Consider the following 60948-nt stretch of genomic DNA (forward strand, 5'->3'; position numbering starts at 1 on the left):
GCACTTTATAAATCCTAATTTTTTAAAACAGTAACAATTAATGAAACTAAATCAAATATGGTTCTAAATCTCTAAAAGGTTTAAAAGAAAAGATTTGTTTTGCCACATATTAATGCAGTAATTTTCACATGTGAAAATTACTTAAAAGAAAATTCTGAACTAAAGTAGGGGTTTAGTCTGGAGGTTTTCCCCTGGCTACACGGAGAAAGAAAACATGTAGTGTCACTCACTTGAAGTGATAGCTACTATGGTAAATTCACAGTTGCAGAGCATGAAATATGATCACAGATTAAGACATTAGACTAATCTTAATTGTGTTTCTATTTTATTTTGCTCTCTCCCACCCAAATGATGTATTTTGTCATATAACTGGACTCAGGGGATCGAAGGACTGGATGGTCTAGCTCGAGTCCATGTCTGAACCACCAAAGTGCAGATTTCCAGGGGGTTCAGTGTTGCACCCAGTTTTCACTAGCGACAAGACAAAGGATGATAGGTATTCATTGAAATGGATCAGCTGATGTGTGTTATCTAGTACGTGGGTGACATAAAGCTGATCACCACTGTTAGCAGCCGCGGCCCGTGCAGGTTACAGCGGTGGGGTGGTGGGGCCGGCTAAGGGGGGATTTCTAGGGGCGATGTTGAGGGAAAATTAAATAAAAAAATAATTTTCCCTCTGCATCGTCCCTCAAAATCCCCCCTTACCTCGCCCTACCACTGTTAGCTGCACGGACCGCGGCTGATTAGAGATACTATCTTTAAATTTTGTGTGTAATCTTGATTAGCTGCCTATTGGGTAGGACCTGCTTTGTGACTTTGTCCCACAGTATGCTTACATTTTACGACACAGACTGTAATTTAAGTAGACTCTTAGGAGGCTGAGGAGTGATGAACCTCACACCTACTGACATTTCCCCTACCACCTAATTGCTAAATGTTCTACAACTCCAGAGCAGGACACTGCTGGTTTATGAATTCTAAGGAGAGACGAGGTGCCCCTGTACATCATGGGAGAAGGGAGGCTGTACTCACAGGTATGTGTACACGCCACACAACAAAGAACGGATATGTATGGATTATGTTTAAATTTCCCGAATAAGTGAGGTTTATGATTATCCGCGTAATTCAATAGCCAAGGCATATACATCGTCCCAGTATTCATAAACCTCATAACAATAGGTGCACATAAGTAAATTAACTACCAGAGTACAGCAGCCAGCCTACTGAGTGGGTGTTGTTCTTATAGAGCAGGCACATTGTGAGCTCAGGGTTCATGGACCTGATAACCAGGTGGAGACACTAGAATGCTTTATTTGCCCTAACACCAAATTTAGATATGATGCTAAGAAGGGATGGCTGCCCAAACTTAGAAACCAGGAGTCCACAAATAAACAGTTTGACAGGTACCTACCTCAAGTTTTTTAAACAGATTGACTGACTGATCAGGAACATTTACTTTAGGTAAGGATACAGGTTCTCCTGGTGTTTCACGAAACTCTTATGTCCACCTCCTTTGATTCACCACTGGTTAGAAGAATCTGGGCTTTTGAAAGGAAAGAATGTGTGTAAGAAATTGGGGTATTAGTTGAGAAGGGTAACAACCCAACTCAAAAAATAGTCACAATCGTTGTGAGGGTGAACCACAAAAGTATCTAAATAAACCTGAGATCAACCCTCTGAGGCACAGAGAAGACAGGCTTAACTTTTGAAACAATGTCTATAGTACTTATGCAGTACTCAAACAGTAATAAAATCAAAACACTGCACAAGACAAATTCCAAACCAATTTAGAAAAATATAGAATATTTTGATAAATAAAATTGCATCAATATGACAAAAGTCCAATAAAAGGGTACTTGAGATATGAACTTTTAAAAATTGAATTAAAAAGTAGCACCAAAATACATGATGTACTAAAGACGGTCATCTAATTGCGCTCCATCAGCACTAAAGGGAAAGTTAAGGAAGAGAACAATGGAGTGCAGGTTAGATACAGAGTCCAGGTTTGGCCCTGTCAAAAAGTTACCCTTGTACAGATTTAGAGAAGCAGAAAGTCTTCAGCAGGCCCAGAAATTAGGTTGTGGACGAAGATGGGCTCCTCAACAAAGACCACACAGCATTTATGGGCACTAAGGCCTACTTTAGGGGTGACTTATTCACCATTAAATGGTAGGTTTAAGTCTGTCAAAAGTATATATTTTGACAGTTCAAATTGGCAATTTTAAATCAAACTGCTCAGCCATGATACAGTGATAGGCCAGGGGTTGGATTTGCTGTGTCACTGCAGTGGGTGGCCCACTGGTGAGATTTAACTTACAATCTCTGGGTACACTTTGTACCATATACCAGGGCCGTATAGATAAGTTAAATGTGTCAATTAGGTGTATGCCTACTTCATCATGTTTAATAGGGCGAGCACAAGGACTTAACCACTGGTTAGCAGGGATAAAGTGTACAGAGTCCTACTGCCAACAAAAACAGTCAAGGCAAATATCTGGGGGCATACCATGCAAAAGATGGCCATTTCCAACAATGACTTTTAGATTTAAAAGTATTAGAGGCTCTATCTGTGTGTCTCAGAACCCTTCCCACATTGTTAGTCTCTAATTGCGCCGTTAACGCCTGCTCTGTGGAATTTACATTTTCTCTTTCGGCAGCAATACCACAAGCTTCAGCAAGCCTTAGTTGAGGCCATTGGCGAAAAGAGTACATTGCTTGTGCTAAAAAAGCATTGGTAAAGACAACAGGACTGACTTGCATTTTGTATCCTAGCTAAAACATTTTAAAAGCTTGTTATAGTGAAAAAAATACCAACATTTTTGTTTTATGTACACAATGTATCTTTGAGATAATTGGACGTGTGATGATGCAGCGCACTTTTGAGATATAGACTCTCATGCATTGTAATGAAAGCACTCCGTAGGAAAAAGAATGATATACTGCACAACCAATAGCATCAGGGGAAAGGGAAATATTTCTCTGGACATAGAGCAAGCATGTTCTCCTTATAGTTTAAATTTTTGGTATGAATATGTGTAGCAGACAGCTGCACTGTGAAGCCAAAAAGAATTATTAATTGTGTAAGCAGTCCACCGTGCTGCAACTGATCAAATTGACTTTTCAACACCTCTAGCCATCTTCATCAGAACTTGAATTTGATGAACAGCATAAACACACATTTTAAACCAGTATTCTATAAAAGAACACATATGTTAACACCTAAAACATGGAATAATAATGTGTGAAAAGATTTTACCACAAATGTATTGCAAACTTCTTTTAGTAGAGATCTCCCTCCCACAAAGCCTGTACAGAAACGTTAAAATCCTATCAGGTTTGTGCAGTGTTACTGGCCCAATGTGCTTTAAGATGCATGATTTGCCATGAATTGACCTAGAGGTGCACTGCTCAAATACTACTAAAATATAATTGTGCTCTTCCTGCTCTCTACACCCTTTCCTATCAGTCCCATATTTCCATCTCTGTATACTCGTAGTGCACCTGATTGGCTGATACAGAGGCTCCTTTATCTACCCACAGCAGCAACACAATGACATCTCTACTCAGCCTTCTGAGTGCAGGACCAGTAAGTACTCAGGGGCTCATTTATGGCAAAGTCACACAGATATCTGACATTTGTTATACTTTTTTAGGTTTCTGTATCAACATTTAATACATCCACATGTGGATCCTACTTCTAGAGGCCTATATGTCATTCTTCTAATCTCCCGCCAAAATCTAAATCAGGCGCGTAATCCCATTTCCTGCCTCACCGGAGGAGGCAACAGTATCTTTTATTCCAACAGCACCAGTTTTAAACCAGGTATATGTGTTTTGCCCTTCTTTTCATATGGGATGGGGTGTGGGAGGTGGAGGAGCAAACTACATAAAAACATTCCCGTTCTCTCTAAAAATAGTGCCCTCAGATGGTCTACTAATAGTCGCTTTTGGAACCTTTCAGATAAATAATGAGTTTGAACAAATGCAGCAATAGAATTGGTAATTTGTCTGCAGCAGTGAACAGCAGGCTTCTGGGCACTGTGACTTAGTGGCAGTTTCATTATGTTGTGTGGCTGCATACTTGGTTATGGTTATGGTCCGGTGCACATTTTCAAATTTCCATTGGCCTGCTCATTTTGGGATACGCCACTGTTTTGCTGTGAACGTTCCGAAGCCTCTTCATTGGTGTGGTCTCCTCTATTTTATCTTTCAATTTAATCTTACCCTATCAAGCCAGTCTTGGACTGAATTAAGAATGTATACCTTCTCTTGGATTTTGCAGTTTGCGCTTACGTGCCGCTAATCTGTCTCGCCTCACTGATCTGTTACAACATGGACTGCCAATGGTCACTACCGACTCAAGGACTACTCCTTGCTCGGTCATATCAATCGCTGGGACTATAAATGTAAGCAGAAGAGAATGTTAGTAGAGCCTGGATTATTGATTAACAACAAGTTTATTGTCCATAAACAATGACAGCAAATATTACAAAATTAAAAAAATCTTTGAGTACTTGCCACAAGATAGTGAGAGAGATAAGGGTAGGTGTTTTATGTCCTCAGTGATCCCACAAAGGAGAGAAGAAATATAACAAGCACATAGTGTGTGTATATTGAAGAGAATACGGCTTGGATCTATTAATTCACCAGGACTATTTTTTAGTAATATTAGTCTAGAGATAGTAAAAGACATCTATTTAGTGATGTCTGGGTGTTTTATTTTTCAACGATGTTTCATACCCTTTTGAAATACAAGGGTCAGGACAGATGAAATGAGGGACACCTGTGCGAAAAAACAGAATGTCAAGTATATATTAAACTATATGGCTAGACTACAATACATAGGTAAGGTACCTGCGGAAGGTCGAGTGACCACCCATCCCAAAAGATGCTATCAGTTGCAAAATGGATTACTCTTTAGCCATAATATCATGTAAGGCTTATGCATGATAAAACAGCTTGCACACTCATCGCAATAGTATGTTGTGGTGTAGCGATATGGGTAATGAAGGTCAACACCAAAATGAAAGCAACAAAATTATACTCACTCAGCGGGTCTGAGAAAGAGTACCTGTCATATAAACATCAACCATAAATATAGATAAATACAATCCATGTAAAATGCTAATCTGGAATTCTGACTTTCTTACTCCCAGGTACACTGCCATCCTCACTGCAGAAGTAGATTTATTCTGGCTTTTTACATATGGCAGCTGACAGATAAGATCCAACCAGCATAGCAAAGCACAAACTGATATATCTCCAGGTGTGAAGGATGCCTACAGAAGAGATCCTGCAAGGACACTCCAAGCAGGCAGCTGTCAGTTATGCACTCAATCTCTGCTTCTTAACCCCTTCGCTGCTAGGCCTTTTCACCCCCTGTGCTAAGCCTTGGGGTAGTTCGCGCTTAGGCCCCTGTAACTTTTTGACCACATAAGGGATCCACGCCAAATTTGCGACCTTTTTCCCCAACATCATAGAAATTCTAAAGGTACCCAGGGTTTGTGGATTTCCCTGGAGGGGACCCAGAAAGTAGCCAAAATACAGCTAAATTGTGTTTTTTTGGGTTGGAAAAATGGGAAAAATGGGCTGCAGATGAAAGCGTCTGGTTTTTCCCCTGCAAATGGTTTAAAAAAAGGGGTTGTGGTGCTGAAATCACCATCTTCCCAGCTTTCAGGGACAAGCAGACTTTTGTCAGAAAACCAAAATATTTTACACAGTTTTGGCATTTTCCTGGTACATAGCCTATTTTTGCTATTTTTTGTGCTTTCAACCTGTTTCCAGTTAATGGTAGAAATGGGTATGAAAGCAATAATGGATCCTGGAAAGCTATACATTTTAGAAAAGTAGATAAAATTCTGAATTCAGCAAGGGGTTATTTGTGTAGAACCTTCAAAGTTTCTTTATAGAAACTAACCGTTAAATATAGGAAAAATGGAAAATTAGTTGAAAAAAACAGCCATTTGTGTCAACGTTTTTACCTGTAACTTCTTCTAATTATGACAGCTGTTTGAAAGCAATATACCGTTACATCCGCTGGACCTTTCTGGTTGTGGGGATATATAGGACTTGTTTCACCAAGAACCCGACGAACCCAGACCCAATAACTGAGCAGCGACTTGCAATGGTTTTTTATTATGCATCGAGCAATTATTCTGGGAAAATGTATACATGGAAAAATTGGTATGAAAGACACCTATGTATTTCTGAAATGGGAACAAAATATAGAGTTTAGAAACAGTAGATATTTGCCAATTTCCGAAATTGGGAATACCCATACTAGCATGAGAATGATAGGTCATTTTTCAAAATGACTTATTTTTTACACATTGTCTTTCATATGGAAGGCAGAAATGCATCGAAAGTCAATAGGTAATAACAGTTGCTTTACAATTCTGTGTCACCCTAAGTTTCCCAATAAGAATGGTACCTCACTTGTGTGGGTAGGCCTAGTGCCCACGACAGGAAACAGCTCAAAACACAACATGGACACAACACATTTTCACAATGAAAAATTACCCTTTTTTTGCAAAGTGCCTAGCTGTAGTTTTTTAACCCTAGCTCTGCCGGCACCTAGGGAAACCTAGCAAACCTATACATTTTTAAAAACTAGACACCCAGGGGAATCCAGGATGGGGTGACTGGACTGGCTCACGTCAGGTTCTGTTACCCAGAATCCCTTGCAAACCTCAAAAAGTGTTTAAAAAAAACACATTTTCCTCACATTTCTGTGGTGGAAAGTTCTGGAATCTACATGGATCAACAAAGTTCCACCCACCCCACGTTCCACAAAGTCTTCCGAGAAAAATGGTACTTCACATGTGTGGGTAGGCCTAGTGCCCGTGGCAGGAAACAGCCCAAAACACAACGTAGACACACCACATTTTCACAGTGAAAAATTACCCTTTTTTTGCAAAGTGCCTAGCTGTAGTTTTTGAACCCTAGCTCTGCCGGCACCTAGGGAAACCTAGCAAACCTATACATTTTTGAAAACTAGACACTCAAGGGAATCCAGAATGGGGTGACTTGACTGACTCTCACCAGGTTCTGTTACCCAGAATTCCTTGCAAACCTAAAACATTGTCCAAAAAACACATTTTCCTCACATTTCTGTGGTGGAAAGTTCTGGAATCTGCATGGAGCCACAAAATTCCACCCAACCCGCGTTCCCCAAAGTCTTCCGAGACAAATGGTACCTCACTTGTGTGGGTAGGCCTAGTGGCCGCGACAGGAAACGGCGCAAAACGCAAAATGGACACACCACATTTTCACAGTTGAAAAATTACCCTTTTTTTGCAAAGTGCCTAGCTGTGGTTTTTTAACCCTAGCTCTGCCGGCACCTAGGGAAACCTAGCAAACCTATACATTTTTTAAACTAAACACCCAGGGGAATCCAGGATGCCGCGACTTGACTGGCTCTCACCAGGTTCTGTTACCCAGAATCCCTTGCAAACCTAAAAAATTGTCAAAAAAAACCACATTCTCCTCACATTTCTCTGGTGGAAAGTTCTGGAAACTGCGTGGATCCACAAACTTCCACCCACTCTGTGTTCCCCAAAGTCTTCATGGAAAAAATGTACCTCACTTGTGTGGGTGGGTCAAGTACCCGCGACAGTCAAGGGCCCAAAACCTATTGAGGCGACCTAAAAATTACCTATCACAAACCACGCAGATTCCAAATCTTTCCCACACCAAAATTTGAGAAAAAAGGGATTTTTTTCATCTAAATTCGAGGTTTGCAGCGGATTCTCAGTAGGGAAATGTTGGGGGACCCACGCAAGCCATACCTTGCTGGACTCTCTAGGGTGTCTAGTTTTCAGAAATGTGTGGGTTTGGTGCCGGTAGAGCTAGGGTTCAAAATCTACAGCTAGGCACTTTGCAAAAAAAGGGTCAGTTTTCACTGTGAAAATGTGTTGTGTCCACGTTGTGTTTTGGGCCGTTTCCTGTCGTGGGCACTAGGCCTACCCACACATGTGAGGTACCATTTTTCTCGGAAGACTTTGGGGAATGCGGGGTGGGTAGATTTTTGTGGATCCACGCAGATCCCAGAACTTTCCATCACAGAATTGTGAGGAAAAAGTGGTTTTTTTAACTAAGTTTGAGGTTTGCAAGGGATTCTGGGTAACAGAACCTGGTGAGAGGCACACAAGTCACCCCTTCCTGGATTCCCCTTGGTATCTACTTTTAAAAAATGTACAGGTTTGCTAGGTTTCCCTATGTGCCGGCTGCGCTAGGGCCCAAAATCCACAGGTAGGCAAATTGCTAAAAACAAGTTTGTGCCTAGTGGGCTTTCTGCCGCCCTGGGGGGAAATCGGCGGGGGGGGGGGTTGCCCCGATATGGCCCTAAGGGGGGCAGAATGACTGTGGATATTATTTTGGTGGTGGGGGCATTGGTATGCCCATTCTGGGCAGCCCCCACGCATAAAAAAAGCCAGCGTAATCGCTGCCGCCTATTGGGCTTTCTGCCCCCATCAGCCCCCCGGGGGGGCTGAAAGACTGTGGCATTTTTTGGGGGAGATGTGGGCATTGGCATACCCATTCTTGGCCGACCTCACCCCTGAATTAAAAATAAAGAAATCCTGAGGCCTAGTGGGCTTTCTGCCCCTCCCCTTGGGAGGGCAGATGAGGGGGCTATTGCCCCAATATGCCTCTGGGGAGGGGCAGAAAGACTGTGGTAATTGTTTTTGGGGTGGGGGCATTATCATGCCCATTCTGGGCAGCCCCCACCCCTACATTATTTAAAAAAATAAAAAATACCTTGATTGTAGTGTGGCTTTCTGCCCCCCAGGGAGGGAAGATTGGGGGCTACTGCCCCCGTCTTCCACCTGGGGGGGCAGAAAGACTGACATTTCTCTGGAGGGGGCGTGGGGGCATTGTCATGCCCTTTTTGGGCAGCTCCTGCCCCCAACATCAATTTAAAAAATCCCTGGTTTCTAGTGTGCTGATTGGGGGCTACCCCCCGTCTGCCAGAAAGACTGACATTTCTCTGGTGGGGGGATATTGGCAAGTGCTTTTTAGGCAGCCCCCACCCCAACGTCAATAAAAAAATAACCCCTAGTTTTTAGTGGGGTTTCTGCCCCCCCCCCCCGGTAGCAGATTGGGGGCTACTGCCCCCATCTGCTCCCCAGGGGGGGCAGAAAGACTGACATTTCTGTGGGGTGGGCATTGCCATGTCCTTTTTGGGCAGCCCTACTCCCAACATCAATAATAACAAATCCTGGTGTCTAGTGGGCTTTCTGCCCCATCTGACCCCTGGGGAGGTAGAAAGACTGACATTTCTGTGAGGGGGTCGTGGCATTGGCATTGGCATACCCTTTTTGGCCAGCCCCCACACCAGCATCAATTTAAAAAAAATCCCTTGTTTTGTAGTGGGCTTTCTGCTCCCCCCCCCCCCGGGGGGGCAGAAAGACTGACATTTATGTGGGGGGGGTGGGGGCATTGCCAAGCCCTTTTTGGGCAGCCCCCACTCCAACATCAATAACAAAAAAACCTGGTGTCTAGTGGGCTTTCTGCTCCCCCGGGGAGGCAGATTGAGGGCTACTGTCCCCATCTGCCCCCCAAGGAGGGGCAGAAAGACTGTTGTGCCCAAAAGAAAATGGGGGAGCAAAGGCCCTTGCCCAAGGGGCTGCTCCCCCCTCCCTGGTGCTAGTGGGTGGATCCCTGCTTGGGGATCACACTCCTGGGGTGATCCCCAAGCAGGGATCCACTAGGGAAGGGTACCACTGGAAAGGGGAGATTCTCCCCTTTCTAACGATACCTCTCTCATCTTTTTCGGTGCTCGGGGGCTGAGATAGCCCCACAAGCACCGAAACTGAGAAACTGAAACTAAGTTTCAGTTTTGATTTCATTGTAATGACGATGGCACAACATGCGCGCAATCGTCATTTCAATGAAATACAAAAATCGGCCTGGGGAGGTTGGGGAAGCTCTTCCCCACCTCCCCAGGCAAAAAAAAAAAAAAGGGAAATCCCTCTGCTGTCTGCAGCAGAGGGATTTCGTGAGCATGTGCTCATGACGGAATGGTTCCGTCATGAGCACACTGGAACTTGTACTCATGACGGAACCACTCCGTCATGAGCACCGAAGGGATTAAGCAACTGCATGAGCATTCAGGTACTTTTCACTTCACTTTTAACCAGTGGCGCCCGGCATGGCTCGCGGGTGGTGAAGTGGGGGATGGGGCAGTTGTGGGGGTGCCATCTTTCTTGCATGGTATGCCCCCACTTTTTGCTGAATTGCTGATGTACTTTGACTGAGTGTGCCCTGGGCTTCTGCCAATCAGGTGCCCAGGGCCTGTGTTCCTTCCCTAAAACTGTATTGAAGCCTAAACCCAATTGGCATCTCTGGCCACATGTCAGCCCCTGGTAAATGGTACCCTAAGTACCCAGGGCCCTGTGACCAGAGAAGGCCCCTAAGGGCGGCAGCACTTACTGTGCCACCCTTAGAGGCCCTGTGCCCTGACACACACACACTGCCTTTGCAGGCTGAGTGTCCTGGTGCAGAACAAAACAGAGGGTTGATATGGCACACATCCCTGTGTGCCATGCCCACAAACACACTGCCCTGGCATACCTCAGTCACCCCTCTAGCTGGGTGCCCTATGCCAGTGGTGTGAGTACAGGTGCATGAGCCCTGTGCCTCTACAGTACCCAGGTCCATTCCTGGGCACTGCAAGTGCAGTGTTGCCATTAAGAGTATATGGTGCTGGGAAATCGTCATCACGAACTCCACAGCACCATGACGGCTACACTGAAGACTGAGAAGTTTGACATCAAACTTCTCAGCACATTAAACCCATACTGATGCCAGTGTGGGATTTAATGTAAAATGCACGACAGAGATCAACTTAGAGTTGCCCCCTGAAACTAACCAACAACCCGTGTCCTGACTGAGAGGCTACATAGGCTGCCACCCAGCAGACAGGTTGCTGGCTCCCTGGGTAGAGAGCCATCCGCTCTCGTGGGCCTGCAACAATGCACATCCTGGGATGAGGTGCCAAGCCTCCTCCCCCAGGATGGGCAGGGGAAGCTCCAAAGGCATGCCGCCTTTGTGAGCCTCCCCAGACCACTTGTTGTACTCAGCAACTGGTCCCCACCGGTTCTGACCCCCACTCTGGCGGGAAGACTGGCGGGAAAACCCAAGGGAGGAAAGGGGGTGTGCCAGCTTCTGCCAACACCACCTCTCAGGTGGGGGAGGTAAGGTGAAGCACAACTCCGGGCTCTCGCCATCTTGATGGTGGGAAGCCCTACCCAATCAGGACTAGGCTCCTGCCCCCTTCCCACTGGAGAGTGGCAGGATAGGGGGTGTACCCACCCCAGGGAAGGGACCCGTTGGTCCCTTAACTTTCCCTACCAGCACCCAAGGACCCTACTCGACGCTCCTGACGACGCCTGCAGCCTCAACTCCGGGGACCCCCCCAACCGCGACCAGCAGAGGGTAAGATTTCCCAACGCCAAAAGACACCCCTGTACCCGGCACCCTGGGGCCCCCTGTGCCCTGCTCCTGGGTGCACACCTAACCTACAGCTTCCCAACTTACCTCTCGAAGTGGTTGTCGCACCTAAAGAATCTCCGTCCCGGAGTTTGCAGCCTTTGTTCGTCTTGCAGCTTTCCCATTGAAATACATTGAGCACCCGACGGCTCAAAAGCACCCTGCACCCAGGCGCCCGAGTGCCCCTGGGAGTGCAACATCTGTCCTATCCTACTTCCCCACTTGCCCTGTGTAAGTGACCAGGAGCTCAGCTCCCAGAGCCGCGTGGCCTGCCTGCTAGCAGCTACCAACCATCGGCCCCATGCCCGCCATAGGCTAACATTGGGCCTACTCTCTCTGCACCCGGCTGCTCCTGTGCCGCTGAGGGTGTAACAACTATACCTACCTGACCCTGGGAGACCCCTGAGTCTATCCCCAGAACCTTAACTCTGCCAGTCGAGTACTTACCTGGAAACCGATAACCTACATTTTCTCCATAGGGAAACATTGACTGGTTTTCATTTGGAATATCTACTGTGTCGAGTTTTGAAACTTGGAAATATTCACTAAAAATCACCCGATCAACAAAAACAAAATTACTCACCACCTGTTATCAGGAGAGATCCCAGTACTGGATCTTTGTGCTTAGCACTGACCCTAAAAAGCAATTACAACTGTGATTTTCAGATAACCAAACTTTCCTCCATAGGATAACATTGCCTGGTTTTTGCCAGAAATTCTTCTGTGTCGCCTGTGTAACAAAAACGATTTCTTTCAACTGTTTACAGGAGATGAACCATGGCTGAATCTAGGATCCAGCCCTGAGTAAGAAAAACCTATGCAAAGTAACTGATATTGTCTTTACTTTAAAATTCTCATTGAGTACAATGTTATAACTGTGTTTAACTTGTGTTGCCTATTGCATCAACTGTAACTATTACATTTAAAAGTCTATTGCTTATTGAAAGTATTTAACTAATGCATCTCATTCTGAGAAAGTATTTTGATACCTACTTGTGGTTCTAAAATAGAACAACCACATATTTTTATATACAAAACGATTGGCCTAGAGTTCAGTTCTTGAGTGTGTGAGACCATTTGCTGACTGAGTGTGTACAACAAATGCTTTACACAGTCCTCTGATACTGCCTTACTGCTCGACCAACCTACCACTTTAGAGAGTAAGGTTATATCTAACTTTAAACTCTGTCAAACCTCCGGGGACTGTGGAATCTGTGCACACTGAACCTTACTTTGGTGCAGTATATGCAGAGCCACTTTCTTACATGGGGATGGAGTCGCCCTGGAGGGGTTGAGTGCGCAATATTTTTTTTAAAACGTATCTTGCCGCCGGGTCCCGCGTCTCTGCTCCTGCTCTTCTCGTCTTAGAACAGGAAGCACAGCCAGGCCCCACTGACCAATCACAACACTGCAATGCAGCATTGTGATTTGTAAGTACCCAGGCTCTCCTGACCAATCACAACGCTGCAATGCAGTGTTGTGATTGGTCTGAGCCCAGTGACATGGTGATCAGTCAGGGGCAGGAGGGGTGGGCATGATCTCCATGCAGGCTGTAAGGCAGCCTGCATAGAGAACAGAGAAAGTGCATTTGACTGGTTTGGACGGCCTGAGAGGGCAGACCAAACAGCCACTGCACACTTAGGAGTGGGCAAATCATTCCTCCCCTACACTACTCCGAGAGCACAGCAGCCCCGCCCATATGCCCACAAAGCAGCACAAAGCATAAAATGATAATAACTCAAAGATATTATAATTATATGTTTTGTACATCGATGCCCTCCCGCCATAGGGGAGGAGCCGCCATTGCTTTTAACATTGTAGGTATTGCTTGGAAATTAAAGAATGCAAATTGATTTAGACTAAGAAAAAAACTTAGGAGTGGCTAAAGGTGTCAAACATTGAGCCTATTTAATTGGCACATGCGATTGTATTCCATTAGGTGCCTTACCACAAACGTAAACCTTTTATACACATGTTGTCATTTGGCAACACCCAAGAAGGAAATTTAGAGACTAAAATGAGGGGGCAGTGGGTTTTAATTCAAGATCAGATAGGAGAAAGGTCTGATATGGCTACTCTCCCTGATATCTCCAACCCTGATGATGCCGATAAGGTCCCAAGCTTGAAAGCCGGCCAATGTTACCATCTGTTCCAACCACGTGCCCTCTCGTTATGGCGTTTCAACAGTAAGAATTCTGTCACACTTGATCCATTGGAGGGCCTTATGCCAGCAGGTCAGGGTTGTCACGGTGGTTGGGTGGAGATCTAAGTGCCTGTGACCCACACACAGCAAGTGTAGAAAAGTCATGTGGCTCTATGCATTCCAACTGAGGCTACCATAGGGTCGTCTCGATCATTCATGGGAAGGATTTGGCTCACTAAATAATATAATTGGATGTCTGCTAGTCCCAAAACCCTGTCATATGGTGATAAAACACACTTCCAATGTGCTATTTGAGGTTGCTTACTGCCCCAATGCAGACCCATTGATTTGGAAGGTCAGCATGGTCACCAGACACTGGAAAGTAAGTAATTTTGATCCAGTTCAAGGATAAGCCTGAAGAACCCTGTAAATTTGCAACATGCGCATTAAATTAGGAAGAGACTGTGGGGGATCACTAATATATATCAAGAGATCATCTGCATATAATGAAAAAGCCTGTCCTCTTCAGGATGCCCATAAGAACCCACACAATTGTGCATCACAGTGGATCCACTCCAACAGGGGTTCTATTGTTAAAGAGAAAAGAAGCTGTGACAAGGGACATCCTTGACTGTGTACCAAAACAGATCCACCCTTAATGCGAGAAACGGATGAGGAATCCATTTTTGATGAATTGAGTCTTTGTCTTCCTGTATTGACCACCTTCGCTCCACCTAGTGACGAGAGGTTATCCATCCTTTTTGAAACCATTAAGTCAGGTGCCCCGTCAGACCCAGGCCCTCCTCAGGTGCTTCGTCCGGTATTAAAGACTATCTCAGCTCATATTACTTTGCTCTTAAACAAGATTCTCATCTCTGGCTGTTTTCCAGTTGTGTGGAAAAAGCATCCATGTTACCCCTTTTAAAGTAGCCCACGCTTGACCCCCCTTTAGATGAAGAAATACAGGCCAATTTTGCACCTTCCTTTACCAGCCAAGATCCTCAAAAAGGCCATGAATAAGGAGATTATAACCCTTCTGGAAACCTCCATCCACCTTGACCGTGCACAGCAAGGACATGGAAACTAGTGAGTTGGCAAATGCGATTATATTCCATGTATAGAATCCATCCTTGTGAAAGCCACTGAAGAGATCAGAGCCATCGTATATAGTAGGTTCAATGCAGCCCTGATCCTGTTGGATCTGTCGGCTGCATTTGATATGGTTCACCACTCTCTTCTGGTAAACTGTCTTGAAATGGTTGGCATAAATGTCCCGCCGTGAAATTAATCAGGTCTTTCTTGTTAAATAGAGAGCAAGTGGTGACCCTAAAGGATTTCACTTCTGCCCCCATTATCCTTCAGTGGGGGGTCCCTCAGGGATCTTTGTCCAACCCTGTTTAATGCATACATCCCTCCATTGATCCAACGTATTTGAGCTTGCAGATTTACAGTATTCTCATATGCTGACGATATTTAAATTGTGGCTTCTGTCTCTTTTGAGCCTCGAAAAGTGGACAAGCAGTTCAATTTCTGTATTGGCCATATCACTGACTGGCTGACTGGATGCAGAAGAATTGCCTTAAGCTAAACTCTGAAAAAAACATACAGTTCGGCAATGATAATTCTTACTGGAACACCACTTGTTGGCCACCTAATCTAGGGCCCCTTCTACTGCCAGTCCAGAAAGCAAGACACTTGAAGGTCATCTTTGATACAATAATAGCTTTCATGGACCATACCAAACAGGTACATTTTTGCTTTCTTACCCTAAGAATATTAGGGAAAAACCTACCCTTCCTCCCATTTGAGTTGAGGAGAATTCATCACAGCCTTAGTTATTTCAAAACTAGATTGTTACAATGCTCTATGCATAGACTCTCAATATTGTCTTTTTAACAAATCACAGATCCTTCAAAATGCAGCAGTCTGAGTGTTGGGGAACCTTCCTAAATACTGTTCAACCTCCCAATCCATGAAGGAACTACACTGACTGCTGATTAGGGTAAAAATTTAGTTTAAGGCCTTGTGTTGGGCTCATAAAGCCTTGCATCAGGTAGGCCCTCTTTTTCTTCAAAACATCTTTAAATGGTATTCTCCAAATCACACTCTTCGGTCAAGCACAGATAGATGGGTGAATATTTCCAGAATTAAAAAAGCACACGGGGGAGGAAGTAGTTTTTCTTATTCCACTTCAAAATACTGGAGCTCTTTGCCTGACCATCTTAGAACACAGTCTGATCTGCAAAAATGTAGGAAAGAACTGCTCCTCTGCTTAAGGTACTGTTGCCTTTCACAGTGGCTGAGTCACTTTCCACAGAATGGTTAATCCATGGCCATATAACATTGCCAGTGACAACATTCCAATTTTAATATTGTCTACAGTACCACCATGTAGGCAGATATGAAGCGTTGAGTAGGGAATATATCCATGAATCTTGGGAATTACCGTATAGATTTAGATGAAGGAATAGGGACACTGTAGGATTTCTTAGCAGTACAGACTGTGAGAGTTTGTTAAATAGGTCTCTAATTTACCAGGATATTATGCTTCATGGAGCCTGTAATGTTTTGGTTACAAACCTATCTTGTCATCTGAAAGGATCCACAGCTGCTGTGATTCATCCGGTATTCAAACGACTCTCGAATGGGAGTTATTTGATGTTGAATTATCAAGGTTGTTGTGGGATGCTGCCAGACAAGCATTGGCATAGCCAATAGGTCTCGCCTTTGGGACCTTATAAGTATTTAGTTATGCAGCACAATATCCTTGGTGCAACAACATCAACTGTTGCATGGCTAAACACTTATAAGGTCCCAAAGGCGAGACCTATTGGCTATGCCAATGCTTGTTTTCATTCGCACGAGCTGCAAAATCGAAATTGAGTGGGAGAGCCATTTCTCTTTTTTATTGCAGACATCAAAAAGAATGACTGAACTTCAGGATGGGAGCTGATGAGAAATGTAGTGATGTCGACATGGGATTAAAACCAATAGAGATGATGTCACCCTGGCTGAGAAGGGAAAAAAAGGCGAATGATGCATCCCCCGAAGAAATGGATTGACTCCACGTCACTTTTGTCTCTGGTATAAAAGTCTTCCTGCAGTTTCCATGGCTGTCTGCAATCAGATCACTCCTAAAAGACTGGGCAACAAAAAAGTTCCTTCTGATAAACACAAGGGTGAGGCGTCCTCTTCGTCTGCTTGTCTCTTTCAGACTGAGGGACAGTTCACAGCAGCAAACAGCAACAAGCCGCATTTCTAGACTAAGCAACAGGGTTCCCACCTGCAGTTTTTGGTTTTTGGAACAGAGCAGCTCTGGAAGGTTTGAGCAGGCTTAGCATTTCAAAGATGCTGACAGTTGTCCTGTGGATCAGGTTTGATCTGGGAGTGCATGCTGCTGCTTGCGGAGCCATTTGGATCCCGATGTGCAGGAACATGCCATGGAACATCACCCGGATACCCAACCACCTGCATCACAGCATGCAGGAGAATGCCATCCTGGCTATTGAGCAGTACGAAGAGCTGGTGAACATCAACTGTAGCCCAGTGCTCGGTTTCTTCCTCTGTGCAATGTATTCACCCATCTGCACCCTGGAGTTCCTGCACAACGCTATCAAGCCCTGTAAATCCTTATGCAAGAGGCCAAGGGATGGGTGTGAGCCCCTAATGAAAAGATACAACCACATGTGGCCTGAGAGCTTGGCTTGTGATGATCTACCGGTTTATGACCGGGGTGTATGCATATCACCGTAAGCCATAGTGACAGACCTGCCTGAAGGTAAGTGAATGCAAAGATTGTTCATCAGTAGGTCTTATTTATTATAAGGGGCATGTGATGGCGCTCTGTACAAGTGTCATAGTTTTTATACTTAATTGCAGTCAGTAGAATAAGAATTGTTTCTGCAGAAGTCATTGATATGTCTCAGGAATGCACTTCAAGGAGTTGCACTATTTCAAAGCAAAACGAGTTCCTTAAAAGAGCACAGTTACTCCTCAAAGTCTAAATACAAACAGATCAAAATTTTAAAAGTACCCATGGATGTGCCGATTTATTTTTTAGTCATTTCGAAAATCTCACACAAGTACATTCAAGTGAGGGGGTTAATGTAAAGAAGTGGGCAAAAAAATATTTTTTTCCGACGATAAATTAAGAAATAGATGTTTGAGAATCTCTAACATGTATATTTCTGCCACCTGTTCTTCGGCAGTAAAGGCAACCAAGGTTGTATTTTCCAGCCAGGCATTAGTTCCAAAGTGAAGCATCAAACGATATACTTGCAAAAATCGCTTTGTGCCACAGCAGGTAAGCTGCACTCCTGAATCAGTGTGACTACAATGCATGATGTTCTGATGCCATCATTTGGCCACTTTTGATATTGCAAGCATCGGTATAAACACACTGGCATGTTAATGCTTGCACTCGTGCTAGTGCTGGCATTCACTACAGAGAGAAGCAGCGCGCAGGCCATATGTTTTCAATTAGCACGCGCGCCGCTGATCACTCCCGCAAGGTGGATGCCAGCACAAGCACGAGGGGCTTGAAAAGGAGCAGACCGATTTCTAAAGGTCATCTCCTAGAGCATCGCATTCACGCTGCCTAGGCGAGACCTATAAAGCGCTCTTGGAGCGACGTTGCCGTGACCACATGTTACTCCATCTGGGCACACCTCGGCTTCAGGAGCTAAGCAAGCATCGGTTTCTGTCATTCAGATCAGTCTGGGTTGACTGCATCTTACCTATACCCCACTGCTTTTTTCTGTGGACACGAATGCTTGTTAGACATCTGTCTAACACTTCCATCAGTTGTGCCTATGGACGTGCACGTACTGCTGGACCCGTTAAAGGCCCACGTAGTGCAGTGTCCTCAGCGTAATCCAATACTGATGTTGTATTCTTAGAGCTACCACGGGATGCTTTAGCTCCGGTCGGAATGGACCCACGCTCTGTATCAGGCTTATAGGCATCAAGTGCTTCCTCAACAACGGCTGCAAGAACCGGAGAAGATCACCTTTGTTCCATTGACCAGATCCAAGAGATGTTACAGGGACCGTCATCTGCGAAGGCAAGCAGCAGTGATGTTGCATCTCGCACAGGATACATAAATATTTGGATCTGCGTGTTCTGGGAACAATTCAGTCTGTTTCGAAAATCAACCTACATTGGAAGTCGAAAACATTATTCTTTGCTTTATTTTCCTCTTTTGCTCTCACTGATCACTAAGGCTTTCAGTGTGCCCAGTTGGTCTAAAAGTATATTGACTATTTGGAGGACTTATAGAGCTTTTTAATTTTTTACATCATTTATTTTTTAACACATATGTTTTTTAGATGTTTTTATACTCATATTTTAGCAATGTATTTTATGCTTTTAGAAACAGGCTTATTTTAGCATTTGTTACTTTGTCGTCCAGTCGGATGAGGAGTGGGTGTTATGAACCCCAATGTTCCCCAATATAGGGCTAGGTAGTTGCACTACCTTTTACCTACCTTTGTCCTACCATTGTTCTACATAACGATTCTGGCGCTGACCTTTTATCTAGTTAGTGCTGCATAAATGTTGTGTGGTTTTCTCCAAAAACCAAACTCATTTATTATGCATGAGGATTCTCAGTATCACAGCAGGAATACCATCTTCTGCATAATAACTCTATATTCACCACTATCGTCCTCCTTGGCCGACATGCCCATAGTACCATGACACATCTAGGTAGAACCCCTGAGGGTACTTTTCGGGTATATAAGTACCACATCTTCACTGTCAGAACAGAGGAGAAGAAACATCCATGCTGACACAAGATGCTGAAGTCCCTGCACGCAGACACTCCAGCACACAGTGGTCTGATATCCCTTGCGGGGTGTCCAACTCTCTCTCACATCAGGTAATGGGTTGGCTCTTTCCTAGGGGGATTCTTGTATATACACCTGCATACGTGCTAGGTACACTTAGGTACATCTAGTTAGGGTTGCATCGTTGAGTACGCATTACTACTGTCATGTATTTATATGCCTGCATATATTCACTGTTTTAGCAGTATGGTAAGAATTCTACCTTTTATTTACTCTGTTGGTGCTAGTAATCATATATATGTGTTTCTGTTTCATGGTTGTTGCAGCACACATATTTTACAAATAGAATTGAGCTGGTTCAATAAATGCTTATTGAAAATGCCCTCACTGTTTATTCTGGCTATCTCTCTGAGACAAAGTGAGCACAAGTGACTGAGCGAAAAATACTGTACTGTTTCCACGATCCCTGAGGGGTCGGGTTGTCATGTTCAGTAGGTGCCAGAAACTATTCACTCCTTGGTAGGTTTGTGGGGCTTATAGTGGCACTGTGTGCTAGCTGGTCTACAGACTATCATATTCTTCGGGTGTGTCTGGAATCAGTCTGGACACCAATCCCTTAGTTTATGTTGTCTAAACACGCAGATCCTATATAGATTTGTAGGAACTACACAACATTACTTTCCAGAGATTGGTCAGTTTTCACCTTTCTTTTGCATCCTGAGCCCTGCATTCCAGATGGCCCACTACACCCTTACGACGGGCCTTTCCAGTGGTCAGTGTGTACATAGTGTCCTCCACAGTTGAGAATCTATTTTTGGTGTATATAACTCTACTCGCTATTTTCCTAAGATCATCAAGTAGAGGAGGCCTCTGGCTATCAGGGCTTCTGGGTTGGAGCAGGTTGGCCCCACCCAACTTACAGACCCCTCCTCCTCCAGCTTGGCAGCCTGGGCCAGCGGCTCGATTCACTGGGGGTCATCAGCAGTGCCTGCTGGGCAGCCCACAGGCCACCTTAACTGAGCGGGTCTGAAGGATCAACATGAAAAGCAGTGGGGCTCACTAGAGCTTCTCTAAAGCATCCCATCTATGCCAGCCACCACAGAATGCCCCAGTTTGGTTGCATGTTACCAAAGATCAGGATCTCTGTCTTATCAGAATTAAGTTTAAGACAGTATGTACTCATCCATCGGTTAATGGCACACATACAATTCTGAAATTGCTGAGTAGGGGGATCCTGATTTTTATATGCCGCCAGCACAATCTGGGTGTCATCAGCATAAGACGTAAGACTGAACCCAAAGTCCCGGAACAAAGGGGCAAGTTCGGATACATATACGTTAAATAGCGACGGGCTCAGGGAGGAGCCGTGTGGCACTCCGCATGGGAGGGTATAAGGCTTAGAGTGATACTCATCAACCGAAACTGTTAACCTCCTATCCTTGAGAAAGGAGGACAGTAGGGCCAGAGCTGTGCCCCTGACCCCCAGACTCTCCAGCCGCTGTTGCAAGAGGGAATGGTCAACGGTTTCAAAAGAGGCTGACAGAACAAGGAGTACTAGGGCAGCCGTATCTCCTCCATCCATCACTGCTCTGATCTCCTCTGTGGCATTAATGAGTGCTGTTTCCGTACTGTCTTCTTGGTGGAAACAAAACTGGGAGTGATCAAGCAAGTTGTTTTCGCGAATGAATTGGGTAAGTTGGATATTCATAAGTTTGTCAATTGTTTTAGCAGGCAACGGCAATCGGGCTATAGGACAGTAGTTATTTGGGTTGGTTGCGTCTAGGGTGGATGTTTTTAACAGCGGAAGGATGGAGGTGTCCTCCCACATGGACGGAAAGTTGCCAGAAACAAACATTGAATTGAGCCAAGACACACCAGGTCAGCGATTTCTTTCAGAAATACTGGCGGGCATGGGTCAGAGGGAGATCCTGACTTAGATTTGTGGATGTATTTCATCACTGTTTCAGATTAAATAGGTGAGAAACTAAGCAGGGTGTTCTTATCCGGGTCAGGGCTTGTCAGAAGTGTAGTGGGGAGGTTAGCGTGTGTGTCCTCAAATTTTTTTTAAATGTCCAGGACTTTAGTTTTAAAAGCAGTTGCAATGTCATCACAAGACTTTTGATTGCCCTTGAACCCTGTAGTCTTGGGTGTGGTGAGTTTGTTTTCTACTGTAAAGAGTGTTTTAGAGGAATGTTTTGCTTCCTCAATCTGTTTGGTAAAGTGGTCCCTCTTTTCTGATATCAGTAAGTTTTTATACTGTGTTAGGGCCGTTCTGTACACTCTCTTCTCAGGTGAGTGATAATTTGCACGTCAACACCATTCTAATCGACGATATTTTTGTTTTTCTTTCCGTAATGCATCGGAAAATCAGGGGGCTGAAGGGGTCTTCCTGTTCCCTGTTGTTTTTTTTATAGGTATTGAGGCCTTGATCACTTCATTTAGCCAATCTGTGTATTTGGTGATTGTTAAGTCTGGGGGACCGTTTAAATGTGGACGAGAGCTCTCCAAATATGTGCGAAGGATCGTTTTATACATTTTACTCCAGTCACTCTGGTTCGCGACTGGGGTCTTGGAGGTCCCTCCAAGCCCAAAAGAGGTGATTGGGAGGGCGAATTTAATGAGCGAGTGGTCTGACCATGTCAGAGGAAGGGTTTCTTTGCAAGTGAGACTGTGGGCTGAGGTGAAGATACCATCTAGTGTATGTCCCGCCTCATGCGTCGGGGTCTGTACCAGTTGGGCAATACCTCTGTCTCCCTGTTGCCCCTGTCTTCAAGATAGAAATTGAAATCTCCAAGGATAGTGAAGTCATTATTTAGGAGAGTGGGTTCTAGAAGGCTACCTAGGTTTGAATTAAAGGTGCTTCTGGAGCTTGGAGGCCGGTACAGCAAGATACCTCTGAAAGTTTGCCCTAACAGGGGACCCCTCTACAGATACCCACTTTTTCAAAGATTGGATGTCCTCTCTAGCCAACATCTTGGCGCCTCCCACCCATCCCAGTAAAAGCCCCCCCAATAAAAACTCTTCTCCCTGGTTTACCCTCGGCTAAAAGAACTACAAGGCCAATGCAAAATATTGGAACACTTATGGAGGAAAAATTACAAACCAGAAGAGCTCTCCCCCTTTCAAGCAGCTCTCACACATTATCACCAGCAAATCAGAATATAAAAGAAGGCACACTACTCCAATCTCATCAACCAGGCAGTGTCCAATAGGAAAACGATCTTCAAAATCGTAAAATCCTTCACTGATCCAAAAATGCTAGAACATGGAATTCCTCCGTCACAAGGTTTATGCGATCAGATTGCCGAGTTTTTTGACAAGAAAGTTATAGACTTAAAAAAAGACTTCAAGGAAAATATCCCCTCACCTACAGAAGCAGTTATCCTAGAAAACAGAACAGAGATCAACTGTTTCAAGGAGATTAGTCTTGAACAGTCCCGGCAAGCCATTCTCTCCTGCAACTCAGGTTCCCCTCTTGATCTCTGGCCCGAACATTTTACATGCATTTGTTGACATTATAAACCCTACTATCAACCAAATAATCAACTCCTCCTTCAAGCTAGCAATAGTTCCTGATAACTGGAAAATTGCTTCTGTTAAACCCCTCCAAAAAAGAAAATTACCAGACCCAACCACTCTCTCTAATCTCAGACCCATCTCGCTGCTACCATGTCTAAGCAAAATAGCAGAGAAACTAGTCAACACGCAACTAAATGATTTTCTGCAGGAAGCCAATATCCTACATCCTAAGCAATCGGGCTTTAGGCCTGGTCACTCAACAGAATCAGTGCTGCTTCACACAATGGAAACCTTAAAATTCACCCTAGACCAGGGAAAAAATGCAGTACTGATTCTGTTGGACCTATCGGCCGCATTCGATACGGTCTCCCATGACATTTTGGGTGACAGGTTAGCGGATAGTGGCATCACTCACAAGGCATTGGCCTGGTTAACATCTTTTCTGGAAAACAGGCGACAAATAGTAAACTTAGGCAACTACAAACTCAACAGAAAAACAGTTGCCTTCTGGAGTCCCTCAGGGCTCGGCCCTGAGTCCAACACTTTTTAATCTCTATATGATACCGCTGCTTAACTTGATTGCATCCTTTGACATTGAGTCTATCTCAAACGTGGATGACACCCAGCTAATCCTCACCCTTGCCAAAAATTCCACAGAAGCTGAAGAAAACTTCCAGCACTGTCTATCCGCAGTCATGGGTTGGATGAAATCAAACCACCTCAAATGTAATAGCCAAAAAACGGAAATCATGCTGCCTGTGAAATCTAACCTCTTCATGCCCAAACTGTGGTGGCCGACTGATACAGCTCCACCTCCTAACACAGTAGACACTGTGAAGAATTTAGGGATTAGATTAGATTCTGCACTATCTTTCCACCAGCAAGCCCTCTCAGTGGCGGGCTTGTGCTTCCACATGATAAAAACCCTAAAAACTATTTTTGATTTACTCCCTGTCACTGCTAGGAAAACAATTGTAGTAGCATTAATTCTGTCACGTTTGGATTACTGCAACAGCCTTTATGCAGGAGCAAAAAAGGCGGTTCTGAAAAGACTACAGATAGTCCAAAATGCGGCAGCCCGGCTGGTACTAAAACTACCTAAGGAGTCTTCGGCCACAGCAGCACTCAAAACACTCCATCGGTTGCCCATACACAAGAGGATTCTCTACAAAGTACTAGTAATCATTTTTAAGACCATCAGGGCAACAGGACCCAAATACCTAAGGTCCAGAACTAAACCATGTATCACCCAACGGCTCCTACGATCCTCCTCAGAAAACCTTCTAGCACCACCCCCTTTCCCCCTGACATCCAGAGGGGGGAAGTCAATGGCAGTCCTGGGAATGAAAGCCTGGACTAGCTTGACCACCCAGCTCAGACTGGCGCAGTCTGAACCTATGTTAAAAAACTCCTAAAAACCTGGATTTTTGCTGCTCCAGACCATATAGTGTTATCACTCATCTAATCATCACTCCCCACTGGGTTAAAGAATCTCCTCACCACAGACTTCCCCGCATTCCCGATAGTGCAAAGATGCTCCTTGAAGTGAACGTTGCGCTTTATAAATGCCTCCATTCATTCATTCATTCATTCACAATATCCAAGGAATAGGACACAGATCATACTTGGAAATCCCCAACTTACTACCAAACACTGGGCTTTGTTGAATTTGGATTTAGCGCACTGTGTGCTATAAAGGAGTATGAAAGAAAAGTCATTGTGAGCCTAAGCAGGCTGCCATTGGGGAGCATTAGTAAAGGTTCACCTGGCGCCCAAACAGTATTAATCAGAACTCTAAGTGAGATAGAGACATAAAGAGATGGTCAAAGCTTAGCCTAGGCTTGTTTTCATCGGGATCTCGTATAGGTAAAAAGCAGATGGTTAAGATAGGAATGACACACAGATAACTGTGCTCATCACTACTTATATAGGTCATAATACAAACACACCTCTCTATCCACATATACAGGTCTGGCTGTAAACGCGGCACACTTCTGCGGTTTTATAAATGGCAGATACCAGAAAAAGAAATTGAAAACTGTGACCAAATGAAGTCAATGTGTTCTTGTATGGTTCCTGGTTTGGTCCATTCTTGCCTCAGCTAAAAGGCTGAGCCACACAAATGGGTTACTGTTTATATTGGGAGACATGCAGGAACACTGTGTGGTAATAGCTGCATGGATCCTCACAGATTCTGGAACATTCCTAAGAGAAATGTGAGGAAAATATGCATTTTTAGCCAAGAGTTGAGTTTTGCACACCATTCTGAGTAGGAAGACGCAGACAGATCCATGAAAGTCAACCCAACCAGGACTCATCTGGATATCTAGGTTTCAGACATGTTTAGGTTTCCCTGAGTGTTGCCTGAGCCTGGGCAGAAATACCACAGCTACACATACAGTTTTTATTGGAAGAAGTATGGTAACACAGAATAGTAGGTTTTTGTTATTATCCATTCCATCTCCATTGTTGGCTTTCACTTGTAAACCAGTGTGCAAGAAAGAATATTTTGCAAAATATGCTCTGAATTTCGATAGCATGGGTAGCCCCAATTTCAGAGTTGTACAAATAACCATTATTTCTGAACTCAGCATTTACAGCACATTTAAAAATGCATAGGTTTCCTTCATGCCCACTGTTCATTAATTAGATTTTACCATGTGAATTGATGCATCATCGGTATATAATGAAATATCATTTTAAATTCCAGCTCAGTTGTTGGCTCACATGTTTTTTGGACACCTAACAAAAGCTATATATCCCTGCAACCAGAAGGGTCTATGATGGATATAACAGTATATTGTTTTTGTAAATTCGCAAGTGAGACAAAAATTGCAGATAAAAATATTGATCCTATTTCTATTATTCCCATTTATTATCACTGTTTTTTAAAAATCAATGTTTATTCTTTATGCAACCCATGAGTGATCACCACAAATTAAGGATAGGTATACTTTATTTAGATATAAAAATATCTTTAAAAGGTCACCTCAAAGTTACGCAGCAAAACATTTTAAAACAAAACCTTGACATAAAAACAGTAGTTAATGGAAACTTCATAGTACAATAAAAAACTTCTCCAATCTATCAATGGAAAAGGACTTAGTGTGCAAAGTACAATGACCAGTTTAACATTTAAAATGCATGAGTGATCACCACAAATAACCCCTTGCTGAATTCAGAGTGTTGTCTACTTTTGAGAAATGTAAAGCTTTCATAATAGCCTATGGGTTTTCAACCCAAACTGTAAGTAGGTAAGCACCTCCAAAATCAGGAAATATTGACTACCACTAAAAATATTGCAAAAAGGGTGGGGGAAATGTTTTTTTCAGAACTTTGCCTCTTCCTGGACACTGATGAGATAGTGGTCTTAGCACAGCAAACCCTTTTTTGGATGAAATCTTCAGAAATTAGGCCACCTTTTCACAGGACTTTATGAAAATCAAATCAAATAGGATCCATGGTGAATCCACAAATATTTGGGGCTTTTAGAATTCCCAACATGTGGGAAAAAGAGACGCAAATCTGGTCTTAAAAGCCTTTGAGGAAAAAAGGCATGAAGGCTTACAAGCAAAGTACCTCACACATAATAAAAGGTTGAGCCCTGGGGTGGGGGAACCACAGCATTTATGGGGTTAAACACAACCAGTTTCCTCTAGAAATGTCCCACAGGCCCAATTATCTCTCATTCACCTCCAAATGTTCATCAGGGACTGTCATCTCACCATCAGAGGCCTTTAGCTGACTATCAAACACACCTAATTGGTCCTTTAACATCGAAGACCCTTAGCATGCACTCTAAAAGGCTTTGACAATGCATAAGCCATGTCCTAGAGGCGGTTTGTCTACTTTTATATATAAACTGCAGATTCTCATACACCTCTGTCCTGCCTACAATCACTACTACACCTGCAACCACCGAGACAAACTCTTAGAGGCCATCCGTATGACCCAAGAGACCTTAAATCTCAACTAGCTCTCAAACACCTTGATTTGGATATTAGATAACTCAGTGAGCCCACACTTAAATTCAGGTACCCCAGCTAGTCTCCACCAGATGTCCCCCAGAAACAATCAGCATAACTTCTGACACTGTAAGCAGGTCCTCCTACACCCATCACTAGAATTCTGACAAATCAGTTGATCAATACATTCCCAGCAGGTCTTTGTAGAACCTCAGCAAGCCTCAACACCCCCTGACTAGTAAAGGCCTTGAAAAGGCTGTTCTCCTGCCCCACTAGATAGCTGGGATGCAGCCGCATGCAGCCCACTGGTTATTTTCCAAGGATGTTACAACAGCTTTATTCTTCTGTCCACATTGCATGGTGTCAAGAGATGGAGCTCTGGTTATGGCTTTCTGGTCCATGTGTCTGCCCATAGATCTGTTTATGGTTTGTGCTAAAATTACCTGCATTCAGGAAAGGGCTACCAACACATAATATTCCTCCACCCCCATCACCTGCCACTATCTAGCTTTATAAGTTGATCTTTTGTATCACAGATATTTATATTTTGGTTTCACTGCCTTTTTTGATGATCATGGTGTAAAGGACAGGAGATCTGGAAGTGTAAGAGTTGTGCTTCAAAAGACTATTTAATGAGTAAATACAATGAAATCATGACCGGAGCCACAAACTCATGTGTCATGTGTTTGGTTCACTGCTATAGTGTAGGAAAGCCGCTTTTTCTTCATGGTCACTCCATATTTCTCAACTTTTGTTGGACCATATATTTTTCCCAGCTTTGGAACTCTGCATTTTACCCCTGTTAACCAGTAGTAAAGTGGCTGTGTTCCCCCATTAAACATTGTTGATTTGGCATATTCCTAATTGGTATATTTAACTTGCCTCTGTGTCCCTAGCCTATGGTACAAAGTGTGCGCAGAGCCTGTAAGTTAAATGTCACTAGTGGGCTGCAGCACATACTGTATCACCACTAAGGTGACAATTGAAAGAATTGCTCCAGGCCTGCCGATGCAGCCTTGACCAGGCCAAATAAACCTTTTGTTAGGCATAAACCCTCCTTTTAATACCTATAAATCAATCCCAAAGAGGACCCTATTTGTCTTTAAGGCATGATGTATAGTATTTAAAAATTAGTACATGTATATTTTATGTTTTTTTACACATCCTAAGTCATTTCTCACTGTGGTAAGGCATGCTCTAAAGCTAGGAGATCACTGCGTTACATTAGAACACCTTTTAATGCCTAAAGATAGTCTGAGAGTAGCCACACAAGGATTTAAAGACTCATTTTAATAGAAATTTAAAATCCAATCTAACACCCAAGTCGGATTTTATGTTACTATTTTGAAAATTACACTTTCATAAAGTTATCATTTTCCTGCCTGAGCCAAATGTGCCTTCCCGAAAGTGCTCAGTGTCACCTGACTGTTTATGGCCCCCCTGTAGTGAGATGTGGATTGCTTTCAGACAGTGGACAAAGGGCTTGGGTGTGGGAAGATGATTTTACAACCTTAACAGGATGGCCTGGGGACTGTGCCTAGCCCCTTCCTGGGCTTCACTAGATGACTTCCTTGTCAGTGGCAGATATAGTTCACACCTAAGCCTGCCTTCCTTTTGTCTTCACAGCCAACTAGTCTCCAAGCCTGGTGGGACAAGGAGCTACCCTAGAACTAGTTTGCAGTGGCCACAAGGGAGGGTACAGCCATGTTGGTTATAGGTAGAGAGTGGCACTATTGAATAGTTTACAGTAAAACACAGAGGGAGTGCTGCAAAAGTGGGTACGGTCACCCCTAGGAATGTTTTCCACATTGGTTAGGGAGTGGCCAAGAGTTTCTCCCTCCCACAGGTTGACACTGGCCTTAAATGTGGCACCCCCAGTACCTTCCTCAGAACACTGCCAACCTATGGAAGACAGAAGAAAAACTGCAGTTGCTGTTGTGGCCTTTGAGGAGAACCCAAAAGTCTGGACCTGTGGTTGCCCGCAACCTCTCTCTATCTGAAGACCCATCTACCACGAAGGTCAACTTCTGTTTTTGCATGACCATCATCGCCAACTGGATGCAAAACAACTGCCTCAAACTTAATAAAGACAAAACAGAAGTACTGATATTCAAGTTAGAGCATGGCTCTTTCCACTTATAGCATGGGGTGCTCATCTATACTAAACAGAGTCATACATCAAAGTTACAGGGTTTTTTTATATTCAAAAGGAAAACACTAAAGTGTGATTTTCCTTTTGAAAATAAAAATACCATTGCCACCTCACCATGAGAGTTTCTTCGCAAGGCGAGAGGTATAGATTTTTCTTGGCTGTGATGGACAGTGAAAAATGACTGCATGTCTGCTCATCTACGTTTGGCGGGGGGGCGGCCAAGCTGTTTGCCCGGGCCGGTTTCGGACGATTTTGTTACAGGGGTCAATATTGCAGCAATGCTACAAAAACGGCCGTGTAACAAAAACGGCCCCCAAGGGCCCAAAATCCTCCCCCACTCCAACAGCCCACAGGGGAAATGCCCGGTGCCCGCTACGGCCAGTCCAGCCCTGGCAGTGAGAGAACAGTTGCAACAAAGTTCCCTCTTGCCATGACATAAGTCCATTAGACAGAAAAGTGTTGTGCAGGTGAGGATTATGTAATAACGATTCACATTTCCTCATTGGTTACAACGTTTTTGTTGGAGATTAGCTCCAGAGGTGGAAAGGGGACCTCAGTTGTCATTTACAGCCGTCTACTATTGCCAGTCTTTGCTACTCCAGTTCTGCTGTGCTCGTCCTTGACGTTTAGATACAGGATTGCAGAGGTCTCTTCTGTCCTGTAGACAGGATGATAAGGGGGGATAGTTTGGCTCACTCGGGTGTTGCATATCTCTGCAGAAACGAACTAAATCAAATCGTATAGTTCCTATGCTGCTCTGGACATAGTTGAGTGATACTGGCCTCGTGTTCATGCTTAAATTGAGTTAAATAATTGGAGTCTTTTTCGTAAAGTAGGGGACATCCGTGGGGGCATATTATCAAGAAACTGCGTTAAAATTATTGCCACTTTAGCGGCAGAAAACTGCCGCTAAAGCGGCGATAATGGGCTTGATAATATGCCCTTGAGAATTCCCATAGAAGCCCATGTTCTGGTGTCAACATGGGCTTCTATTGGAATTCTCTGCGGCATATTATCAAGCCCATTATCGCCGCTTTAGCAGCAGTTTTCTGCCGCTAAAGCAGCGATAATTTTAACGCTGTGCTTGATAATATGCCCATAGTTTCTTCTAGCAGAGTGGGATGTGTTGTTGAGTGCTAATCTGGAAGCATAGCGCCCCCATTGTTATTCGTCATTTATTCGTCATCTCACCCTTTTCCATAGGTCGCAGTAGGAAAGTGACAGTTAATTACCATCCTCCTGACTTCCAGTTGCAAATGCAATCAACGCAATCAACGACAAGGCAGACACCTTTAGCGTTGTTCGGAAAGAAGTTCAGAACCCCCTCGTAATTCTCTCGGGTCAAGTCACTGTTTTATTTTATTTTTTAACCACTTTCTGTTTACTGTAAAAAATGTGACTGTATACTGTAATTTGTTATTCGTCCACTTGATGGCACTCTGGTTCCATCCTGAATCCTACATGCCCCTTCGGCGTTAATCGCTCTGAGGTAATTCCTAGACTTTGCCGCAGCACACAATTATATTTACTTTTTCGTTCATTCAGGATGATGGCTAAGTGAATTGCCAGGGAATTTGGGGTGCACACTGTTTATGTTCAGCCAAAGAAGTACCGGTATACTCTAATGGAAACCACGCGCCTCTGAAAAGACCTCTGTACTGTATGTTTTTAGGTCTCGCCTTGCTATCGCGTAAGCGATTGCAAGGCGAGACTATTGTAAGGGGGTTTTAAAAGTGCTCCCAAAAAGCGGATTGCATGGCTAGCACGCGCACAATCATGCACATCGTGCCGCCATGCAATCCGTTTGGCATCGCACTTCAAAGGGTCCGCTCCCCCGCCTGGAATGCGCTCCCCCGCCCCCAAGCGCGCGAGCCACGCTTCACAGGGCTTGTCTTGTTTTTAGATGGTCAAGAAGTAAAGCCTGCTCTGACAATCTGACTAGCTTTAGATGGGAGGTAGTTCACTATCCAAAGCACTTCTACGACAAGTTGCCTCTAATGACGATACTACTTCTCTCACCTTTCGAATACAGGAACTTTCAGACCCATTTCACAGCCACAGGGTGAGCGCCAAAGCATGGTGTATGCTCGCTCTGAATACACCAATCACCCTACCGCGAAAATCTCATCCAATCCGCGCACCAATCACGGATGTTCAGGGCGATCAGCCAATCCCACAAATTTTAGAAGCAAATCACCAATCGCTCTCTAGGTTTCTGCGCTTCTCAACGTTTTTAAAGAGCACTTTATATTCAACCCAGCCTACTACAAAATTGTTTTGGTATACGACATTATCGTGCGAGAAGTTGTAAATCATGCACTTTAGAGAGATGCTGCAGCAAACTAAGAATAACGATGAATCACCTACTTAAAAACTGCCACGAATTTGCAAGTGAACTGATCTACAATATAAGTAAAGAACATTTTCACCAATCAAACTATATGCAGTTGTTATTATTCTGAAACAAATTTAAAAGTATGTCTAAGATATTTTTGGACAAAGATGATTCTCCATACGACAGGTCCCTAATAAGAAGTGCACAAATCAACATGGCCGCCAAATGGTAACTTTCTTGAAAATAGTTACGGAACACATTCACACTTTCATCAAAATTGATTTCGTTGGATTTAACGGCCATTTTGAAATTAGACGCCTCTCACAGCAGCCCACGTAGGATTCTTAGCCAAGAGGACTTTGTCAATGCTTTGGACTAGACTGTTGGGATTTTGAAGTAACTTTGTGAAATATGTTAGCCTATAATGATAACATATTGCATAAGCATTAAGAAAATCTGAGACTTATTACCGGTCATTCTTTATTTTGTATTGCTTGCTTAATAAAACAGGTTGGTTCTTCATTAGAAAATGGTGTCATTTCTGAGAATATTCTGGAAAAAATATACATGTATCTACCATCAGCATTCAAGTGGAGGGAAACCGATCTAGTCAAAGAGGGAAGTGTCGTTTTTGTCACCCCATCGAACAGCATATACTCAAACGGACGGACCTCTTGACCGCTGCGCGTTTCTCTTATAATTGGCATGTTTCGGCTAAAGTCGCGAGCGATATTAAGTGTGGTTTCCTTTCGTTTTTCATAGCCAGGATTGTGAGTCACGTGGGGAGATCCGCCAATGTGTTCTTATGTTTACGTCTGAGAGACCGGAAGCACAAAAGACGTTTAAAAAATGTTACTCGAAAGATTCAGACTGAGGCCGTTCTGTGCCTCGTTTCCTTGTGAGTATATACGGTTTCAGGAGAAGAGCTCCTGTGCGTTAAGCGGCGCGGCTTGTAGGCAAGAGCACAGGGCTGCTACTGTCACTGGTGACAACGACGATGCTTTTGCTTGGAGATTTAACACATATCTTCTAAGTACGAGCAAAAGGTTGGCAGCTCGGCATCATCTTCCTCCTATCAGTGGCAACCATGACCTGGGGGCCTGGAGAATTAACAGCTCCTTTTTATGCACAGACGCTGGACTTGCATCCAGTCATCTCTTTCTACCCATTGCCAGCCAAGGCACTGGATCTGGGAGGCTGAACACTCCATCTCGACTCACAATAAATGGACGCACACCCAGGCATGCCTGTCTCACGGTGGGGCACCAGTTCATCCGTTATTTCAGAGCTGTAGCTGTTAACACACATGATCCTGCTTTTACTTTTAGCCACATGCATTATTTGTCAAGAACGGGCTCCAAAGGAACTTGCAGCATGTCAAAGACAGAAGGACCATGTTGGAACTGTCAAAATCATGTGCATTTGGACGTATTTTTCTGTCCCACTTGCAGTGCCATTCAGCCTCCAGACCAATCCAAGGATTACTTTCAGATAATGAACAGGTGAGACCATTGATGTGTCCAGTGCGCATGCCAAATTATTAGCATTTTATTTCCGCATCGTAGTTTTCTTGGTCTGATATTAACAATGATAACAACTATACAAAACATTGGAATTGCTTGTATATGTTGCGTGGTGGAATAGGCAGCTGAGAGCATACGCATGACCGGCGAAACGCAAATAAAGAACAAATAATAATATTGGCATGTCCGTCAGAAAATGTTTCCTATAACATTTGGCGTATGCCCAAATATCCATGGGATACAATTCTAAATTGTAATCCTAAAAGATTGTCCCAAGTTTATTATAAAATATAAGAAATCGGTTGGCCACCTCAACTAGTGGGTAATGTATGTAAGGCTATCAAAGTTTTTCTTAAACAAATATAATTTCTTAGACTAAAATAGTAAGCGTATTAAGATCTCAGGTAGCTAAAAAGTGCAGCGTGGTAACCTGCAAAGAGTCCTGCAAGTGAGTTGAATACATTTTGTTTGGCCGCATCTCTCCCGTACAATATTCTACAATCAAACCAGTAATACCTCTTTTTCTCCAGTGTCTTTATTCTTTCAGTATTTCCTTTGCCCAAGGGGTTCCCTGAAAGGGGAAAATGAATTGTAAAATAGTTTTTTTGGCTCCACCTTATGACTCACACCTGCCCGGCAGATTTGTAGCGCGCACTGTCACCCGGGAGGGTATCTTGTAGCCAAGGTGCGAGTCTAGCCAAGCCCTTGGCACAGTAGGACTACTCGAAACAGGGCCGGCTTTAGAGCTGGTGGGGTGTTATCTTTATGGGGCCATGTGTTTCAAACACATGGCACCATAAAGACAAGAGATCCTCTTTCACATTGAAGCAGGCACGGAGCGCACAGGGTCACGGGGAGGACAGGCTGCTCTCGCTGCCCACCCCCTCTATCACTGGCTGGGAGACCTGCACACCCTTACAGGCTGCTGTCTCCACTTCCCTTAATGTGTGTTTCAGGTCGGCGCATCTGGAGGGGGAGTCGCCAGGTTCCCTTCCCCGCACCTCACTGGAATTATCAAGGACGCAGCCAGCCCCCTTGCTTTCTGTGTTTGCATTTGCAGTTTGGACCAGGGTCGGGTTGCAGCTCCTATCACCCCAAGCCTACACGACCACGATGCTTAATCCCTGCCCTCCTTTCCAGTACCTTAGCAATAGACGTCTCAAAAGGGTGGTGAAACAGATGCATTTCTTTTTTTTTAAAACTCCGTTCTTTGCAGCTGTGACTGGTCGCTTGTAAAGCGCTTTAGAATCTTTGGAAAATGTCCGGCGCTATATAAAACTTCACACATAAACTAATAAACAACTCGCGTTATTTAATAATGTCTAAATAAACAAATAGTATGCCCAGCAAACAGGTACATCACAGCAAAACGGAGCAAAGCAAGGCAAAGCCCCAGCTAGCACAGTGACACCGCTCGGCGTGTATCTTATGCTACAAGTGACTTAAAGAAGAACAGCCATTCGTAATATTATTGTGTGTGGAAGGCAGTGTTGAGCACGGATGCTTCTTAACAGCAATCTATGATGTTTGATTTTGCGCCTATATTTTTATATAATACTTAAAACATTTTTTTATTTCTGACGGAATCTAAATCGACTCGCTGCTATTGGAGGAGGCTATTATTTATAAATTGCATAAAACTGAGCACTCGCAGCATGCAGTTGGTGTTGGAAGAGAGGGGGCAGATGCTTTCTATGTTCTCCGTGCATTTGTACACCGAGGGGAGCTCTTTTAACGCAGCTTCACTCAACTGCGAACTGGATGACTTGGACGCCAGGAACGTGTAGTTACGCCTACGAGTAGGGCGAACAGAGTCCACCGTTGAATGATCTAGATACCTCGGCACAACTCGTTCATCTTTGTAGTCTCTTCCATAGCTGCCAACTGGAGGTCTGTCATTTGTGACACCTTCATCCTTTTAGACAACAGCACTTTGTGTACACGGTTTTTTGAGCACCTATGTAGATGACAAATTAAACTACACATCCCAGAATACATTCTGCTGCTGGGTAAAAAGCCCAGACTGGCTGAAAGCGTTGCACATGTCCAGGGCCGGCTTTAGCATTGGTGGCGCACATCAATTAAGTAATGACAATTTTAAAAGACTACAGTCTATGCTGCTCAGGTGTATGACACATGGAGGAGGGATTTGAAGTGTGACACTTCATGTTAAGAGTTCCCCCTCCAAGCACAAACACAGCAGTGGGTTTCTTAGTACAGATGTTTATTTATGTTTCCATGCTCGTGTTCCAATCTCTGCTCCATAATTTTTAATTTATATATAGTATTCATATATTAATTATTTCTTAAGTAATCTACCAAGTTTGATGTTTTCCATTGTTTGTGGTCCAATGAACCTTTAATTTTGCACCAGTTTCTAAACTTCATTCAAATAGTCACATTCACGCGTGAAAAAAACAATAGTGCTCACAGGCTGCTCGTTCTCCCATGCTCTCCTGAAATCATTCAGTACGCAAAGCCCGTTGGAGTTAGTTTCAGTGCTAAACATTTTTTCACTTCACATATAACGAGCATTGGCATAGCCAATAGGTCTCGCCGTTGGGACCTTTTAAGTGTTTGGCCATGCAGCTCATTATCTTGGGTTCTACAACGTCTACAGTTAAGAGTCTGTTTTATTGTGTAGGTGGTGGCAGTGTATACTTCACATATTGCGGGGTACTCCCACTTCATGCTGGTCAATGGGCACAGGCTTGCCTGCTTACCGTGTGTTAGTGCACCTCCTACAGTGTTGTGTGTATTTAGCAAGCCTCAGGACTAAAAAACAGAGCAGGGCGAGATTTAATGTCAATGTGAAAAATGCACGCAGCGTTAGTTCAGCAGGTTCTCCGTTCGTTGCGGAGAACTATCTCCCAACCAACAAACACAAGGAAAACTGTACAAAAGGACAATGTTTCTTTCAGACGCATCTGATAAAGACAATATATACAAATTTAATCTGAGGTCTTGGAAGCCACCATATCTTTTGAGAAAAGCTCTGCTGAAAATACAAACCACTTGCAAAAGAAAATGACGAACTGGAGAGCATGAAAAAACAGCGTTATCTTGTACGCCCTCTGATTGGATGACTTCTGTTGACATCTCTTCAGGATACGAAACTTATGAAGATGCAGCCATGAATCATGACAAAAAGTGGCAGAGCATTCAGAAAGGGGGCAACAATGCCAGAATTCAGTCCCAGTTTGGGGTGGTGGGTGGTCACTAATCAGCAGAAACCGAACACTGGGAAGAGGGCTGACATATGTGCAGCGAAATAAAAACATGCTCACGGGTAAGGTAAAACCCTGATTCTGTCTACCTGAAGCTTCTGTAATTAGTGGCACTCTAGAAACAGACGTGCTAATGGCTCAGTGTTGGCAGGACACTGCTATCCAGTCCCTTGCTTCTATTTTACAAACCATTCATCTGGTGCATTAGTCCAGTTGGACCAATTAAAGCAAAGAAAGACTACAGCTCCCAGAAATCACTGCTATGTTAATTAAAAGGAGGGGGCTTGAAGTGACATGTCAACACTACTTGGAAGTCTACATCAGACATTAAAAAGTGTGGGAGAGAGGAGGAGCCTAGCGCGCAACCAAGATGGCCGCGTAGGTGCGAGGCTCCCGAGGACCTCCGCAACCTCCCACGTTTATCCTGAATTCATCCTGCCTCGGCTGAGGGGACTGTGTTGGTGAGCCTGAGCTGAGGTGGTACCCGTTTTCCGTTCTCAAATCGGACCTCGGGTGCCGGAGTGAGCACCGATTGAAGTTTGCGGCCTTCTTCTCGCCGGACCCCGGATTTGCGCTGGGGGGTGACCCAGTGGCAAAGTGAACAACAACGGCGGGCCGGGCCTGGCGAGTCGCGTACCCTGCACTTTCGCTTTCGCTTTCGCACCCCCTTGCCGTCTCTGCAAGTGAGATCGCGGAGCTCTTTGTGTTGGTGTGGCCTCGCTGGGAGACCCTGCCTGCCTGCCGGCTGTAACCCACCCCGCCGATCTGGGGTGGCCCCCCCGGAGCTCGTGGCCCTGATTGCCTGCCCTCTACGGCGTTGCTGGTGCGATTGTGAGACCTGTGGCGATGGCCACAAAACAAGATGGAGATCGGTCAAAGACCAAGTCGACCCGGCGTGGCGCCGTCCATCAGGCCAACATCATGGACCGCTATACCCTCCAGAAGGGATCTCCTGGCGGACCGCACAAGTCCCCTGAGGGCCCCTCTGATGCCCCGGACTTGCCCACGGATCTGACTCTGCAAGACGTCATTGGCGCCATTGCCGAGATGAAGGCCTCGGTGGGCCAGCGGTTCGACACCCTGGCACATAAGATCGACGCGGTCCTCGTGGATGTTGGCCTGGTGAGGGCTGATCTCTCCAAGACCAACGACCGGGTTGATTCTTTGGCCCAAACCGCATCGGGCCTCACGACTGAGGTGGCGGCACTACAATCGGAGGTGCGCCGGCTTAGTCAGGCGAGTGCACTTATGGATCGGCGCCTTGAGGATTCCGAGAGTCGGGCCCGGAGGAATAACATCCGCATCATCGGAGTACCCGAGGGACGGGAGGAAGCGGCGGCGGATCTATTTGTGGAGGACATGATTGCTACCCATCTCCAGCCTCGGGGACTGAGTAAATTTTTTGCCGTGGAGAGGGCTCACAGAGTTCCCGGGGGAAGGCCGAAGGTCGGAGCCCCTCCGCGACCTCTCATTGCCCGGATTTTTAACTTTCGGGACAGGGACGCGATCCTGCAAGCCTCCAGACTGCAAGGGCCGGTTAAGCTGGAGAATATGGAGGTGAACTTTTACCCTGATTTCACCCAAGCGGTCCAGAAGCAGAGACTGAGCTTCCTGGGCGTCAAACGCCGACTTCGGGACATGAACTTAAAATACGCCATGCTCTTCCCGGCCAAGCTGCGCGTGGAGGTGGATGGTCGCACGCACTTTTTTGATCGTCCCAAAGTGGCCGGGGACTGGCTGGACACTCTGTCTGGGGATCGTGATCGAGGTGGCGGGGGGGGGGCAGCGGGAGGGGACGGCCCACTGGATCGGGACTGAGGGGTCAATATTGGGCCTCACTCTGGACGACTACGATGCCACTTTCGACCAAGCATCTGTCTTTGTTCTTTCCCCTCCCATGGAGGTTGTGTGGGGTCTAGAAGGGGTACTCTTTCCTCCTCTAGGGGGTCTAGCTAGTTTCATTATATAGGGGCGACAGGCACACTGCAAGTTGGGGGGGCTGTCCGGGCTCATGCAGGGGTGCAGGGAGGGGGGAGTTTTGTTGGGGTGGGTGGGTTGGGGTGGGGTGTTTTTCGTTTACACCACAAGGCAAACGTACCATTGTGTTATCTCAAAAGTGCTCTCTGGGGGACGAGTGATGGATTCTGTTTATGATGGGGGTAGGGGACTGAGTTTGTTGTCCTGGAATGTTAATGGACTGGGGGACAGGATAAAACGAGGTGTGGTCCTGCAGTTCTTGAAGCGAATTTCGCCCGAGATAGTTTTTCTGCAGGAGACGCACCTCATTGGCAACTCCTTTCGTTTTATGAATCGACGGGGCTACCGCCTTGTGGCCCATTCGGGCTTCACGTCTGGTTCAAGGGGTGTGGGCATTATGGTTAAGAACTCGCTCCCGTTGGAGATTGATGAGGTGCTCCATGACGACAGGGGACGTTACACGGTTTTGGTGGGTAGAATGGAGGGCAGAGTGGTCGTTTTTGTGTCGGTATATGTCCCGCCGGGGCTGCAGACGACCACCTTTGCGGATCTGGGGCGCCTCCTCCTTGGCCTTCCGGAGGGGATTCTAGTGGTGGGGGGGATTTTAATGCTGTAGTTTCCGGAACTGTGGATCGTCACCCCCCTAGGGATCTCCCCCGGGCCCAAGCGTGGTTGTCTGGCCTCTTGGATACCTTGGGGCTGGTGGATTGTTGGCGTTTGAAACATCCCACGCAGTTACAGTACACCTTCCATTCAGGGGCTCATGGTAGTCTCTCTCGGCTAGATTATGTCCTGGTGCCGGCGGCTTATGTGGGGAGGGTGGGAGAGGTGCGCCATTTGGCACGGGGTGTCTCGGACCACTCCCCGCTCTTGTTGCACTTTGATATTCTTCCGAGGGGAGAGGGTAGGGTGGTCCCGATCAATCCCTGGTACCTGCGTGACCCCACCATTCGCGCAGAGCTGATTAAATCCCTTAAGCGCTATTTTGACGAGAATGTGGGGTCTGTGTCATCGGCGGTCTCACTGTGGGAGGCGTTCAAGACAGTACTCCGGGGAGAGGCCCTGTCCCTTATTTCCCACTCCCGGAGGCGCGAGCAGGAGGAGGTGACCCGTGTTGAAGCTGAGATAACCGAGTTGGAGGGTGATCTAGAATGTGGGGTGACGGATGACAAATTACATGTTCTCCAACTCAAGCAAGCGGCCTATAAGGCCCTCGTCATGGAGGCGGCCAGGGGCCTCAGTAGAGAGCAACAGGGGAGACTGTATGATGTGGGTGATAAGGCTGGTAAATTGATTGCGTGGCTGGACAAAAAGGAGAGAGCGAGTCGAGTTGTCCCGTTGATTGAGAAACAGAATGGTGTGTGTGTCACTGAACCGGAAGAAATTGTCTCCTGCTTCGCGGACTATTTCCGTGGGGTGTATTCCCCGGTGTCTTCCCGCTCTGAAGAGGATTCCCGTGCCCTGCTCAGAGATATCGCCCTGCCTTCCCTTTCGGAGGAGGACAGAGTGTCGTTGGACGCCGCTCCAACTTCCGAAGAAATTGCCCTCGCCATACGTTCGGTCGCTTCCGGCAAGGCCATGGGTCCTAATGGTCTTCCCATCGAGTTGTATAAACTGCGACCGGATACGCTGGCGCCGCATCTCCATGCTATGTTCCTTGCGGCCCACTCGGTGGGTTCCCTCCCGCTAGACCAGCGTCTGGCTACCATCGTGGTTATCCACAAGGAGGGGAGGCCACGGGACCGGGTCACATCCTATCGGCCCATTTCGTTATTGAATGCGGAGCCCAAAATTCTCGCCAAGGTGTTGGCCAATCGGCTGGTCGGCGTAGTGTGTGACTTGGTTCACCAGGATCAGTCCGGCTTTATCCCCCATCGCAACACAGCGCTTAACCTGCGGCGTTTGCATGGGGTGCTCGCACATGTCCCGTTCATACGGGAGCCGGCCATCTTGGCGTCCTTGGACGCCACTATGGCGTTTGACACACTTGAATGGCCATATATTTGGGCGACGCTCGCGAAATTTGGGTTTGGCCCAGGGTTTATCAGTTGGGTTAAATTGTTGTACTCTGGCCCACTGGCGCAGGTGGTTGTGAACGGTAGAGTGTCGGCTCCGTTCGAGCTGGGCAGAGGCACACGGCAGGGCTGCCCGTTATCGCCGCTCCTTTTTGCGCTCGCCTTGGAGCCCTCTATATGTATCGCTATACGTTGATGACATTCTCCTGTACCTGGCTTCCCCACGTAAATCACTGATAGTACTGGTTGATGTTTTGCATTCATTTGGTCGTAACTCCGGCCTCGTCATCAACTGGGCTAAATCGTGCGTGTATGTTCTCTCTGGGGAGGCTCCTATCCTCCCGCGGGGCTGTCCTATCCAGATCGCCCCGCAGGGATTTAGGTACCTGGGTGTCTTCATTACCCTGGACGCGGAGGCCCGGTATGGTCAGAACTTGCTTCCCCCCCGCCAGCGCCTGAAGGAGGATGTCGCGCGTTGGAGGCGCTTGCCGCTCTCGCCGCTCTGCCGTGCGGCATTGTTTAAGATGATGTCGCTGGCGCGTTTCCTGTACGCTCTGCAGAATACAATGGACCTCGTTCCGGCGCGCTACTTCCGCGAGGTGGAGAGTTTGCAACGCCGCCTGTTCTGGGATGGGAGACCGCGTATCGCCCTGGCGAAGCTGACGCTCCCGTGGTATGACGGGGGGATTGCCCTCCCGGATATCAAACGGTATTATTGGGCCTCCCAGCTGGCTGCGATTAATCACGGCCTATACGGGCCCGCCCTAAATCCGGCCTTTGAAATGGATAAGATGTTACTGCCGGGTGGTGATTATAATCGTGCGCTCTACTCCAGCTCGCTCGACGCACATCTGACGGGCCTGTCATGGTACGAGTGTGGCACGCGGCTAATGTAGCGATGGGGTGGAAGGATCGTTTGACCCGGGCGTCGCCACTATACGCATCTGAGCAGTTGGGCTCCCTGTGGACCTCGAAGGGCTTCGAGAAGTGGGACATGATAGGCATCAGCAGGGTGGGGGATCTCTGGACGAGGGGGGATTCAAAACGTTCGAGATGCTGCAGACGGAATTCCAGTTGCAGGACAGGGAGTACTTTCGGTATCTGCAGATCCGTCATGCACTATGCTCCGTCTTCCCGGACGTCGCCTCCATCCCGGAGTATTCCCCTCTGGAGGATAGAGTGCTGGATGGACATGTACCGGAAAGCACGATCTCACTAATCTATAAAAAACTTATCAATGACCGCGCGGGATTGCTGACTAACCTTCGTGAGGCATGGGTTTCCGATGGATTGGAGCTGGACGACGAGGACTGGGTCTCTGCGGTGGCCTCCCCGAAAGAGGTGGACATACCGGCCCGCCCTCGCTTCGTCCAGCTTAAGATACTCCACAGGGTCTACATCACGGGGCCAAGGCTATTGCGTATGGGCTATGCTGTGGACGGGTTGTGTAAGCGCGGGTGTGGTTCTTTGGGGACCTTTCTTCATATTTTGTGGGAATGCCCAGAGGTGGAGCGATTCTGGCGTGGTGTGCATGAGGACCTGCGGGTGGTTACGCGTGTGTCGCTGCTGCCCGAAGCGAGGAGATGCCTTTTGAATGTATGGGAACCGACCGACTACTCGGCGCCACAGACGTGGTGGGTGACTCTGGGATATATGGTGGCCAAACGCGACATTGCTCAACTGTGGGGTTCCCAGAGGTCCCCGACTGTTTCGGCCTGGAAGGATAATATGGACTGGTGCATGTTTAGGGAAAAGGTGGTGTATGTAGCGAGAGGTAAGCCTGGGACATGGGTGAAAGTATGGGGCCCCTGGAACGCCTACCGCGGGGGAATCTGTACCCCGCCGTTATTGCCCGATCCGTCTCCTGCCCCGTCCCCTTAGCCGGTTTATCTCTCCGGTACCGGGCACTGAGTCCACCCAGTCCCTGTCCTGACCTTTTTCCCCCCTTGATACTCCTATGGATTGGTAGGGTCCCCTTTCTAGGGGAGCACATGCTGCTGTTTCCGATTGTGGGTTGCCTTGTGGGTTTGTTTTCTGTTGTTACTTATATTTAAAAGAAGCCGTTATGTGGGGTCCGGAGGGTGTGGCTATCAACGCTGCTAACTCCTGTACATCTCCCTTTGCCGCAGTATGCGCGCTATTATGTGTATCATATGCTCCTTTTGTTTGCTAGCGTCCGGCCTGAAGGTTGTAGGCCCATCTTTGTATATTTTTTGGATTTTGTAATAAACGGCTTCAAAAAAAAAAAAAAAAAAAAAAAAGTGTGGGAGAAAAGTTCTGGCTGATGTCTTACCTATGCGCAGTCACAGCAGCTGGCTCCGCTCCATCCACAGGTGAGCCAGTGCCCTGAGGACAACTCACAGGCAGACGTTTTTGCATAAACAGGTGTTAAGTTACTGGGTTCCTGCTCTGTTCTATTGCAGCACACAACTCGGGCTCGCATGGGAGGCCAGAGACAGATATTAACATTTTAAATGACAATGCCTTTTATTTAATTTTAAAAACCAAAACATAAAAAAAGGCATTGCCATTTACAATGCCAATAGCTCAAACCCGCGTAAATGCGAGACCTATTGCATTGCAAATGCTTGTTATACAGGGCTATAAGTGGGATGAGAAAACTGGAGGGTCTCTCAAAGGGGCGTGGCCAATGTAATTAAGGGCGTGGCTTAAAAACACGTAAGCTAAAAATCTGTGCTTAGCATAGTGTGCCACTCGACTTGTATGTTGCTGTTTTGTCATTGATCCGGATATATGATACAAGTAACATACCTAGAAAAAAGTCAGGACTATTGGCTTTGCCAATGGTTGTTAGTTGCATAAGGTAAATAAGCAAAAAAAAACGGACTACCTGTGCCATGGCACAAAACAGAGCCCGATCGAGGCCCCCTTAAAAACAAGCATTGGCATAGCCAATAGGTCTCGCTTTTGGGACCTTCTAAGTATTTAGTTATGCAACATAATATCCTTGGTGCCACAACATCAACTGTTGCGTGGCTAAACACTTATTAGGTCCCAAAGGCGAGACCTATTGGCTATGCCAATGCTTGTTATTTTTTGTTCTTGGGGGAAACCGGGCTGGTGCCAGAAGGGTCAAGGGTGAGTGGCAGGGAGGTGAGGAGTGAATGCCAGGAGGGACAAGGGTGACTGTCAGGCCATGGGGGTGAAGGGTGAGTGCCAGAGAGGTGAGGAGTGAGTGCCAGGGAGATGAGACGTAAGAGTCAGGAGGGTCAAGGATGAGTGCCAGGGAGGGGAAGGGTGAGTGCTGAGAAGGGGCAGTATAAGTGCCCCTGAGGGATAGCTGCCAGGCCAGGGGGGTGAAGGGCTAGTGCCACGGAGGTGAAGGTTGAGTGCCAGATCAGGGGGATGAAGGGTGAGTGCCAGGGAGATGAAGGTTGAGTGCCATGGAGGTTAGATGTAAGAGTCAGGAGGGTCAAAGGCGAGTGCCAGGGAGGGGAAGGGTGAGTGCAAGGGGTGAAGGGTAGCTGCCAGGCCAGGGGGATGAAGGGCTAGTGCCATGGAGGTGAAGGGTGAGTGCCAAGAGGGCGAGTAGTGAATGCCAGGAGGGACATGGGTGGGTGTCAGGGAGGTGAAGGATATGTGCCAGGGAGGGGAAGTAAGAGTACTAGCAGGGTCGAGGGTGAGTGTCAGGGAGGTGACAGTTGAGTGTCATGGAGAGTCAATGCTGAGTGCCAGAGAGGGAGAAGGGTGAGTGCCAGGTGCTAGGAGTGACTGCCAGGCCTGAGGGGTGAAGGGTGAGTGCCAGGGAGGTGAGGGGTGAGTAACAGACTGCAAACAGTAGTGAGCTGGGGTCTAGAAGGAAGTGCGGAGATCATCACCCGGTGTGTGCCAGGCTTGGACGCACCAGTGCCAGGACAGACTTGGGTGGGTGCAAGAACCTCTGAAAGGCGGGTGCCAAGTCACTCGTTACCGTAGTACAGGAGTGGGGTGCGCAGGAGAGAGTAACATCTTCAAACAAGAAACTATTCAAAATCCTGAAAACTCCACTTTATGGTCTTGCAACCTTATGTGGAAAATAATTAACAAATGAATGGGCTCCGTTGCGGACTTGCAGCTTGTTACAGCAACTTATTGAGATAAAGTTTGCATTGCAAATAAGCCAAAGCTAACACAATTTGAATTAGTAATGGGAAGATTAGCAATGAACTAGCAACAAGTTGAAAAAGAACCCCAGGATTTAACCGAGGATACCGAATAATAAAAATGAGGGCAATATTGGTCTCCTTGTTACAGCTGAAAGCCAAAAAAACAGGGTATTGTGGAGGAATCGGAATCTGGTGGAAACCGAATTTTTAAAAGAGTCAATTTATCATAAAACTGCCATGTCAGTGCCACTGCCCTTCACCTAAGACACAACCTCTGTGAAACAAACCGATTAGAATAACTGTTTGCTGTTTAAAACTAAGTGGGGCACGAATGCAGTTTAGTATTCTGGTGATTGCTTGAAGGAAGGATAAGAAACCTGGTTACCTTTGTCTGTACCACTGATATCTATGTGGATCGGAGAAAATGCATGGAGTGGTATGGTTGACAGGAGACGTGCAGGCTTCTTAAATATTTTAGAGACTGGATTGCCAAGCACTAGGAAACAAGAGTGAATGTTGAATAAAACTAGAAACGCGAACACTTTCACGGTGAACGCAGCCGTGAAAGTGAAATTGATCGCGATCGCGTGAAAGTGAAACTGATCACGATCGCGATACCTGGCTGAGAGGAGGCTGATAGGCAGTGAGTGGCCGGAGGTGGGGTGTGTCTGTGTGTGTGTGTGGTTGTGTGTGGTTGTGTGTGGTTGTAGTTGTGTGGTTGGGTATGGTTGTGGTTGTGTGTGTGGTTGTGTGTGTGTGTGGTTGTGTGTGTGTGGTTGTGTGTGGGTGTGGTTGTGTGTGTGGTTGTGTGTGGTTGTGGTTGTGTGTGTGGTTGAGGGTGTGTGTGTGGTTGTGTGTGGTTGTGTGTGTGTGATTGTGTGTGTTTGTGTGTGTGGGGTTGTGTGTGTGTGTGTGTGTGTGGTTGTGTGTGTGTGGTTGTGTGTTGTTGTGTGTGTGTGTGTGGTTGTGGTTGTGTGTGTGTGATTGTGTGTCTGTGGTTTGTGTGTGTGTGTGTGTGTGTGTGTGTGTGTGTGTGTGTGGGTTTGTGTGGTTGTGTGTGTGGTTGAGTGTGGTTGTGTGTTTGGTTGTGGTTGTGTGTGTTGTTGTGTGTGTGGTTGTGGGTGTGTGTGTGTGGGTGTGTGTGTGGGTGTGTGGTTGTGTAGTTGGGTGTGGTTGTGTGTGTAGTTGTGGTTGTGTGTGTGGTTGTGTGTGTGGTTGTGTGGTTGGGTGTGGTTGTTGTGTGTGGTTGTGGTTGTGTGTGGTTGTGTGTGTGTGTGGTTGTGTGTGTGGTTGTGTGTGTGTGTGTTGGGTGTGTGTTGTGTGTGTGGTTGTGTGTGTGTGGTTGTGTGTGTGTGGTTGTGTGTGTGTGTGGTTGTGCTTGTGTGTGTGGTTCTGTGTGTGTGTGTGGCTGTGTGGTTGTGTGTGGTTGTGTGGGTGGTTGTGTGTGTGGTTGTGTATGTGTGGTTGTGTATGTGTGGTTGTGTGTGTGGTTATGTATGTGTGGTTGTGTGTGTGGCTGTGTGTGTGGTTGTGGTTATGTGTGTGTGTTGTGTGTGTGGTTGTGTGTGTGGTTGTGTGTGTGGTTGTGTGTGTGGTAAGGGTTCCCAGGGTTATTTTGTTCCAATTCCATCGCTGACGTTGAAAGAACATATGCTGGTGTCCCATTTGCGGCATGCTGGCTGTCTAGAAATCCACATTCCGGAACTGTACACAGTGCAGATCATTCGGGAATTCAAGCAGAGAATATCAACCGAGATAAATATTTCAGTGGAAACACAGGAAGCAAAACATATCAAAATGCAGTTTGAAAAGGGCCTCCTGTTAATTTGAAGGTCGCACATAGGTGTCTGAGCGCAGCTGAGCCTTATGCAAGGCGCATATCGAGAGGAATCATCGCCGCGTCTGCCTCAATTGAAAACTCTGATGATGTGGGAATGAGCACCTGAGTCTTGAAAGGGTTTAGACATTTCGTCATCTGAAACTCTCTCCGAATGCCACGCCGTGTGGCCACTGCTCGAATTCTAATAAGACTCGACAAAAGAGGACAGTTTCAAGCAGCAATTTTTATTTCTTGAACTTGGCAGGAGAGCTGGTTGTAGAGCTAAATCGCGCCTAGAATTTAGCCGCCATGATGGAAAGGTTTAGAATTTCCAGGAAACGGCATCGCAGGTCAGTATCGAACAGGACCTACGTTGTCTATAAACAACAGTGCTGCGAGAAGCCAGAAACTGTGTTTATATAATCTAATGGGTATCTGCCACATGGCTAAGTAGATAAGCACAAATAGTTGTGAAAAAATAAAAAAACGGAAAATGCCATGGAAAGAACATAAGCGGCAGACAATATTAACAAGCATTGGCCTCGCGGCCGTGAAAATGACACGGCCGCGCGGCCTGTGAAAGAGAAAGTGATCGCGGTCGCGATCAAGCGTGGCGGAGGAAAGACACATGGTGGCTGCGTGCATGCACGCTCACGTGCACGCAAGCTTTAGGCCACAGGCAGCACTTTGAAAACCTGTACACAAAATGTCTCGGCCAGGCCAGCGCATGCGCTGGATCAGGCGAGACCTAAAAATTACCGGTGCTCAGTACCAGTGAGACCCGGCCAACTTAATGCCCTGATTTTATAACTGATTTTGTCCATATAGTTTTGTTTGTTGGAAACATTAATGTGTTCAGTTTTCAATCTGTATGACTTTTTCTTATATTTAAATTATTATGGATTTAAGCGATACATAAACAACAAAAAAGGAGAGAGCCGGTCAAAATGTAAAGAAATTGGGAGCCAAAGAGAAGAAGACAGATTCAGCCCACTAAGTTGAGACAAATCCCATCAGCCCACCGTTTTGGCAGAACATAATCATCTGGGAGTAAGGTGGATCAACTCATTGCAGTGCACCCTTTTTCAGGGGAACCATCACTGTGTATATGCAATGAGTTTGCAGTCTTCCAGAGAAAAAGTCTCAAAACATAGTGGTACTGAGAAAGATGTGAGATGCAGTGCAAAACAGAAGAGAAGTGTATTAACAAGCATTTGCAATGCAATAGGTCTCGCATTTATACGAGTTTGAGCTATTGGCATTGTAAATGACAGTGCCTTTTATTTATGTTTTAAAAAAAAAAAACTTAAATAAAAAGCATTGTCATTTACAATGCCAATAGCTCAAACTCGTATAAATGCGAAACCTATTGCATTGCAAATGCTTGTCTGACTGTTTGTGGGCGATTGGGCTGGGTTTTACTGTGGATTCCCCGAATCTTACAACAAACATTGCCTGCACGATGCCTTCTCCCATGCCTTGTAAAGCACATACTTTGTTTACATTTCTTTATTGCCATTTTGGTCAAAAAGCACCACCAGTTGTAAAAAAAATAAAAAAAATTGGCCCACAGCTCACTTGCAAAACAGGAGCGATTGTTAAGGCGGGCACTCGGGCAATGGGCGTGTATCGGAGATGCAGCCCTAAGTTGCCTTTTGGCGAGAGTGGTGGCCGATTTGTGCTGTCTCAGATACTGCCTATGGCCCAGTGGGGGGCTGGGCGGCCTTTCCCAGGCAGATGGGTTTCTATTGGGGGGGGGGGGGGAAGGGGAGCTCGCCCATTAACGTATGCAGATTGAACAGTGGGCCTCAGCAGAAGTGGCCCCACTTCCAATCAGGTGTGGTTCATCACTGAACTAATCCGTGCACAAAGAGTTGTGGCAACATATCCATAAAAAAAAAAAAGAGACGAGGAGCAAATGTGTGAGCGCAGCTGAGGTCGGGGTAGTGAGCAGAGGTGAACTGGCCTTTTGCAAAAGTGAAAGTATTGTCCACGAGCTGGGGCACGGTGCCTTTTCAACCCTGTCGAGTTTATCTAGTCAGTTCAGGTCTGCTGTGTCTGCCTGTTCCTGACGCACTTGTTTTGTTATGTCCGCCTCAGCCCGAGGGTGGTAGAGGGCAGCGTGCGTGGCTGATGTGAATAGGGATTTCTACCTCCGAGTGGTGGGCTGGTTGCTGCGGAAATCTGGAGACTTCTCAAGAGGCCGATGAACCTCGATCAGACGCAGTGACGTGTCCAAGTCGCCAGTGACTGGCAGGGCATGGGAACTATTAGTAGGAATAGCAGGGCAGATTCTGAGACATGTCGCTCTCCCTGGGGTCTGCAGGCACGAGGCACAGTAGTAGTAAAGTACCTGTAGAGCAGTAACCGAATGTCCCATATGGCTGTGGCAATTAGGCACGTTCAGTTCTGAAAGCCGTGAGGAGAGAGGTCAGTCACGTGTGCAGGCTTCACAGTGAAAGAAAGTCCCGAATGACGTCGGTAGAGTCAGTGGCCTGTTAGCCGGTGAACAGTTCAGTGTTTATCTGCTGTCTCTCGGGGCCGTGGCAGCCAGCCATGTGTGGTCAAAAAACATGGATGCCTGGTAAAACAAGACAAGTCCGGCGGAGCGTGGCGCGCGCGCTTGGAAGGGGCGGGGGAGCGCATTCCAGGCGGGGGAGCGGACCCTTTGAAGTGCTCCCCCGCTGGTCTCACTGCAGGCATCTAAGCTTGGTTTGCTAACGTGAGGAGTAAACAAAAACAAATACAATGGCGGGATGCATATTAAACTCAGTCCTGCCAGCCATTAACAGTGGGGCGCTCGTGGAGGGAAGGCCGTGTCCCGTGCCGGGGTAGAATGTATTATGAAAGAACCGTAATTGCCTTTGATCCAAAATGAAGGAATGTCTTTTAAAATTTAAAGACCAGTATGAAATAGTGAATGTGCTTAAACATAAAGAAGTGGGGTGGGGGAGACGGGAGAAAAAACAGATAGGGTTACGAGGGTGAGACAGAAGAAGCAAAAGGGATGGGGCAGATAAGATGTGCGTGTGTGAAACTAATCGCGATCACATCAAAGCAGCCGTGCGGGCCGCGAAAGTGAAAGGAAACAAGTGCTTTCAGGCCTCCAAATGGTGCGCGCGCCCGGCCGACGCACATGCACTGTATTTGGAGGCCTGAAAAGCCACTGTTTGCACTTCCAAAACTCGCTTACTATAAGTCTCGCCAGAGCAGCGCTAAAGCGCTGTCTCAGGCGAGACCTAAAAATGGCTAACTGATAACACCACCCAACTTTATTCGGTGTCAAAAAAAGTGCCATGATTAAAAAAGCAAGTGAAAAACTGATAGTTTGAAAAAATAACTATCTTATAGCAATAGAGGTCAACATGTTTCAGCCAAAAGGTTACGGTTACCTGGCTTTCGTCAGGACCATGGATGGTAAAATGCTACTGCAGAAATATGTGTTTATAAAGATACTTTGATAAGAACATCACCGTGACAATACCCTACCAAAATCAAACAGTCATTGATTTGTCCAGTAGTTTAAGGGATGTCAGAGTGTTCCCAGCATTATGTGGGAGTACGCCTCACCTCACCCGGCAACTGCTCGGTGTACTGAGGCCCCGCTCTATCCGTCGGTACCCCTCTCCTTGTCCAAGCCGAACATTTTGACCGGCTCTCTCCTTTTTTGTTGTTTGTGTAGTTGTTGGGGGTTTGGAGTTTGCCTGGTCGTTAAAGATTATTCCCCTTAGACCCTACATGAGTGTTTTTTGTTGTTAGTTTAAGCAATACATAACATGTCACTGTACAATATGGTCCTATATTGCCAATGACGGGTTTGGGTGACATAATAAACAAGGCAAAGTGGTTTAAAAATGTCACCTGAAGTCCGAGATGACAATTTAGGACCATATTACATGAGTTACTCGTTTGCTTTGCAGTACACAAGTTGATTTACAGTGGAAAGTTTCAAACGTATTTGTAATGCAAGGAGTGAATGCATACAGCTTTGAATATTTGTTACTAAGGTTATTACATATGAACAAAGTTTTTTAGGTCGAGCCTGGGCAGCGCATGCGCTGCTGCGAGGCATGCAGTAGTGGAGTATGGCTTTGAAGCACAGCCCACTCTCCCTCCATATTTTTAATTGGCTTGCGTCATTTTCCTTCGTAAACGCTGGCTTCCGAGTCATTATTAGACTTGTTAGTCCCTCCTTGTCCACCTTGTCTGCATTTGTAACCTTCCATAACGACTGGACCTTTTACTGGTGTTGTTACATGGTCTGCTGTATAAGTCGGTGAGCACTATTTTCTTTAATGCTCTCACCCTATTCTACCCACGGCATCACAGCACTAGCCCGCTTGTATTTTAATACCAATGTTTTCGTTCAAATTACAGCGCGGTCCACTTTAACTATAGCGGCCCACTTATTTAATGTATGGTGGGGTCCGCTCTCACTCATATTTGACAAATACCTCACACTCACACTCTCGTCTCTAGTGCTCTGGCTGATTAGTACAAATAGTTTGGTGCACTTATCTAGTCTCACATGATTGCGGAATTTCCAGGCAGCAAAAGCATACAGTAAAGGATTGATAAAGCTACTAATAAATGCTAATGCCCCCGATAGGAAGACACCCATTTGAGTGATGTCATCAAGCGTGGCTGCCCTCTCAGAATCAGATGTCTCAAGCAGGACCGAAGACAAGGAGCGCAGGTTAAAGACATGGTGGGGCATCCAGCGCTCTGCAATCGCGATGACCACGCTGGTGATCAGGGTCTCCGACCGGCGCTTAGCTTGTACGTCTTTTGCCGTATTCTCCTGCCAATGCACGCATAACACGTGCAAATGATGCAAAATAGATTCCCGGGTCTCTATCAGAAGTAAACTAGCCATCTGTGTCCCTGAGGCGTAATTGCAGGATGTGCATTGTTAAGCATCTCCTAGCCTCTCGGTTACCTGCACGGGGAGGATAGGGATTCTAAAGAGGAAGGCCGCGACCCAAATTATAAGGATGAATTTGGGAGCAACCGAGTTCCTTTTCCAGATGCGCATGGAGAAGGGATGAAACATGGTCAGGTACCGCTCCACTCTCAGAACAGTTACAAACAAGCATTTTCAATACAATAGGTCTCGCATTTGCAAACGTTTAAGCTATTGGCATTGTAACAATGCCTTTTATTTATGTATTTTTAAAAGCAACACATATATATATGCATAAGCATTGTTATGTTTAATGCCAAGAGCTCATTTTTAATGCCAAGAGCTCAAGCTCTCGCAAATGCAAGAGCACTTTAATGTTGGACGCACCCCTTTTTTAGACGCAGTGAGCAGTGTCTAAACAATGGGGTGCGGCCAACATTAACGTGAAAGCGTGTTTAATGCTTTCACCCAAAGTGAAAAAATCAAAAGCTTCTGTAGCGCGGCCGCCGAAACAATTGCATTGAAAATGCTTTTTTTGTTCTGCCTCAATATAGAATAGTGTTTAGCCCCTTTGCCGTTAGGCCTCCAAACACTCAGTACCCTTCCCAAAGTGCAAAGCCTTTTTTGACTTCTAGGGGTAGTTTGCGCTTAGGCCCTTGTAACTTTCTGTCCACATAAAGTATCCATGACAAATTTGCGTCCTTTTCTCCCAACATCTTGAGGTTTTTAAAGGTACTTAGGGTTTATGTACTCCTCTGAAGGAATTGGCCAAAATATGGCTAATTTTTGTTTTTGGTTAGGAAAAATAGGTAAAAAGTGCTGCAGAAGAAAGCTCTGTTTTTTTCCCTGCAAAGGGTATCAACAAAGGGTTTGTGGTGCTAAGATCACCATGTTCCCAACTTTCAAGAACAGGCAGACTTTTGTCAGAAAACTAAAACATTTTACACAGTTTTTGAATTTTACTGGGACATATCCTATTTTCCTATTTTTTCTACTTTTAACCTCCTTCCAGTTAGTGGTAGGAATAGGTGTGAAAGCAATAATGGATCCCAGAGAACTATACTATTCTGAAAAGTAGACAAAATTCTAAATTCAGCAAGGGGTCATTTGTGTAGATCATTCAAGGTTTTCCATTGAAAAAAAATATTGAAATTGAGTTGGAAAAACAGACATGTGTGCCATTGTTTTCACCTGTAACTTCTACTAAGTATGACAGATGTTTGAAAGCAACATACCGTTACGTCTGCTGGACCTTTCTGGTTGCGGGAATATATAGGACTTGTAGGTTCATCAAGAACCAGTGGTATACTAAGCCAATAACTGAGCTGTACCGGGTATATGCAATTTAGAAGCAGTGGTTATTTGAACATCTCCAAAATTGTGGGTACCCATTCTAGCATGTGAATTAGGGGGCATATTTCAAAATGACTTCTTTTTTGCACATTGCCTTACATTTGGAAAGTAGATATGCAAAGAAAGTCAATTGGTAATAACACTTGTTCGACTATTTTATGTTTACTTAAGTCTCCCAATAAAAATGGTACCTTACTTGTTTGGATAGGTCTAGTGCCTGCGACAAGAAATGGCCCAACACGCAACTTGGACACATCACATTTTTCCAGTGAAAACTGACTCTTTTTTTTGCAATATGCCTGGCTGTGGATTTTGGACCTTAGCTCAGCCGGCACCTAGAGAAATCTAGCAAACCTATACATTTTTGAAAACTAGACACCCAGGGGAAGCCAGGATAGAGTGACTTGTGTGGCTCTCACTAGGTTCTGTTACCCAGAGTCCCTTGTAATCCTCAAACTTTGTAAACAAAAAAGCAATCCGCACATTTCTGTGATGGGAAGTTCTAGGATCTGCAGGGAGCCACAAACTCCCTGCAAGAATTCCCCCAAGTCTCCTGAGAAAAACTGTACCTTACTTGTGTGGGTGTGCAAAAGTAAGAGCGGCAGGAAAGGGCCTAAAACGCAACGTGGACACATTACATTGTTCGAGTGAAAACTGACCCTTTTTTCACAATGTGCCTAGCTGTGGATATTGGCCCCTAACTCTGTCGGCACCAAACGAAACCTAGCAAACCTATACATTTTTTAAAACTAGACATCCAGGGGAATCAAAAATGGGGTGACTTGTGTGGCTTTCACCAGGTTTGTTACCCAGAATCCCTTACAAACACCTCAAACTTCGTAAAAAAACGTATTTTCCTCACATTTCTGTGATGGAAAGTTTTGGATTCTGCGTGGATCCACAAACTTTCACCCATTCAGCATTTCCCAAAGTCTGTGTAGGTAGGCCTAGTGCATGCGTCAGGAAACATCCCAAAACGCAATGTGGACACATCACATTTTTCCACAGAAAACAGACCCTTTTTTTGCAATGAGCCTAGCTGTGGATCTGGGACCCTAGCTCGGTCGGCATCTAGGGAAACCTAGCAAACCTGTACATTTTCGTAAACTAGACACCCAGGGGAATACAGGATGGGGTGACTTTTGTGGCTGTCAGCAGGTTCTGTTACTCAGAATCCCTTGCAAACTTTGTCAAAAAAACACATTTTCCTCATATTTCAGTGATGGGAAATTCTGGACTCGGTGGGGAGCCACAAACTTCCAGCCACCGAGCATTCCCCAAAGTCTTCCTATAAAAATGGTACCTCACTTGTGTGGGTAGGCCTAGTACCTGCGACAGGAAATGGCCAAAAAGTCAACATGGACACGTCAAATTATTCCAGTGAACACTGACCCTTTTTTCGCAATGTGCCTAGCTGTGGAGTCACAAACTTAAAACATGTACAGGTTTGCTAGATTTCCCTAGGTGCCAGCTACGCTAGGGCCCAAAATCCACAGTTTGGCACATTGCGAAAAAGAGATCAGTGCCTAATGGGTTTTCTGCTACCCTGGGGGGGTGGGGGCTAATGCTCCAATCTGCATACCGGTGGGGCAAGAAATACTGTGGCAATTTATTTGAGGTGGGAGCATTGGCATGCCCAGCCTGGGCAGTCCCCAACTCTACTTGTATACAAAAACATAATCCCTGGTGCATGGAGGGCTTTCTGGACCCCGTATCAGGGGCTATTGCATCTATCTGCCACCTGTGGAGGGCAGAAAGATGTGGCATTTTTTGGGGGGTGGGAGCATTGGCATGCCCATTCTGGGCAGGTCTCACCCCAATGTATAAAAAAGAAAACGAATACCTGGTGCCTAGTAGGCTTTCCGCACCATCCCCCCACCCCCGATGGACTGATCAGGGGCCCATTCAGGGCAGCCCTCACCCCTGAACCTTGAATAAAATCCCTGGTGCCTAGGGGGCCTTCTGCCCCCCCCCCCCGCCCGGGGGCCAGATGAGGGGCTATTGCCCCCCCATCTGCCTCCTGGGAGGCAGAAAGACTGTGGCAATTCTTTGGAGAGTGGGGGCATTGGCAGGCCCATTCTGGGTAGCCCCCACCCATACGTATAAAAAAAACAAATCCCTGGTGCCTAGTGTGCTTTCTGCCCTCTCCCCCCTCCCCCCAGTGGGCAGGTCAGAGGCTATTGCAGTCATCTGCCTCCTGAGGGGGGCAGAAAGACTTAAGCATTTTTGGAAGGATTGGGGCATTGGCATGACCATTTTGGGCAGGCCCCACCACTGACATATAAAAAACATCCACTGTGTCTAGGGTGATTTCTGCCTCCGGGGGGTATTAGGTATTTTTTTGGCACCTCTTGTAAGAAGCCCCCGTCCTCCTAACATATCTGGTCTTAACGGGCTGTAAGGTTGCCACACTTACCTCTTGATCCACTCCTTCTTTGTTTTCTGAACATCTATATTGGGTATCTAGCACTATTGCTTCATTTATTTTTTATTCTTTATTCTCTATGCCTTACTATTAATCTTTTTATGTTTCTTCTTCTTTATCTTTTTTATTAATATTTTCTTAGGTTGTTAATTCTCTGAGGATGCACCTTTATCTGATGAGTCCTTTGTTTGGTTCGTGGATCTATGCACCATTCATTCATTATTTTCTTGCACGCGGGAAGGTATATGATCTGTTCAATTTTCTAAACTCTTTCACCTATTCCTTGCTTGTTTCTGCACACTTTTCCAAATTTTATATTGTTATGTTCATCTCTTAACTGAGCGTCACCACGTGGCAAACCTGAAGTGACAAACTTTCCTATTTTCTAAGAAATTGCATATATGCATAGAGAGAAAAAGTATAATTATTTAAAAAGTTGTTAACTCTTCTTAAGGAGCATATTATGCCCTTTGATCTTAAGCCTGCTTGTGTCTTGAAAAAGTTGACTCCCCCCTTTTTTTGTCTTTGATCACAGGTGTGTTTGTCCCACACTATTTGCATATCTTCGCCCTGATGAAGGTGTAGCCCCGGATGGGGCTTGACACCGAAACGCGCGTTGGCGTTTTTTAGATCACTGGGTAGCTGAAACGTCACTACCCATATCTTGTGAATGTCAACCACAAAACTGCCACTTAATCACCTTATGGCAGTCCCATGATTTCTACCTGTTTTTATTTATGTGAACCAAATTTGTATATTATATGCTGTGGTGAATATGTTGATGTCATTGTGGAATGAGTGTTAGCATGATTGCGATTTGAGAATGAGGTGTGTGGGACTTTGTTTGTTACATTTTTGTGAATTCCGAAATGTTATTTTATTGAATCATTTAAACTATCTTGAACACACTAGAAAATGAATAAAGTTGTGTGTGATTCAAAGACATTGTTGTCTATCTGAAATTTGTCCTGGTTTGCCTATGGTGTGTGGTTACCTATTCCCGGACCCTCTATAGGGCCTTTTTTTAATTATTCTGACAGGTAGCTTTTTCTTTTTGTTGTTTACCCCCCCCCCCGGGGGCCAGATGAGGGGCTATTGCCCCCCATCTGCCTCCTGGGAGGCAGAAAGACTGTGGCAATTTTTTGGAGAGTGGGGGCATTGGCAGGCCCATTCTGGGTAGCCCCCACCCCTACGTATAAAAAAAACAAATCCCTGGTGCCTAGTGGGCTTGCTGCCCTCCCCCCACCCCTCCCCCAGTGGGCAGGTCAGAGGCTATTGCAGTCATCTGCCTCCTGAGGGGGCAGAAAGACTTACGCATTTTTGGAAGGATGGGGGCATTGGCATGACCATTTTGGGCAGGCCCCACCACTGACAAATAAAAAAAATACACAGTGTCTAGGGTGATTTCTGCCTCCGGGGGGCAGGGGAGTGCAGAAAGACTGTACATGTCCATTTACAATGGGAAGAGCAAAGACCCCTAGGGGGCGCTTCCCCCTCCCTCAGTAGATCCCTGCCTGGGAGATTCTCGCCTTTCCAACGATACCTCTCACATGAGTTTCGGTGCTCAGGGGGCTGAGATATCCCCACGAGCACCGAAACACTGGTGCTCATGACAGAACCAATCCATCATGAGCACCAAAGGGGTTAAGGAGTATACAAGAAAGCGAATTGAAAGAAATGTTTTATTTGTGCATGCATTTTTTCTCTTTCACAGGAACAACTAAGGGGCAGATTTATGTTAACTGGCGCATCCCTGCATATCAGCAGGGATGCGCCAATTATTATGCGCCACAGCTGCGCCACCATGGATGCGCCGCATTTATAATGCGGCGCACCATGGGGCAAAAACGGCACAGATGCGTGACGCATCTGTGCCGTAAAAGTGGCGCATTGCTGGAGTTGCTTCGCAAGCGCGACGCAGCTCCAGCAATGTTCTGGGGGGCCCTATCTGTACAATGCTGCGTCAATCCTTACGCCTGCTTCAAGCAGGCGCTGGGTTTTGACGCAGCATGGGCCTAAAAGTGACTGAGTGAAATCTTGTAGATTTCACTCAGCCACTTTTAGGAGGCGTTCCTGCGCCGGAACGCCCCCACCTGCCCTGGAACGCCTACATGTGGCGCAGGGCTTTACAACGTGACGCATCTCCCAGATGCGTCACGTTGTAAATACCCCGCACCATGGCGCAGGATTTGCGCCGCTGCTGCGTCACAAAAGTGACGCAACGGAGGCGCAAAAGTGGCGCAAGTGCAACATAAATCTGCCCCTATGTGTGGTGGTCATCTCTATTCATTGTCTATTAACCTCTGCTAAGTTTATTTCTGTACATGATTTTGCATTAGCCATGTGTGCATTGAATTTAATGAATTTAACAAATCCTCAATGTCCTTTCAAGGGCTAACCATTCATTCCCTGGAAGGAATGAAAGGAGTATTTTTGTAATTACATGGACACTTTTGAGGATGAGTATGTCACTCCAGAGAAAATAGAAAGTGTTACTGTATCATTTCGGTCCAAGTGGTCTTAAAACGTATAATCAAATTGAAAAAAAAACACGAGGGTGGTGATGTTTTTACACATGCATTGGAAGATTTGGATGCACATTTTTCACAAACTGTGTGTGTGGCAGTTGACAGATATACATTTTTTCAACGTAAGCAAGGGAAAGCTGAAAGTGTTGATGATTACATCTCAGCTTTATGGGCTTTGGCTTTAACAGGCAGATTTTGTGTTTTGTTAGAGGAACTTATCCGGGATCAAATAATTATGCATGCTAGCAATCCTAATATTCAGGATAAGTTATGGGTCAACGGTAAGTCTCCTTTTAAAGAGGTGGTGGTGTTAGTCAAAAAAGCTGAGTTGACGGGAAGGTGTGTCAAAGCTGTCCTTGATGGTAAATTTGTAAGTAAAATTGGTTTTGTCAGGAAAAAGAAGGTTGAGGGCAAAATCAACTCAGAGGTTTTGCAGGCGAAAAACACAATGGAGGAAAAAAGAATTCTTGGAGAAATTCGAATGATGAGCAAAGTTCTAGAACGTTATCTTTGTGGTTCAGTGGAACATTTGGCGTATTCCAAGAAGTCTCCAGCTAAGTATTAGAAATGTTCATCATGGGGGCATTGTTGGACATTATGCCAAAATGTGTAGAAGGAAAGTTGGAAGTTCAAATAGGAAACTACAGTTTGTGCATGAGGACAACGACGGAAACTCTGAAGTTTTGGATGATTCAGATTCCTCTAATGTTAACTATGTGTTCTGCATAGATTATGACATTTGGATGTTAATCTTGTCAAAGTTGAAAAACCAATATCTGAAGTAAACATAGGTGGAGTAAAGTTGAATGTGGTAGCCGACACTTTCTACCATTGTAAGTGAAGAAATTTGGAAGCGTCATTTTGTTGACCAACTGGGTTTTGATCCGAACAATCTAATGCTATAGCCAAAAGTTATACTGGGGACAGAACTGATTGTGTTGGGTGCAGGAATCTAAAATTTCAATTTAAGAATAGGAAAGCCAATTGTAGATTATTTGTGGCAAAAGGACTGTCTGTGCTAGGTTGGAGTGATCAGAAGGAGCTGGCCATCATTCTTAATCCCAATTGCACTGATCCAGTTTTATCGATTAATGAAATAGATAATAATTGTTCAGATTTGGTTAAAGATTTTCCTGAAGTGTTTCCAGGTACAGTGGGTTTGTTGAATGATTTTGAACACAGAATTGAATTGAAACCCACTGCAGTACCATGTATTCACAAACTTAGGCGTAGCACTGTGACTCCACAGGTACCAGCATTGATTCTGCGCTTCAACTGTGGCACACATGGCACGCATAGGCAGTTTGCTGGACCACAGCAAACTCGCTTGGAGAGCACTGTTATTCTATGAGTTATTTATCCCCTACTCGTCGCCAGATGTAGCATCCTATCCAGCCCGGGCACTCGCCAATGACTACACCACACATGGAGAGTGGTTGTAGACGTCTTTATTCTTCAGTGTGTAAACAAAAACTCAATGTTCTAAACCTTTATTTACTTCATTCCCCTCTGATGCTTACATCACAGTTCTACGGAATCCACCAAGAACCAAAAGAATTCCGTCATTCTTTATTTACATGACACTACACTTTCTGAGAGGGATGGAACAGCAGACCCAATTTTTTGCAAATGTTTGGATAACAACGGAGTCAGCAAGCAGCTCTACATAGTTGATGTGCATTGTGGGCTTCTTCTGAGGTCGTACGCTGCTGGTTGAAAAGTGTCCGAATCTTAGACCCCTTTCTGACAAACTTGCATCAGATTCCAATTGTAAATCTGGGGCAGAATTGAAGATTGACCTTCTATTCCATGCCAGCAGTTGGTCTAACAACAAATTGGCTTCTTCTTTTGTTACCTGATTTAAAGGAACTGTCTGAATAACTCAAACGATTCCTCAAGTGGCAAATTCTTTGTCTTTGTAGAGCTCTATAATTGAGCAGGCCCGGAAACACCACTTGAATTGATGAGGCTAATAGACCCACTATACGAGCCAAATACCTGTATGTCTGTGTAAAACAAAATGGTTGAGCTACGGTGATTTATAACTGGTCTGAATTTCTTGTTTTCCTTTGTTTACAAGAAAATATGACTTAAGAATTTTGAAGAATGTCTACTAATGTCTAATTAAAAGCACTTCTGATAAACCGGGTCCAGTGTTAAGCCCCTAAGGATTGTTGCTTCTCATCTGGACCGGCCCAACTAATTTCTTTTTATACACATTTCTTTATTGTTTTTTCAAAACATACAGGGCGATTGTGAAGGCTACAGGCATAAATATAATCACAAACAGAAGCAATGTGATCCAGCAAGTACAGGCCAAGAAGTGGCCTACAAGACACCGAAATTAAGAATAAATTTCATTGCAAGTTACAATGTAGATAGTAAAGTACATTAGGCTTTACAGTGAAAACAAGACAAGAATTTAAAATGAAACCATGAAGGTTTATAAAAGGATTCAGATCATTGAAAAAAGCAAATAACTGCTTACAAGTCTATCCATTTTAATAATAGCAGGATGTTCAGAAAGAAATGCATAAAATATGTAAGCAGAACCAAATACAGTTTAGCTATTAGAAAATTAATCATAGTTATAAATAAGAGGTTAGGCCGACGTAGTGTTGTCCTATATATCAGGACATAGTGAAGCCAACACCCTCAAGAGTGGGTGTCTTTTTTTAATGCAAATTACAATAAAACCATACTTGAGTACAACTGTGTAATGGTGCCATGTTTCCTACCAATCAGGTGAAAGAAAGAACAATACAGTTTCTGAAATCATATTATTCAGCACTATCCCAAAGATTCACATAATTAAGTTTCCATCCCTGGTTCCCTCCAGACATGATAATAGTTGGTACAAATATCACTGCATAACATGCAAGGAAAAGTTCTCATGAGAATCCCACAGCTGTGCCAATAGGCGAGGCCTTGAAACAAATCGCCCTCAGTGAAACATTGTGTTACAGAGTCCTAAAGAAAGAATCATCATTTAATGCCTGGGAAACATTGTTTTCAAAGTTGCCTGTATATAAATCGTCTGCGTTTAAACTGAGTCAAAAACAAAAATCGAGGCCTACATTACTCAGTATAAAAAAACATACAGGCAGCTTCACATACGTTATCTGTTGTGATATTAACACTATAAAAATCTTTCCCAATGCAATCACCAGTGGGACATCCTGTGTGTGCTTGCATTTGTAGTCACAGCAACAGGGAGTTCTGGGAACTATAGTTTTTTTCTTTCATTCATTGTTTTTTCTTATCTGGCTGCTATATTAATAAATGCAAGAATAACAGTAATAATAGCATACACTCTAACATGCCATATTTAGACGGGAGACTCCTGAGTTTTTTAAGCCCCAAACATTTATATTAGCAGCCTCCCATCTGAAATTGCCTCTGCATCAATGAAAGTCTATAGGGTAAATACAGAGCTCCGATTATGCTGCTCTTTTCTGTACTGTAAAATCACAGCAGCCAATCAAAACAGTTAAACATATAAACTACATTTCCCATAAAACCTCCAACCAATCAGGCCCAGAGAATCAGGACCAACCTAATCCTTCATTTATCAGAGAGCCGAGATACCTCCTCTTTCAGTGCTACTCAGGGCCGGCTTTAGGGCAGTGCGACTGGTGCGGCCGCACTGGGCGCTGACCTGTGGAGCGGGCGCTGTGACCTC

The 60948-nt window shown here is 45.4% G+C and overlaps 1 protein-coding gene and 2 pseudogenes across 1 annotated transcript; 2 read left to right on the forward strand and 1 right to left on the reverse strand.

Moving 5' to 3' along the window:
• Positions 1-17068: 17068 nt before the first annotated feature.
• On the forward strand, positions 17069-17386 carry LOC146860062 (secreted frizzled-related protein 4-like). The gene has a single exon (XM_085646132.1). It carries the CDS (start codon positions 17069-17071, stop codon positions 17384-17386), a length of 318 nt encoding a protein of 105 aa, XP_085502258.1.
• A 14823-nt stretch (positions 17387-32209) lies between these two features.
• LOC146860063 (uncharacterized) lies at positions 32210-32896 on the forward strand (annotated as a pseudogene).
• A 17527-nt stretch (positions 32897-50423) lies between these two features.
• LOC146860064 (leukotriene B4 receptor 1-like) lies at positions 50424-51143 on the reverse strand (annotated as a pseudogene).
• Positions 51144-60948: the final 9805 nt, after the last annotated feature.

The sequence above is a fragment of the Triturus cristatus genome, chromosome 3_1 (genome assembly GCF_964204655.1).
Source record: "Triturus cristatus chromosome 3_1, aTriCri1.1, whole genome shotgun sequence".
NCBI classification, from domain to species: Eukaryota; Metazoa; Chordata; class Amphibia; order Caudata; family Salamandridae; genus Triturus; species Triturus cristatus.

What these genes read in the sequence shown, in the direction of transcription:
- LOC146860062 (XM_085646132.1), top strand. Translation starts at nt 17,069, where the DNA reads ATGCCATGGAACATCACCCGGATACCCAACCACCTGCATCACAGCATG.